Here is a 72,089-nt window from a genome sequence, read left to right on the forward strand (position 1 = left end):
CACACACACACACTAACACACACACACACACACACACAATGATACACACACACGATGATACACACACACTAACACACATAAACAATGAGACAATAAACACACACACACACACACACTAACACACACACACACACAATGATACACACACATGATACACACACACACACACACACACACACAATGATACCCACACACACACTAACACACACACAATGATACACACACACTAACACACACACACACACACACACAATGATACATACACACACAATGATACACACACACTAACAATGATACACACACACACACACACATAATGATACTAACACACACACACACGATGATACACACACAGACACACATAAACAATGAGACAATAAACACACACACACACACACTAATGCACACACAATGATACACTAACACACACACACACATACACACACACGATGAGACAATAAACACACACACACTAACACACACACACACACACACACACAATGATAAACACACACTAACACACACATTGACACACATAAACAATGAGACAATAAACACACACACACACACACACAATGATACACACGCAACACACACACTAACACACACACACACACACACAATGACACAATGATACACACACACACACACACACTAACACACACACAAACACACACACACACACACACACACACACACACACACACACACACACACAATGATACACACACACGATGATACACACACACTGACACACATGAACAATGAGACAATAAACACACACACACAAACACACACACACACAAACACACACACACACACAATGATACACACACAATGATACACACACACACACACACACTGACACACATAAACAATGAGACAATAAACACACACACACTAACACACACACACACACACACACACACGATGATACACACACACACACACACTAACACACACACACACACACACAATGATACACACACACACACTAACACACACACAATGATACACACACACACTAACACACACACTAACACACAATGATACACACACACACTAACACACACATAATGATACACACACACACTAACACACACACACACACACACACACAATGATACACACACACTAACACACACACACACACACATAAACAATGAGACAATAAACACACACACACTAACACACACTAACACACACACACACAAACACACATAATGATACTAACACACACACACACACGATGATACACACACACAGACACACATAAACAATGAGACAATAAACACACACACACACACTAACACACCCAATAACAATCTCTTCTTTGTAAATAAATGAAATGAATGTTCAGTCTTCTTCTCGTACAGGTACGTTTTTACATTCATCTACACGTTTGAAGCAACGATCAAAGTTGTGTCGAGAGGATTCTGTGTCGGTGGGTTCACCTTTCTCAAAGACCCCTGGAACTGGCTGGACTTCATGGTCATCAGCATGGCGTAAAACTCACAACACACCCAACATACACAAGAATGCACATACTTTAATTATTTTATTTGTCCTGTTACATACATACCTTATTTTCTTTAATATTCACTTTTTAATCTGGAAGTTGTCTGGTTTGGTATTTTAGTTTTGTGTCACATGACTGTGTTGATAATGATAATGATGATGATGATGTTTTTGATGTCCTTCTGTTTCAGATACCTGACAGAGTTTATAGATTTGGGAAATGTTTCTGTGCTGAGAACGTTCAGAGTTCTTCGAGCTCTGAAGACCATCACAGTCATCCCAGGTCAGTGTGTGTGAGTGTGTGTGTGTGTGTGTGTAACCTATACAAACTGACAGACATAAATCCTTTCCTTACCCCCCCCTTATATTTAAGCAATGTAGCTTTGGCTGCACAAATGAGCAAAAAATGTATAACATAAGCTCTCACACTTTCAATGAGAAGATTAATCATAATGCCACCTGGAGCGAGTTCAACCAAGGAAACTACCACCAGCTGCATCCTGTCACTGACAACTTATCTCTCGTACTTTATCTTTTCTTTTTCATTTCCTTTCCTCTGCTTGTCTTGCCTTCCTCCAGTGTGGAGAAAAGGTGGCGGTGAGCAGGGTACAGAGCACCATGGACAGGTGACGGTCCTTACAGAGGCCGTTACAGTTGAGTTTAGCTGACAAAAAGTGAGCAGCATGAAGCGAGGACAGTTAAGTTTAGACACCAAAGCAACTAGTTAAGGTGGTTTGGATTAAAACACTCCTGGGACATGAACACCTGTTTCCTGAGTGAAAGTCTTGTGTTTTTCCATTTCACAGCCATGTGTAAAAATGGTTCATGAGAACAGTCTGTAATGTGCCCCCCCCTCCCCAGGTCTGAAGACGATTGTCGGAGCTCTGATCCAATCGGTGAAGAAGCTGGCTGATGTCATGATTCTGACCGTGTTCTGCCTCTGCGTCTTCGCTCTGATTGGTCTGCAGCTCTTCATGGGAAACCTGCGGCAAAAATGTGTCCTGATACCACCACCGTTGCCTAGCAACCACACATCTGACATTGACCTTGACACCGGTTACCATGGCAATGACACCTACAGCAACAGGACAGGAAGCGGTGACTTCGATTACAATGAGTACATCAACAACCCAGGTATGAAGATGTTCGCTGTTTGTTAATTCAATAACATTTTATTTATAGTATCAAATCGTAACAGGAGTTATCTCAAAATACTTTACAGATCGAGTAAGTCGTAGCGTAGCGTTGCGGGGGCGTTGCGGGGCGTTGCAGGGAATAGCGGAGCATAACAGGGCCTAGCGGGGCGTAGCGGGGCCTTGCGGGGCCTTGCGGGGCATAGCAGGGCGTCGAGCAGGACCATGGCAGCAGCTGCAATCAGGATTTAGGTGCCACCCCAATCCAAGGAATACTGCGAGGCAAGAAAACATAAGGACTCTGGGAAATAAGCTCCCCAGAGCTAGGTTAGTAACCAGTATTACTGGGACATGGATGTGTGTCAAATCTGCGGGAAATCCTACTGAATTCTGCATTTGGACCTGCTTATCGCTGACCTGTGGAAGGTTCAAATACTACTACTAGACAAGTCAAGTAAAGTCAGTATTCATTTTATTAACACAGCCCAGTATCAGAAATTATGAATGTTCCTCAGGGGGTTTAAAATGTGTTCAGCATATGACAGCGCCTGACCTTTGACCCTTGCTGCAGATGGATCCCTCCTCAGGGCGGCTTCACATCAGATTTAACTAAATACTTTTTATTTATTTATTTATTATTATTTATGATTGGTTCCTGTATCTAGAATAGTGATTGGTTACTGAATGAAGCTTTTAACTGCCATTGTGTATGTTACCAAACTCAATCCGTGTACTTCAAGCTCTGATGAAGCCTCTGTGCCCAAACACGTTGTGATGTGACAAATAATCAAGTGAAATGTGACTAATACCTCTGTCTGTCTCTCTTTCTCTGTCTGTCTGTCTGTCTGTAGAGAACTTCTACTTCCTGCCTGGTCAACTGGATGCTCTGCTGTGTGGGAACAGTTCGGACGCCGGGTACGTTCACAACACTTCCTCTTGTAATAACACCAAAATTATAATGACCATGATTAAACTCTAAATAATACTGATGATATGATGTGTTCAGGGTCTGTCCAGAGGGTTACGTCTGTCTGAAGGCGGGGAGAAACCCAAACTACGGCTACACCAGCTACGACTCGTTTGGTTGGGCGTTTCTGGCTCTGTTCAGACTGATGACCCAGGACTTCTGGGAAAACCTTTTTCAGCTGGTCAGTAATGGACGTGGCCTCACTGCTCTCTGGCTTGGGTCATTTATCAGTGTTTCAGATTAACTTTTTTCAGTAGATGATAAGCACTCAACATTCTTCCTCCATCAGCTGTTTCTTAGAAAAGTTAATAGCTATGTTTTGTTGTTGGATTAAGTTTGTTCTCTAAGTGACAGGGTTAGTGGGAGGGACCAACTTCATACAGTTTAGACAGGGTAATAATTGACATGAGCAGGTAAATGAGAGCAGGTTTCCTCTCAGACAGTTTAGTTCTGTCTGATGTCTTATTCAATGCAGATAAGCCCTGGTTCACAGATAAACTCAGGCAGATTTGTCAGGCCAAGGAACAAGGCTGACAGAAAGTAGAAAGACTATTTCAAAAAGACGCTCCAAATATTGATAGTCTGTCTCTCACCTTTCTGTCTGCCTGTCTGCAGACGCTGCGAGCAGCAGGTAAAACCTATATGATCTTCTTTGTGATCATCATCTTCCTTGGCTCATTCTACCTCATTAACCTCATCCTGGCCGTGGTTGCCATGGCGTACGCCGAGCAGAACGAGGCCAACATAGCCGAGGCCAAACAGAAGGAGGAAGAGTACACTCAGATCCTGGAGCTGCTGAAGAAGAGACAGGAGGAGGTTTGATCCATTAGACGACACAACCAACAACATCAACATCTTTACATTTTACAGGTCCAATCAGAAGCTTTTATTCTCGCTGTTACAGCAGGCGGCCTGCAGAGCGGAGCTCTTAGAAAAACAGGATTCATCTGCAGACACAAACAAACACGAGCAAGAACATACTGCCATGGAAGGTAAACACACAAAGACAATAAAGACAATGAAGACATTATATCACATGACACCCACAGGTTCTCACAGCCAATCAAAAATGGAGTTTTACACACTGTACAAAGTGATAACTTCTGTTGGGATTCAGCGCTGTGTAAATAAAACTGACATGACTAACCTGCTGTGTGTTTCAGAGTTTGCTGACGACCAGAGGCTGTGTCCTCCGTGTTGGTACGCCTTCGCTGACATCTTCCTGAAGTGGAACTGCTGCGGCTGTTGGCGGTGGCTCAAACCGTGGCTCTACACCATTGTTATGGACCCATTCGTTGACCTCGGTATCACCATCTGCATCGTCCTCAACACCGTCTTCATGGCCATGGAGCATTATCCAATGACAGAGGAGTTCGAGGAGCTCCTGAGCATCGGAAATCTGGTAAGTGATGAGCAAAAGTTTCTATTGGCCCAGTGGAGTCTCCTGTTCTTTACACGTCGCCCAGGGTCACTAGATGAGTAGAAAGAAACAAGCACCACTTGCTTTGTCTTCTTTGTGGTGCAGGGAATTCATTCCCTCATCAATCTATTACAAAAAGAAAGAAAATTCCCTCACGCACAATCTGCATTTGGTTTATTTGTTAGGTCGACATTTGACTTTGCATGTTTAAAATAGCTCAGCGCTGCACGGAAAGTCAAAGACTTTAAAAGTGAGGCTCGGTTTTCAAAGTTATACGGATAAACTCGACGGCAAGTGAAAATAAAGTGTCGGAATATCATACTGAAATCAAAATCATGTGATAACGGGAACAAAGTGACTGAATGATTAAAAAGACAGATGATATTGGAATAACAAAGCGTTGGCTGTGTGTATTAAGAAGGAAAAGAGTGACGAATGAAATAAAAACAGATTCTTAAACAAACTACTGAATTAAACCTTTCGAATGCATATAAATCAAAACAACTGAATTAAACTGAGATGATGGCTGAAGTCATTGAGTTTAGGGAGAACGGCACAGTCACTGACATGAGAGCAGCATTAATATCACTCAAACTTGAACAATATGCGCAAAATTAACCAAATTAAAACAACGATGAAGGACCTTTCTCGAGAAACGTGTTAGTAAAGTGACACATTGCTTAAATACAAATCATGATTACATAATGATCCACTGCTGTGTTGGAGGTGTGTCCATCATCACACACAGAGAGAGACCTCTGTTAAAAACAAAATGTTTAAGTCAATGATAAACAAGACATAACTCAGGTATGTAATACATAACTGACCGTCTCTTGATTTTTAAATAACCTTTATCTCCTGTTTCTCTGTATTTTTCAACAAACATGCAAAATATACCAGTGGACTCCAACGCTAGTCTAGATTTAAACACTGCAGTATGTAACTAGTGGAACATTACTGCCATCTGGTGGTGAGAGAGGCAGACTTAGTGTCAGAACGGACCTTCAGGATGAGCCGATGAGAGAGCAGACAGAGTAAAAGTACTGTTACTTTGTAAAACATGTACTCAAGTAGAATTAAATTAGTTATTTTTGTCTGTTTATTTAGGATCCTATTCTTCCTTTATGTCCTTACAACTCTCTTAATGGGACTATGCAATAATTAATACGAACATTACAATGCATTGTAGACAATACAGAAATAGGAAATGATAAGACAGAAACTAAACACACACAATATCATTTCATAACACAACTCATATAATAATGACAAAATACACATGTAAGACAAAGACAGACACAGACGGGACAGCTCCATCAGTTCAGCCTACATTCATGTTTATCACTTTTTAAGAAAGTTTCACCATCATGCTATTGTCATGACAGCCGTTTCACCCTCGCAGGACACGTCTCACAATTGAACACACATTAATATTTTTGGTAAACCTCAACAATGTAGTTTCTGTGTCTACTAAACATCTCCAATCAATAGATATTCTTTCTTGTGTAATGTGTTCAGTTGAAACTACTAATTGTTTGAGTACAATTTATCCACTAAAAACAACACACACACGCACACACACACACACACACAATGATACACACACACACACACACACACACTGATACACACACAATGATACACACACACACACACTAACACACACACAATGATACACACCAATGATACACACACACTAACACACACACAATGATACACACACACTCACACACACACACACACACACACACACACACACACACACACACAATGATACACACACACTAACACACACACAAACACACACACACACACAATGATACACACACACTAACACACACACACACACACACACACACACACACAATGATACACACACACACTAACACACACACTAACACACACACAATGATACACACGCAATGATACACACACACACACACACACAATGATACACACACAATAACACACACACACACACACACACACACACACACACTAACACACACACAACACACACACACACACACACACACAATGATACACACACACTAACACACACACAATGATACACACACACTAACACACACACGATACACACACACTAACACACACACGATACACACACACTAACACACACACGATACACACACACTAACACACACAATGATACACACACACACACACACACACAGACACACACAATGATACACACACTAACACACACTTCTAAAGTAAAAAAGGTGAAGAAGTGAACAGGCACTGTCTTGATGGTTTGAGATGAAATAACTCAAAGATGTGACTAAAGTAATGTAATGGAGTAAATGTAACTCTGACCCCTGACCTCTGACCTCTGACCCTCTCAGGTCTTCACAGGGATCTTCACAGCTGAGATGGTCCTCAAACTTCTGGCCATGGACCCATACTACTACTTCCAGGTCAGACTTCCTGTTTGTTTGGAAGAAGGAAGGAACAGTCATGACTCATCACATACGTCATCGATGTCAAGCCTGCAGCTTTCTGTATCTGAGTGTAATAGAGCATCTTTGTTATCTATAACCAACATCAAAGTGTTGATGATATTTAATAATATTCAGGAGGGCTAATGTTAGCTAACTCTCTCCAGAATGTTTCCTTAGGGGGCACTGATCACCAAACCTTTCATGCCTAATGAATCTGGACCTCTGTCACTTACCGGTCCTGTACTTGTTACTTTGCTCTTTAATGAACCGAATTGAAGTGCATTTGCACTTTGTTTAGCTAACGTTAGCCAGTTTTATCTGTGTTGAGGCGTCCTGCATTAGTTTGGAGATTAAACCCCGTTAGTAAGACATAATCCTGGTATAAAAACACAGACTGGGAGCTGCAGTGTTGCTGAGTGAGAGAGCCCATTACGTTACAGACTTTCAGAGATTTATGTGTCTGCTCTGTTTGATCATGTATGACGATGTAGCAGCTGTCTGGAGATGAGTTTTAACGTGATGCAGCTGCTGGACGGAGCCATTAACAAGGAAATCAAGCACGTACATTTAGATTATATCAGTCAACAAGTTCTGTGAAGCCTTTTTACTCAGAGGTGAAACAACACAGACGGGACGGACGTTAACACTTAAGTCTGTCATCATGACGTTTCTTCTTTCTCTCTTTCCTGTTTAAAACCAGCTCAGTGATGACAATGACAGCATGGTAATGTGTGTCTGTGGTTTTTCTGTTGCCATGGTTGCAGGTGGGCTGGAACATCTTCGACAGCATCATCGTCACCATGAGTCTGGTGGAGCTCGGACTGGCAAACGTTGAGGGCCTGTCGGTGCTGCGCTCCTTCAGACTGGTCTGTTTGTCTGTCTGTCTGCCTGTCTCTCTGTCTGTCTGTGTGTCTGTCTGTCTGTCTGTTTGTCTGTCTGACTGTCTGTCTGTTAATTTTAATATTAATTTTATTAGCATGACAAGACATTGCTTGTCTGTCTGTCTCTCTCCCTACCTGTCTCCGTACCTGTCTCCCTACCTGTGTCTCTCTCTCTCTCTGCCTGTCTCTCTCTCAGATGCGAGTGTTTAAGCTGGCCAAGTCGTGGCCGACCCTCAACATGCTGATAAGGATCATTGGGAAGTCGGTGGGCGCTCTGGGGAACCTGACGCTGGTGCTGGCCATCATCGTCTTCATCTTTGCCGTGGTCGGCATGCAGCTGTTTGGGAAGAACTACAAAGACTGTGTCTGCCGTATCTCGCTCGACTGCAAGCACCCCCGCTGGCACATGATCGACTTCTTCCACGCCTTCCTCATCATCTTCAGAGTGCTGTGTGGGGAGTGGATCGAGACCATGTGGGACTGCATGGAGGTCGCCGGCCAGACCATGTGTCTGATCGTCTTTATGATGGTCATGGTCATCGGGAACATGGTTGTGAGTCTCTGCAGGCACACAGATACTAACCATAGCCCAGACCCTAACCCAGATTCTGAGCCAGGTTCATTCTGTCAGGAACATGCTGGTGAGTGTCTGCAGGCACACAGATACTAACCCAAACCCAGGCCCTAAACCAGGCTTTGAGCCAGGTTCAGTCAGTCCGCAATCCTCCAGAGTCCAGCTGTAGATACAGAGTCCACACAGATCCAGGTCTGGGGTCCATAATTTTTGTCACTTTAGGGTGAGGTTCCTGGTCTTGTTTCAGGTTATCAATCTGTTCCTGGCCTTGTTTCAGGTCCTGAATCTGTTCCTGACTTTGTTTCAGGTCCTGAATGTATTCCTGGTCTTGTTTCAGGTCTTGAATCTGTTCCTGGCCTTGTTGCTGAGCTCATTTAGTGGAGATAATCTTGCGGCTCCAGAAGAAGAAGGAGAAAACAACCTGCAGATCGCCATAAACAGGATCAACATGGCCGTGGCTTGGACCAAGACCTGGATCCTCCAACAAATCTGGACTTTAACGGGAAAGAAGAACCACTTGGACCCAGAACACACCGGTAGACCTGGAACTACAGACTCTATTCATTTACTTATTTATATAACTACGGACAATTTTATCTAACTAAAGATTCATTTACTTCCTCATGTATCTAACTAAATACTTTATTTATTTATTTATGTACTGTATGAAACTAATGTTTTCTTTGGTACTATTTCTTATTTTTCTAATGAAATATTCATTAGACTGGTTTGTGTTTGTTTACATCACAGATTGATTTTGTGATTTACTGATTTTTTGTTTGTGGATATCATCGTCAGTGGTCCATGGTGAGGAAGACGACAGGACAACAAAGGATTGTTTGGTTTTGACCGCTGTGACCTTAGATCAGCAGGGGTCAGAGGTTAAGTCCCTCGACTGTAACCATGGCAACAACCACGACGTTGGCCGCCTGAGGGTCCCCATCGCCGAGGCCGAGTCGGACTTCGAGACGCCGGACAACGATGAAGATGAAGAGGACGAAGTGGATGAAGAAAATGAAGAAAAACTCTCCAAAGTAAAAACCCTTTTCTATAAAACTGAAGTGTTTGTCTGAAGTTCAGACAGATTTTATTTAAGATGAAGACTGAGCTGAGGACAGCAGAGAGAAACATAACCAGACAAACAGACTCACAGACGATCACAGATGGAAGTTTAAAATCTGCCAGTGAGACATTCAGGTGTTACAATCAAATGTGAACCTGAGTGTAAACTGTAAAATGTTTCTGTGTTCAGTGTGATGGGTCGTCGGTCTGCAGCACCGTCCAGAAACTTCCTGACATTCAGGAGGGTGAAGATGATGAAGATGATCCAAACACACCTGTGGACTGCTACAGTGACAGTACGCACACACACACACACACACACACACACACACACACACACACACACACACACACACACACACACACACATTTACAGACCGTAATTGTAAAATAACTTCAGAGATGTGGACCTCTTTGTGTAAACCTATTTAAGAGAAGGAACCAATCAGTGATTAATAAAAACCGTGATGAGTCTCTCTGTGACGGCCAGTTACTGCAGATCTAAACGTGCTCACTAGCTAACTCTTATTTATTGTATGTTAAATCATCTAATAAAGTCATCTTTATTTTCTTTCCTAATGGCGCTGACATCCGGACATTTTCATCAGATTATATGCTATGGTTGTGGTTTGAAAACAAATGCACTGTCATGAACACTGTTCTGCTCATCTGACAGAGAACCTAAACTACAGCGGACATGGAACATGAAATATGAACTGTTGCATATTACGGCTGTAACTATCAATGTTGGAGCAGGATATGAGTGATTCAGATATTTGTCTGAAGTTCAGACAGATTTTATTTAAGATGAAGACTGAGCTGAGGACAGCAGAGAGAAACATAACCAGACAAACAGACTCACAGACGATCACAGATGGAAGTTGTAATGTAACTGTCGGATTGAAATCAAACCTTTGTTGTATTTTTATTTCAGACTGGTACCGCCACTGTCCGTTCCTAGACGTAGACACGTCCCAGGGCAGAGGGAAGGTCTGGTCTAACATCAGGAGAACCTGCTTCTGCATTGTAGAACACAACTACTTTGAGAGCTTCATCATTTTCATGATCCTGATGAGCAGTGGAGCACTGGTAAATATTATTGCACATTACTATAGATGATTGATCAATACCTGACCATTTTAACGCCAAGTTCAGTGTTGCTGCATTTTATTTGCTTTGCTGCACATTGTCTGATGGCTGCTCAGTCTTTCGGATGCTGTTAGTTTGTTTGATGTGATCACGTGACTGAGCAGCTCAGTTCTGACCTGGTTCTCAGGAATGTGTGCAGTGTGAATACTAACCTGTGGAGACAACATGGCCGACAGCAGGGCTATTAACATGGCTGTAAGTGGACTACAAACATGGCTGACATTCTGATAACTAACACCACAGCCAGATGTTAAGCAGGTGAGATGATCCTGAACCGACTCAAACATTTTAACACCATGACACAACATTTATTAATCCTAACGTTACGATGAAAGGTAATGACAAAGACCAGATGGTAACTTAGCATAAATACCCCGCATAAATACCACCCTCCCTGTGAACAGGCGTTTGAGGACATCTACCTGGAGCAGCGCCGCGTTATAAAGATGGTTCTGGAGTACGCAGACCAGGTGTTCACCTATGTGTTCGTGGTGGAGATGGCTCTGAAGTGGGTTGCCTACGGGTTCAAGACATACTTCACCAACGCCTGGTGCTGGCTTGACTTCCTCATCGTAGACGTAAGAACTTTACAACCTGTTTCTTTCAGTCAACCAGCCTTCAAACCCTTTGAGGATATGGGTATTTGCCCCCCCCACTCCAAACCCTCTGAGGATATTGGTGGTTTGCCCCCCCCCCCTCCAAACCCTCTGAGGATATTGGTGGTTTGTCCTTATTGTAGACAAACCCAATCTGTTCTCTCCAGAAGAGAGTTTATCATGGATCAGAACACCTAAAAAGCCAGGTAATGTGATGTCCTGTCCTTCCAGGTGTCTCTGGTGTCACTGACAGCAAACATCCTGGGATACTCTGAGCTAGGAGCCATCAAGTCTCTGAGGACACTGAGAGCTCTGAGGCCACTGAGGGCCCTGTCTCGCTTTGAGGGAATGAGGGTGAGACATGCACTTTAAACAATGACAGACAGACAGGTCTGGCAGAAGGTTACCTGTCTTCACCTTTGTAACATTTCAAAAATGAGAATTTTTTTCTGTCCGAAAGAATCCATTAAGTAAGGTTTAATGCCCGACGAGATGTCCATTGTCAGGTATTAATGGACGACGGTGAGACGTGAACCGGCCGACGTGCAGAAGTCCATTAATACCTGACAATGGACATCTCGAGGGGCATTAACCCGCTTATACCATGGTCACTTGCCAAATAACATATTTTTAAATCATTAGTTTATATTTTAATTAGTTTTAGAATAGAAATCTGAAGTTTTTACAAACAATAACTCTGTTTCCCTGGTTATGCCTGACGGTTTGACTAATACCTGGAATAATCATTTCCATCCTATAAGGTCCTATAATGTTACTGTCGGCCACAGCCTGAAGTAGCAACCTGAACTGTGAACGGATGTGAGAAAACGTTATTCGCTGTGAAACAAAGTCAGTTCAGAGGGGCACTAAAACTTACTTCTTACAGTGTGTGTGTTAGCACCATCCTGTGGTGTTCAGAGGATGAGTTGGAAATAACAGATTCACATTTCCTTTTTGTTTAATGTAGCGCATTCATTTAGAACAGTAAACAGACAGTTTCACCGAAACTCCTTTAATAGGTGTCCTACATCACTTTTTTATGGAAACCCTGCAGCCAATCAGAATCGAGTATTCACCCAGACCATAGTATAATTCCTGATAATGGACTGCTCGTCTTTCATTAACCCTTTAGGACTTTACACACTGAGTCCTATGGATATTAATGAATCCGTTGCGAAACATTTTGCAAAATAATACAAAATGTTACACTGCTGGCGCTCTGCCTTTCTCTCCTAATCCCTCATTTTATCCCTTGAAAATTGAAACCGTTAAGATTTTTTTTCATGACGGACGAATCTTTTGGAGTCAGTGTGTAAACTTGAATAACACAACGTGAGGTCGTAGTTATATTTTAACATGCACAACTTTCCAGAGTGTGTGAGGACCTTTACTTATCAACCTGTCTCCCTTCCCACATGTCTCTCTGTCTGTCTGACTTTCTGTCTCTCCCTCTGTACCGGTCTGTCGGTCTGCAGGTAGTAGTGAACGCGCTGGTCGGAGCGATCCCATCCATATTCAACGTGCTGCTGGTGTGTCTGATATTCTGGCTGATCTTCAGTATCATGGGAGTGAATCTGTTTGCAGGAAAGTTTTATTACTGTTTTAATGAGACATCTGAGGAGATGTTTCTCCCTGAAGACGTCAACAACAGGAGTGAGTGTTTTGCTCTGATCGAGGCAAACTTCAGCGGGGTTCGCTGGAAGAACGTAAAGGTCAACTACGACAACGTGGGGATGGGATACCTGTCGCTGCTGCAGGTGGTGAGTCTGAACACTCAACAAACGGGACTTCACTGAGGCTGTCCAACAGCTCAAACAGCAATGCTGACCTATATTTAGATTCCTAGTGGTGGCGCCCTCTCGTGGCCGTAGTAATGACGGGCGCAAAGCAGGAAGTAAGGTGAGGAAGTATAAGAGCACCAAGGAGGCAGGTTGGGGGGATGGATGGGTCAAACAAACACAGGACTTTCACCCAGGAGACCAGGGTTCATGTCCCGTTTTTTTACTTTAGGGAACAAACGGAGCTACGTCACGTTCTGTGGGTCAGATTAGAGGGGGGGAACATACCACCCATATCCTCTAAGGGTTTGGAGGGGGGTTGCTTTACTGAGATATGGTAAATCCATTCCGACAAGATTTCCTGTGAATCTAAATTCAGACCGTCCTAAGGGATGTTTAGCATGGAGATTATAAAAACAGGATTAAGGACTGTTTGTCCAGTTACTGAACACTGATCATTCATTGTTGGATGTCAGTTGCTGTTTAGTTTTTAGTCTTCTTTGTGTGAAACTCGCATTAAAAAAAAATTCTGAATCTCAACGGGAATATTCCTGCTAAAATAAAGCTTAAATCATCACGTTTGAGTTTAACTTTCCTGATTTTAGATTTAGCCTGTAGAGTTGATCTGAGCTGAGTCTGTACTCTCATTGTTTCACTGTATGCAGACGACTGGACTTTCTATTTAAACTTGTTTATCTGTTTCAGGCCACGTTTAAAGGCTGGATGGACATCATGTACGCAGCGGTGGACTCCACAGATGTCAGTGCACTGACTAAATGTTTTACTATGTACACTGGTACTACCAAGGTTATAATAGTTTAGCATTTTTAATTACTTTTGATTTTAGTTTAGTTTAAGTTAATTTTCAAAGTTTTTGTTTTAGTTTAGTTTCAGTTTTTGTATATTTAGGGTTAGGGCTTTTAAATATAAACTGAAATGGTTCATTTAATTTGTATTAGTTTTTTAACCTGCAGATACAGTTTCAGTTTACTAAAAACCCTTTTTATTGCTTATTTTAGTTTTAGTTTACTATAATAACCCACTGGTACAGTAACAGATACTCATACTGATAGTGAAGCAGATTGTCCCATCAGTCAGACCTTTACCTCACATTTCTGATTTTTTAGGTGGAGTCCCAGCCGATGTACGAGGCCAATCTCTACATGTACATTTACTTTGTCATCTTCATCATCTTTGGTTCCTTCTTCACTCTCAACCTCTTCATCGGAGTTATCATCGACAACTTCAACCAGCAGAAATCAAAGATAAGTTTCTGCTCGCTGACGTTAGTTTAAACGAAGAGATGAATCTGTTTCTCTGTGTCAGTAGCTATGTTTCCCTCCACTTGTCAATCAAATTATCTGAAGTTCTAAAATCATTCATGTGAATAACACCGGTGAATGTTTCCATCCAACGGCTTTAAAGCGAATAAAAACCTGCATAATGACGTCACATGCTGTTTTTCTGTTAAATTGGTATGTTGAATAGATTTGAGACATTTAAGGCCCTATTTTAACGATCTGAAGTGCAAGTATCAAACGCGAAACACAAGTAGCTTTGTGGGTTAATGAGTTTTGCGCCCAACGCAAATCTAAAATGGGTTGGTCTGAAGTAGCTAGGTGTGGTTTGGGCGTAACGTGCAATAAACCAATCAGAGCGTCATCTCACATTCCCTTTAAGAGCAGGCGCGCTTGTTCCCGTTGTTATTATGATGGCAGATTTGCCTGGCACACACCAGCGGGAGCTGTCCAGGATGCGGCAAAATAATAAAGGCCCGTCTTGACCGGGTGGCGATGTTTCTGCGACCTCTCGGGCGCATCTCCTCAAGTCTGGAGAGGATTGCTGTAGCCATGGAGCGTGGGCCTCCAAACACACCACCTGCTCCTGTTGTGCTCCTTCCTCCTCCCCCCACTCCATCTCCGTCCACCCGCTCCACCAGGAACACATCGCGAATTGCCACTCCCAGACCCTCAAGTGTCCAATCCCGCCGTAGTTCAACATCACGTCTCCTTAAGTCCTCTAATATTTCCTCATTTATGTCATCAACACATCCGTGATTCATGGAAATGTTGTGTAAAACACAACAAGCCACAAAGAATGCTGCAACTTTTTGAGGACTGTACTGTAAAGTGCCTCCTGACCTATCCAAACACCTGAAGCGCATTTTCAGTAATATTTTTCCTTGTAATTATGTATGGTTTGCAAAAATGGGAACTGCTGCGTCCGTGTTGTGCACACGCTACATTACGGCCAAGCATGTGCCCCTAAAATAGCATCTGAATAATGCGCCACTGACTTTAGACTAGGTTTTTCCTGGTCTGTGGCGGAATTGTTTTCTGAAACTGTAAAATAGCACCATGGAATGTTTGTGCCTGAACACGCCTCCTCTTTTCGCTGAACCGCCCACGGGAGCGCAAATTCATTCCCTAATTTACCAACGTGTGTCTGTGGAGGGAAAAGTCTGCTATGCGTCAGGTGCAAAATAGGAATGATACATGCGTCAGTGTAGAAAGTTAATTGCGCTGGGTGCAATATAGGGCCCTTAAGGTGTTTCCATACATTTTCCTGAATTGGGTCATTCCGTCTAATTAAAAAATGTAATTAATTATTTATTCGGCAAATAAAATATTTCCGTCAGCGTTTATCGCATATGCTGTTAAGAGAAAATTCAACGAGATTGAACGTATAAACTTTGTGTCGATGTTCATGAAATTCAATCAAATTGTATTGTTTTTTCATGAGGTGTTTTTTATTTAATATTACTTAATTTGCAGAAATACTTGTGTGGATGGAAACATGGCTAGTGAGGTAACTGTTGTTAAGATTAGTTTAGTTTAAAAGTAGAGATAAATCTATTTTTCTGTCACTGAGTTAACTGTTATGTATTGTATCTTTACTTGGGAGGAAAAGATATTTTCATGACGGAGGAGCAGAAGAAATATTACAACGCCATGAAGAAACTGGGCTCCAAGAAACCTCAGAAACCTGTTCCACGACCTGAGGTACAGTAGGTTTAGTCAGAGATCACCTCTAACTAAAGGTTCAGTCTAACTAAAGATCATCTCTAACTGTTGTTTCTTCTTCTTCTGTAGAATAAGTTCCAGGCTCTGAGGATTTGAACATCTTTTGTTTCTTCTGCTTCTGCAGAATAAGTTCCAGGCTCTGGTGTTCGACCTGGTGACCACGCAGGTGTTTGATATCTTCATCATGGTGTTGATCTGTCTCAACATGGTGACAATGATGGTGGAGACGGACGAGCAGAGCGAGGACAAAGTCTTGATCCTGTACTGGATCAACCTGGTCTTCATCGTCATCTTCACCGGAGAGTGCACGCTGAAGATTGCGGCGCTCCGCCAGCACTACTTCTCTGTCGGCTGGAACATCTTCGACTTTGTGGTCGTCATCCTGTCCATCGTAGGTCAGTTACCGGCTCGTCTAACCCAAACCCAACCCTAACTAACCCTTCCTGTCCATCTTAGGTCAGTCAGCATCTCGTCTAACCAAAACCCTAGTCTCACATGTCCAGTGTTACCTCCACAGCGCTGCAGAGCAAGGTCTGGTCCACACAGCATTCCTGGATGGGAGAATATTGGCATTTAGAATCGAATCTGGACAAAAGCATATCATCCCAGCACTAGATATATCTGGGTTTCTTTTTTGTGTAATTCCTTCCTTCCTTCCTTCCTTCCTTCCTTCCTTCCTTCCTTCCCTTCAGGCCTGCTTCTCGCTGACATCATAGAGAAGTATTTTGTCTCGCCCACGCTCTTCCGTGTGATCCGACTGGCTCGTATCGGCCGGGTCCTTCGTCTCATCCGTGGAGCCAAGGGGATCCGGACACTGCTGTTTGCCCTGATGATGTCACTTCCTGCGCTCTTCAACATCGGCCTGCTACTCTTCCTCATCATGTTCATCTTCTCCATTTTCGGCATGTCCAACTTCGCCTACGTGCGTAAGGAGGCGATGATCGACGACATGTTTAACTTTGAGACGTTTGGGAACAGCATGATCTGTCTTTTTACGATCACCACGTCGGCCGGTTGGGATGGGCTGCTGAGCCCCATCATGAACACGCCGCCAGACTGCGACCCCAACCTGGAGAACCCAGGCTCTGCGGTGCGGGGCGACTGCGGCAGCCCAGGGATTGGCATCGTCTTCTTTACCACCTACATCATCATGTCCTTCCTCGTGGTGGTCAACATGTATATCGCCATCATCCTAGAGAACTTCAACGTGGCGACGGAGGAGAGCAGCGATCCGCTGTGCGAGGATGACTTTGAGATGTTTTATGAAACCTGGGAGAAGTTCGACCCTGACGCTTCACAGTTCATCCAGTACAGGTGATTCCAGGGATTACTTTCTCAATGCAACTTTATTTATGAAGACCTTTCATGAAAACATGCAGCCCAGAGTCTTTACAGAACTAGATTAAAAGACTGATGAGAAAAACAAACGATAGAAAAGATTAAGCAACACTAAAAATTACAACAAAAATTAAATAAATGTTAAAAATTAACAAATAAAACAACCAAATAAAATAAACACCAGGTTTAAAAAGCAACCAGTCCTCCATACTAGGATAGCGATGATATAAAAAACAATGATTTACACTTGTAAACTAATACTATAACATCATTCCAGTTTTTTTAAAACTGGTCTTTATTTGTTTAAAACAAATCCTGAGAAAGCTTTATAACATCCAGAGGCAGTGAGTTCCACAGTTTAAAACAGAAGTCTCTCTCTCATCTGTACTTACTGGGACACAGACAGCAGAGGAGGACTTGAGTGATCTGGCTGGAACAACTTTCTGTCAGCTTTGCTTTTTAATTAAACAAGTGCTAGACAGGAAATGCAGGCAGTTTGGTTTTGAGATTTTCTGTTTTTATTTCTTGATTCCTGTCAACTGTGTTTTTGATAACAGCTGACAGTAGATTGATGCTTCATTGATGTTTCACAGTGCTGTGCCAGGTGGCTGTTCCCCCGTCCAGCTGTGTCCCTCTGGTTAAAATGCGTAGTTAGCGTTAGGGTTAAGGTTTGGTTCAGGTTTAGGCGAAACAGATCTCACAGGGGAAACAGAATTTGAAACAACACCAGCTCCAAACAAATTATGAAACAACAACAATCAAACAAATAAAAGCTCACCATCTTGCTGTGACTCACACAATTTGCTCTGCCAAATGGTCTGCATACGTTACACTGCGATGTAGCCAAAGCATTGATCTGGGTTGATATTATAATCTGACTCTGATGTGTTGATCCTAATCTGAATGTCCTGTATTCCACAGTAAACTGTCAGATTTCTGCGACACTCTGAAGGATCCTCTGAGGATTTCCAAACCGAACACAGTCAAACTGATCCACATGGATCTGCCGCTGGTTCCTGGAGACAAAATCCACTGTCTGGACATCCTGCTGGCTCTCACCGCCCAGGTAACTCCACCTGGACTCAGATTATTATTACTATATATATATATATATATAGGGTTTTTATGTCATTATAAAGTATAATATTGTATATCATGTTATGTTATTTTGTATTAGGTTTTACCTGAGGTTGTGTTGTATGAAATCCTTCTATATTATATCATTCTATGATCTGTGATCTATGATCTATGATATATGATATATGATTATATGATATATGTGTGCAGGTGTTGGGTTTGGGTTTATGTGACGCTGTAATAAATCATTCTGTGTGCAGCTGTTGGGTTAAGTTTTACACACTAAAAACTCCTGGGTTAAAAAGGGACCAACTAATTTCTGGGTTATTTCAACCCAGACAATTGGGTTATTCTTTTTACCCTAACCCTAACCCAATAGGGTCTAGCTGCTCCTGTGTGTGTTGAGGAGTAGGCTGATGCTGCTGAGACTGAGGGGTGTGCAGCTGAGGAGGCTGAGGGCTATTTTTCTTCCATAGCATGTCTTCTTTCAGACTATTACAAAAAAACAGATACACATTTACATGTTTATTTTACCCTGTCTATTTGCCCAAAAGTTAGCATTAGATAAAGCCGTGTTTGCATTTAAACAAAAAAATTTCAGAAAAAATTATAATACAGGAAAATAATTGTCTTAATGTCAGTAAAAAGGAAGAAGTCTCATGTTGTTAAAATGCATTATCCTATTCACCTGTAATGTATCGAACTTACATAACGTTACACCAGACTTTCCAGTTTCCTTCCTCTCTATATTCTGAAGGTTTTTACATTAGGGATTAGTTCATATATCATTCAAAAGCCTGATTTATGTTAAAGGTTATACCTAAAAACGGCACACAATAGATTTTAGATTTGGCTGTCCAAAATTCCCTCTTTTAAAAGCGTGTGTATTCTACTCTATAAATTTGTTCTGTATATTCATCATTAAAAATAAATTTACAGAGATAACTTCCAGGGAGTTGTGTATAAATCAGAGTGTACACTGCAGCCCCAGGCGGGACCTGGCGATTTGTCAGCATTACATTTTTTATTTAAAAGGAACTACATAAAGTACTTAATACATAACTTTTAATAACGTTACACAAACAATTAAAAACACATGCAATATAGAAACGTGAGCATTCAAAATAGGCTACATGATAGCAGAATACAAATTTTCCTCCCTTTTCTGCATGTTCATTTTCAGCAAGCAAGATGGCGGCGTTTGTCTTTTAATATAGACGTAACATAATGTAAAGTAACGTTAGGCTGAGGACGGTGACAGTTGCCAGTGAAAAAAGCTTTTGCCGCCCATTTTTACACTTCTAAATTAAAATATCCAATAATAATAATGTCCGTACATTTCTAATGGTCTGTGGATTAGCTATCGTTAGTAACGTTTTATTCATAAACTCCTTAAACCGAGCTAAATCAATGTTAGCTACGTTTTAGCGTGCTAACATTTGTCGTAGCATTAACCATGGATGTATTAAAGAGAATGCATTAATCTAGCTAGCAAGCTAGCCAGCCAATGTAGCATACAATGACAATGACTAATAAAAAAGAAAACCGATAACTTATTAGGTAACGTAAATTTGAATGTGCAAACAGACCTAGATAGATAACAACGATGCAGCCTTGAAATGTCTCCATTAACGACTCTGAAATAACGTTAATTCAGTTAAATGTCAGTTACTCTTCATAAGCTAGCTAGCTAGCTAGCTATGTTACGTTAGTTAATGGAACGTTAGAGAGTTTATTCTAGAAGCACTGTTTAAACAAGCACATTTTCTGCAACAAACTTCCGGTAAAATGAAAATGCTTACCTCGCCTCCCTGCCCCTGGAACCAAAGTGTCGTTTAGAGGCGAAAATAAGCTGGTCCGATGTCAAGACCACTCACCAACAGACGATGTGTGGCCGTCTGGGTTACGCCACAGGTGAACTCGTTTTTTTATTCCTGTGTGAAGATCCAGCTGGCGGGGTGCCAGATGGATCGCACTCCTCAATGTGTTTCTGTCTCCGCCTGCCATAGTCCTTTGCTGGTATCTATTTGCAACGCATATCATGTTGGATTTATATTTTATAACGTTACTTGAATAAAACAAACCAAAATCAACAGGCTATTATTATAAAATCGTTACTGTTCTTAAACTAAACTAAACTTATACACATATGATGTGATCTGATGTAATGATTTTATACGTCTTTTTTTACTCTTTCCATACCTTGTCATGACTCATGAGTGTGTGTGTGTGTGTGTGTGTGTGTGTGTGTGTGAGAGAGAGAGAGACTGAGTGTGTGCGTCTGTGTGTGGGTACCAGGATTTGGAAGTGAAGGATTTTGAGTGATAGTTTCATGCAGACAATACAATGACATATACATGTACATGACAACTGACATGACAGACTGTACAAGACATACACATGATAATATAATAACTCCAAAAAATACACCCCTCCAACAAAAAATACATTAGAGAGAGAGAGAGAGAGAGAGAGAGAGACATAAAACACAAATAACCCAGAAACTGGGTTGAAGAAATAACCCAGGAGTTTTTAGTGTGTATGTAGACTCGCTTTGCCAGACCATCCACACGCTGCGGAGCGGAGGTGGGTCTGGCTACTCCACATAGCATTCCTGGATGGGAGAAAAACGTGCTATGGTTTATTGGCATTTCTTTAAACTAATCACAATCCTCATGCGTGGCACTAATCTCTGCATGGAGCCGGTGTAAAATAGTCGTGCAAGAGAAGACTCAGATTGGACAGATAGTCTAGCTAGCTGTCTGGATTTACCCTGCAGAGATCTGAGGAGCAGTTAACCATAGTCCTCACAAATCCACCAGTTTAAAATTCCAAAGAGCGGAAGGAAACGGACATACATGCATCCGGCGGAATTTCATACAGCACCGGAGCAATTGGAGTCAAGGATATAGACTAAGTTTTATGTTATGTATTAAACCTTTATGTGTGCAGCTCTTGGGTTGGGTTTTATGTGAAGCTGTAATAAATCATTCTGTGTGCAGGTGTTAGGTGATGCCGGAGGGATGGATGCTCTTAAAGCAAGCATGGAGGAGAAGTTCATGGCCAACAACCCCTCCAAGGTTTCACTCCTACATACATCATATAACAAAATAAGGAATCAGCATGCATAAAACAAACACCCCAGTAACACGGAAACAGACTATAGAAGAAAGGAAGAGAAAGAAATTAATACACAGCAAAAATTTAGAAATGTAAATGTAGAAAAACTCAGCATCTATGGGCCTATATATCTTATATAAAAGGAAATTATGAAAGTATTTGAAAATATTTCAAACACTGTCAAGCTACTTTTGTAAAAATAACTTATCTTTTTCAGTGCCAGATAGAAAGTCGTTCAAAGAGACTCCACAGCTTTTTCCATGACCTAGCGATGCACCTTTTAGCCTCCAAAACAAAGTAGAGAATTTTTTTATCATTTGAGAACACAAAAAGACAGAGTGGATATTTAGGGTCCATTACTTAGGTTCAAGGGCCACTATGTAGTCAAATTCTAAAAGACACTGATATTGTTTATAATGTTTTTAAATAAACTGATGTCCAGATTATTGTTGTTCCCTGCAGGTGTCGTATGAACCAATCAGCAGCACACTGCGGAGGAAACAGGAAGATGTGGCAGCATCAGTGATCCAGAGAGCATACAGGAAACACCTGCTGCAGCGGACGCTCAAACTGGCGTCCTACAAATACCGAGCGAAGACGGACGGACGGGGAGAAGCGCCGCCCGAGACCGAAGGACTGCTCTGCCAGCGAATCAGCCGTCTGTACGGAGACGAGCCATTGCCCGGCCCAGTGAAGCTTCAGAGAGAGTTCATCCTCCACGCTGCTCCTCCGCTAAACGCCGCAAACTTCCTCCGTGATGAGAACCTGAGGGAGTCAGTCGTCTGATGACGTGTCGTCCTGTTTTCCTCCGGTGTGTGTCGGAGGACGATTCCGATTCAGACGGACGGAGAGACAGATCGCAGCAGAGCTGACTCCAGGTCCAGCTTGCCGAGCGAACGCCACAGATCCTCAAGCTTCGCTGACTCTGAAAGTCTGCTGCAAGTTCTGTGAAACTGTGTTGGCTGATTCTGTGCTCTTTGGACATGGAAATGTTCATTGCTGCGTTTTCATTTTCTGTCTGCGCTGAGGTTTTAATCTTCTAACAGAGTTCAGGCTCGCTGACACCCTGAACGTGGTCAGTGGGATTCTACTTGTCCATGTTATTAGTAACACTTATATAACACGTATTGATTTCATATATAATGACTCTTTATTCAAACAGTCTGTCACAACCTTCAGATATATTCTCTATTTCTGATTTGTTTTCCAGTCACCTGTTCCCACTTCTCCCATCAGCAGTTTAATACTGGACTGTTGTGATTTACTCTCTAATCTGCAGACTTCTGTTCTGCACGTCTATCTGACATTTTTCCTCAGTCTGGCCCCTTTTGGATACATTGTCATCTGCCTTCCTGGTTTGGACTTTTGTCTCTTTTTGGGCGACAGTTAAATGTGAACTTTTCCTTCTCCTGTCTGTTTTTGAGCGTGCATCAGGTTTCTCTACTGAGACCTTACGCAGAAACGTGTGTTTCTCTCTATGTACAGATTGTGTTTGCTGCTCTGGTTTGTTGAACGATGTTTGTTTCCTGCAGACATACGACACTGAGAAGATCTTTAGTGGTGATTGACAGAGCAGCCAGCCAATGACAGCGCAGAGTCTAAAAACATTAATGAGACCTGTATAAAGATAACTTTGATTTTAGACTCAAGAAGACTCAAACAGACTTTAGGACGACTGTTTTAGTAATGGAGCTGAACATCATAAAAACTGAGGAACTGAATCTGTTTCTTCTTTAAATTGACGCATCAACTACTGACAAGAGCGTTTTCCAACCTCAAATCAACAACCCCCCCCTCCAAACCCTTAGAGGATATTGGTGGTATGTTCCCCCCCTCTAATCCGACCCACAGGAGTGTTTCATAAACTAGCGCCCCCTAGTGGAGGCAGGAAATGCATCTTCATATCTAAACCAGAGAAGGTAACACTTGCCAGTTTGGTTAGGTTTAGACACCAAAACTATTGAGCTAAGTTGATAAAAAGATGGAGGTTTGGGTTCAAATCAGACGTGACTTCACTTCCTGAAGGTTACCACGTGACGCAGAAAGTGACATATCTCCCTTTGTTCCGTAAACTTAAAAAAACTCCTTTTCTGCAAATGGTCTTGATGATATTTACTCAGTACTGACCACATGGGTTAGGGTTAGGGGGTTATGATAATTTAAACTCACTTTGACATTATCTCTGCAGACTTCCTGCAGGTGAGCATGTTTACTGGGAGAGATTTGGACTCATTTTACAGCTGTAATATAACAAGATGTTCTCATTAATGACTTCCTGAGGCTCGGTACGAAGTGACAGAAGTCCAGACTTCTTCAGTGGGAACTCCAGCTGTGGTTGGGATGTGATGTTAGTTACCAAGTTAAAGCCAAAGCTGAAAGAAATAAAATCAACTCTAATTAAAGAGAAATAAAGAGTGGATGAAAAGTGTCCAAATATGTGATTTAAAACGAAGACTTTTCTCTGTTTTTTGGATTCTTCGTTCAACACATTTTTCTTCAAGACCTTAAAGTAACAAGTTATGAGTATTTCATATACAAAAGATCATTTTGAGGATGTAGAAGTTTCTTTCTTTCTTTATTTGTGGATCTTTTTAATTTCTTTATTATTCATTGTATTTTTGGATGAAGTATATCGTGTTAGTTTTAATCTGTGCAGGAATTTGAGCTAAAACATCAGCTGTTTTGTCATCTTTTGTTGCTTTAAAGAATCAACTTGGAGACAAAGTTTCCACCTGCTGATTGATGGATATTAAATATTTTGAGGATGATGAATGAAGACAAAGTGAATAAAGCTTCAAACTCTCCTGAACTGTCTGCTGTTGTTCTTCAGACACACCTTCAAACATGTACACCTTTAACTGTACATCTTTACCTGTACACATGTACACCTTTAACCCTTTAACCCTTTAACCATTTAACACTTTTATACCTGTACACATGTAAACCTTTACCTGTACATCTTTACACAGACTGTAATACCTCTGCATGTTTACACCTTTAAATCCTTAAACCTGTACACGTGAAGCAGCATGGTGGCCCAACGGATAGCACTGTGGCCTCTAGCTAGAATTTATCGGTTTCAGACCCAGGTCATCCCAGGCCTTTCCTCGTGTAGTTTGCATGTTCTCCCCGTGTCTGCGTGTAGTTTGCATGTTCTCCCTGTGTCTGTGTGGGGTTTTCTCTGGGTGCTCCGGTTTCCCCTACCCTTAAAAACATGTTCTCCTCCCTCTCACTTAATTGAGAGTCACTTTAGATAAAAGCGTCAGCTACAGTCATGTAACGGAATCTAGTTCAGATGTTTAACCCTAACCTGCACATTTGTAAACCTGTACTGCCCTTTCAGGCATCTTTAAGGTTCTGTTATTTAAGATGAAACCTTTAGTGGAAGTTGAATCTTAAAAGTCTCCAAACACTGGCTGTAATAAGATGTTAGACTCTAGCTCTGTGAATGTAGCTCTGCAGTTTGTTTTTAGAAACCCCTCATAGTGCATCTGACTCTGGTGTTTGGACAGTTTCAGTGTCATCGCCCAGTTTATACATTGTAGGCAGTAAAACTTTCCCTTAAAGCATATTCTTTATATCTTCTGCAGAGACGGCTGTCCACTTCAGTTTGATCTGAAACTTAAAAGGATCTGAAACCAGAAAAACTAACATTTGAATCTAAATACAATAAGACCTCAAACCTCCAAGTATATATTTAAGTAAAAAATGAAAATAAATAATTTAGTAAAAAGAATTTCAGAACTGAATCAATGTCATATTTAACCTGAAATTTGTTTTCTTAAAATTCTTTAGTTTGAATACATTGTCGTACTTTTAAAGTTCAAGTTAAAAACTAAATCTTTCAGTTTAAATCTTTTTTTTTTTTAAATGATCAAAACTTGATTTAGTTCCTTTTCCTGGAAAGTATTTAAGATTTTCATCTCTTACCCAAAATGGTTATTAAACAGTCATGTAGAGCTGCAGCAATTACTGGATTATTTTTTTAACTATTAAATTAATCTCCAAATATTCTGATAATTGATTAATCAGTTTGAGTCATTTGATAAAACAGGTCTACTTGTGTGATGTCAGCTTGTTAAATGTGAATATGTTCTAGTTTCTTCTCTCCTCTGGGACAGGGAACTGAAGATCTTTGAGTTATGGACAAAACAAGACATTTGAGAACGTCATGTTGGGCTTTTTAGGAAACACCGATCCACATTGTTCACCATTTTCTGACATTTAAGATCTGATCTGATATCTGTTTGTATCTTTACTACAAACGAGTATACATGTACTGAAGACATTTAGTTTCCCAAACTTTATTCTAGAGACCAACCGACTAATCCATTCATTGAGGAAATAATCCACAGATTAATAGTCAATAGTTGCAGCTATAGAGAGATCATTGGAGATGTGTTGGCAAAGAGTGAGGAATCATTTGAATATTTAAAGTATATGTTCTGTGTTTCAGTGGAAATATGCTGCTGATGTTAACATGTAAAACAGCTTCCACTTTTAGAAAACAGAGTCAGATGTTTGATGAATTTATTCAGAGTCTGATGTGAGGAGTTACATCACACAGGAAACTGAATGTATTCAACGCTCCGTGAAACCGATCTGAGCACAGAGATCAGATGCATGTTAACCAGCAGAGTGACACAACAAAAAGCTTCATCTCTTTAACCTCGGTGTTAACACTGAGACAGTCTGTTAACTAACTGTGTTAGTAATGTTAGGAGTTTCAGGGGATGTAGGACCCAAATACAATATGGCAGAAACAAGAGTAATCAAGGATTTATTTAAATATAATCCAACAAACAAAAAGGTGTCCTGGAACAGCAGGTAAAAATCCAACAAAAACAGGAACAGGCAAAACATCAGGAACAATACCAACAGGGTAGATGCCACACAGACACTCCAAACAACATACAATGATCTGACACAGGACAAGGGGAACACAAAGACTAAATACAGAGGGTAACGAGGTAACAAGAGGCAGGTGACACAAGGGCTGGGAAACAGGTGGAAAACATCAGGCAATCACAAGAGCGGTAAAACACAGGGAATAAAACTAGACAAGACAAAGAACAGACTATCAAAATAAAACAGGAAACAGAACAAAACATGACAGAAAACCAGGCTACAAAAATGACAGGAAAACAGACTACGATAAGACAAAACAAATCAGAAATAGAGGACAGCGGGACCCAGGGAACTGGGGACAGAGGGCTCTGGAGCACAGGGAACCGAGAGCCCTGAGGTACAGGGAACCGAGAGCCCTGAGGCACAGGGAACAGAGAGCCCTGAGGCACAGGGAACAGAGAGCCCTGAGGCACACGGGACAGGGAACAGAGAGGGGCCACTCGGGACAGAGAAAGGCCACTTGGGACAGGGAACATGAAGGCCTTGGCAACAGGGGACAGAGTTGCCCAGAGGTGGTAGAGGTGCCCAGAGCTGGCCTGGGCACCAAGGTGCTGCGGCCAGGTAATCCAGGGTTGCGGACAACAGCAAAGACGGAACCCTTTGGGCAGCTAAACAGGCCATCGCGGACCTTCAGGCAACCAAACAGGACGTTGAGGACTCCGAGGCTGCTGGCGGTGAAGGTGAAGCCTCTCAGGCGGCCGAACAGGCCATCGAGGACCTTCAGGCGGCCAAGCAGGACGTTGAGGACTCAGAGGCGGCCGTCGGCGAAGGTAGAGCACCTCAGGGCGGGGACCCTCTAGAGGCTGTCTGCGAAGGCAAAACCCCTCTGGAGGCCAACCGTGAAGGCGAAACCCCTCTGGAGGCCAGTGGCGAAGGCAAATCCCTTCTGAAGGCCGGTGGCGAAGGCAAAACCCTTCTGGAGACCGGCGGGGAAGGCGAATCACTTCTGGAGGCCGGCGGGGAAGGCAAATCACTTCTGGAGGCGAAACCCCTCTGGAGGCCGTCCGCGAAGGCGAATCCCCTCTGGAGGCCAGAGGCGAAAACCCTCTGGGGGCCGTCCGCGAAGGCGAAAAGCCCCTGAAAGCCGGAGGCGAAGGCAAATCCCTTCTGAAGGTCAGCTGCGAAGGTGAATCTCTTCTGAAGGCCGAGCAGGTCTGCGGCAAAGGCGAAACCCCTCAGGAGGACAGGCAGACCGAGCAGGAGAAGGGGCAGCCGAGCTGAAGACAGGCGGTGGATCAGCTGGGCTGAAGACAGGCGGTGGATCAGCTGGGCTAGAGTCCGCCAAACAGGCAACGGGAACAGAGGTCGACAGGGCACGAGGGGCAGGAGTGGGTCTGACCAAAAACAAGGGCAAAGTCACTGGGGTGGTCTCAAGGGCAGTCTCAAGGGCGCCGGGGACCGGCAAAGTCACTGGTGAGGTCTCTGGGGCGCCAGAGACCGGCAAAGTCACTGGGGAGGTCTCTGGGGTGCCGGAGACTGGCTTGCCCGTAAGCGAACACTCTGGGAGAGCAGTCGACGTGGACTCTGGGAGGTCAGTCATCGTAGACTCTGGACGACTGGAAGACTCTTGAAGAGCTGTCATCGGAGACTCTGGGCGGATGCACGTCAGCGGCGGTTCTGGGCAGGTGCACGTCAGCGGCGGTTCTGGGCAGGTGCACGTCAGCGGCGGTTCTGGGCAGGTGCACGTCAGTGTCGCTAGCCAGCCGAGGATCAGGGAGGCCGCTAGCCAGCCGAGGTTCTGGAGGGCTGCTAGCCAGCCAAGGTTCTGGAGGTGCTGCTAGCCAGCCAGGGATCTGTGAGGCTGCTAGCCACCTGGGAACCAGGGATGCTGCTAGCCAGCCGGGAATCTGTGAGGCTGCTAGCCAGCCAGGAATCTGTGAGGCTGCTAGCCAGCCGGGGTTCAGAAAGGCTGCTTGAAAGCTCGGGGACGCCAGAGAGCTCGGGGACGCCAGAGAGGCTGCTAGCTAGCCTGGATTCAGGGGGGCTGCTAGCTAGCCGAGACTCAGAGAGGTTGCTAGCTAGCCGGGGCTCGGAGAGGCTGCTAGCCAGCCTGGATATAGGGGGGATGCTAGCTAGCCGGGATTCTGGGATGGGGCCGCTAGCCAACCCAGGGTCAGGAGAGCTGCACGTCAGCCCAGGCTCAGGAGAGCTGCACGTCGGCCCAGGGTCAGGAGAGCTGCACGTCGGCCCAGGAACGAAAGGGTTGCATGTCAGCTCAGGAACAGAAGGGTTGCACGTCAACTCGGGAACACTGGCCAGCTCTGGAACCCTGGTCACACAGGTCAGCTCTGGAACACTAGTCAACTCTGGAACAGGCTCGCTGGACAGCACGGGCTCGGGGCCGCTGGACAGCATGGGCTCGGGGCCGCTGGACGGCATAAACTCTGGGCTGAAGAGAGGGTGAAGCAGGGAATAGCGTTGGGAGCCAGGTTGTCTTCTTCCCCGTTTATGGCCCCCACGGTTCCCAGGGAATATGGCTAGGCGAGTCCCTTCAAAAGTCTGCTTGTTCTTGAGGGTGCCCGCAGAGAAGGTAACCGCCAATTGAAAGGTGTTCAGGGGTGCTGCAAGAAGGCGAACTGGACCCTTGTCTTCAAGCTTGAAGGATGGCGGCTTTCGCCTCCGTCTGTCTAGCACACTTAGCCATATACTGGAAGATAGTCAAAAAAAAGTCTCTGGCTCACCTCCAGGTGGAGCACCGACAGGATTAAGAGTAATAGGCAGAGGAGCAGGCTGGGAGACAGACAAAAACCCAGTAGTCAAAATCCTAGCAGGCTGAGCAACAGGGAGGCTGGTGGTAGCTAGCTGACACTGAGGTAGGCCGGGAATTTGAGGAGCATACAGACTTGGAAAAACACAAATGCAGATGAATGAGCTGGAGAGGAAATTAAGCGTTTAACCCAATCTGGAATTGAGTCATTAAGCCAGGGCTTTTCTGACACACGAGCAAACGACAAAATCGCCTCTTTCTGGCAATCACTGTCTCCTTCCACATAGTCTTCAGCTCAATCAGGTCACATGTTAGCTCACATAGTTCATCTGACAAAGAGTGTGCAGGATCCATAGTCCAGGTAGGTTAGAGCTGTAACCAGTAGAAAAAACAAAAAGAAAAAAAACTGAGAACCCACCGGGAAAAAAGGAAGCCTCTCTGCTGGGTCCAAGTGGTCAGATCATTCGGTCAGGAGTTTCAGGGGATGTAGGACCCAAATGCAAGATGGTAGAAACAACAGTAATCTCAAGGATTTATTTAAATGAAATCCAACGAACAAAAGGTGCCCTGGAAGAGCAGGCAAAAATCCAACAAAAACAGGAACAGGCAAAACATCAGGAACACTGAGACCAACAGGGTAGATGAGACACAGACACTCCAAACAACATACAACGATCTGACACAGGACAAGGGGAACACAAAGACTAAATACAGAGGGTAACGAGGCAACAAGAGGAAGGTGACACAAGGGCTGGGAAACAGGTGGAAAATATCAGGCAATCACAAGATCACTGATACAGTATGTTAAAAAACACTGATACAGTCTGATAACTAACTCTGAGACAGTCTGTTAACTAACACTAATACAGTCTGATAACTAACACTGAGACAGTCTGATAACTAACACTGATACAGTCTGTTAACTAACACTGATACAGTCTCTTAAATAACACTTAGACAGTCTGTTAACTAACACTGAGACAGTCTGATAACTAACACTGATACAGTCTGTTAACTAACAATGAGACAGTCTGATAACTAACACTGGTACAGTCTGTTAACTAACAATGAGACAGTCTGTTAACTAACACTGGTACAGTCTGTTAACTAACACTGATACAGTATGTTAACTAACACTGAGACAGTCTGTTAACTAACACTGAGACAGTCAGCCAGGGCTGTAGTACTCTAGTAGAGACGGTTTTTCTATGGTATTGGACTTGTCTCGGACTCACTGGTATTTGGACTTGGACTTGTCTCGGTCTCTGCCACTTGTCTTGCCAATTATGGCTTTTGGTCTCGACCGAGTCCAGATGTCTTTATTATGTTTATAATAACATTGGAGGGAAAGTGAAACACTGGCCACCTGATAACCAATCACACACTAGATTATCTTTGCACACCCTCCATCTGCGTGACCTGCTAACGTTATTGCCATTCATTTTCATTGATTTTGTACACACTGTAACAAATGAAGATGTCCTCCAATTCTGCCATAATCCAATTTGGTTATAGAAATCACCAGGAATTTCTCAGCACTGCACTTAAAAAGACACAGGGCAGACTGCAAATTCTGCAAAGCAACAATTTCGGAAATGTCAAACTTCGTAGCCTGCAGAGGAATCAAACATTGCGGTATGTTAACTGCAGAGCTAGGAGCTGCTTAGCCTTATCTATGTGTTAACGTTAACATTAGCTAACATAGCAGAAGATAAAGGTAATGTTCTTGGACATAAAGTTATCATAACTTACGTCTGTTATTACTGGTTTCATGAGGTAAAAAAATGTAAACGATTATGGTATACGCAATTGTTTATCGTGTATTGTATTACGTTTGTGGTTGTGCGCAGTCTTTTTACAAATGAACGCTCACGTTAACGTTAACATTATGGTTAAGTAAACTTTAAAATACTTTTTTTCTGTCCTGGACTCGGTTTTGATTCGGATTCAAACCTTTTTGGACTCGGTCTTGTCTTGGACTCGAACCTCTTTGGACTCAGTCTTGACTTGGTCTCGACAAGTCCTGGTCTTGGACTTGTCTTGGACTTGACAAAGGTGGTCTTGACTACAACCCTGCAGTCAGCTGCATTCTGCCAAATGAATCTATCTAACCCAGATTTTCCTGTGCCGCGGTTTTGTTCCGTCCTCCGCCAAGAGCCATACCACACCGGGAGCATCTCAGAAGTAGAGCGTCTTGACCAGAAGTGAATTTAGTAATGAAATGGGAGACGGAAATTGTAAAAGTGGTTGTTGTTATGGTTCCAGCGCTTTTCATTGTGGGATGCAATAGGCGATGTACAGTAGACTGGACCCATGCAGACTGGAGATTTTCTCTGAATCAGTATGACATTTTGGCATACTGCAGATAACCTTTTGTTTGCATACTGCATACTACATTTTGGCCAAATCAGTACATACTGCTATTATAGTAACAGGTTTTATCTCATTTGATAAGAAATTTTTCTGATTATAGTCAAGAAATCTGGTACGAACTAATTCATGCATCGGTTTGAGTCGCTGTGATTTATTGTGGGAGGTGCTGCGGAAGAATGGGGTGAGGGGGAACCTTTTCAGGGATATCCAATCCCTGTACGACCAAAGTGAGAAAGTCAGACGAAAAGAGAGCTGAGACAGAAGGCAAAGCTCTTGATCTACTGGTCAGTTTTCGTTCCTACCCTCACCTATGGTCATGAATGTTGGGTCATGACCAAAACAACAAGATCCAGGGTACAAGCGGCCGAAATGGGTTTCCTCAGGAGGGTGGCTGGCGTCTCCCTTAGAGATAGGGTGAGAAGATCAGTCATCCGTGAGGAGCTCAGAGTAGAGCTGCTGCTCCTTTGCGTCGAAAGTAGCCAGTTGAGGTGGTTTGGGCATCTGGTAAGGATGCCCCCTGGGCGCCTCCCTAGGGAGGTGTTCCAGGCACGTCCAGCTGGGAGGAGGCCTCGGGAAGGACCCAGGACTAGGTGGAGGGATTATATCTCCAACCTGGCCTGGGAACGCCTCGGGATCCCCCAGTCGGAGCTGGTTAATGTGGCTCGGGAAAGAGAAGTTTGGGGTCCCCTACTGGAGCTGCTGCCCCCGCGACCCCAGCCCGGATAAGAGGATGACGATGGATAGATGGATGGACGCAGAACAGTAATCGACCATATCAAATGAAACCTGTGAGTTGGCCTTCATTAAAGGATGAAAGCAAATCATTTGAGTTTTAGAAAAGCAGTGTTTGCTCCCGTCATAACTACTACGGCCACTAGAAACCTAAATATTAAACAAAACAACTTCTGGGGGCGTTTTTTAGAGGACAGTCTTGTTTGTTCTTATATGAACAGAATATTAAATATACAGTTTTTAATGGGGGTATTTTTGTAAATTTGTTAAGGAATCACTAATACTGATTTCACCTTGTTTATTTTCCTTATTCGGGTAAAGATTGTTTTTTTATTTGTAAGTTTGTATGTTTTAATTCTAAATCACTCTCAACATGTTGTTACATTAATAAATTAGTAAGTTTCCTTCTCAAATCACTTTGACTCATTGGAATATTTTGACCTGGAAATCCATTCAACCGTCAGTTTTTATTTTCTGTGAATATTATTATTAAGGTGTTAAATAGAGGTCAACACACACACACACACACACACGCACACAGACACTCACAGACAGACAGACACACACACACACACACACACACACACACTCTCTCTCTCTCTCTCTCTCTCTCTCTCTCTCTCTCTCGGTGGTTGTTTGTTCGTTTCATGTTTCTGTTGATGAATTTAATCATCAAGTTTTCTTTTATAAAACCACAAAACTCTGAGCTGGAAACATCAGAAAGCTGAACCACTGAACTCAGATCAGATCAACCAGAACTCAGCCAGAACTCAGCCAGAACTCAACCAGAACTCAACCAGAACTCAACCAGAACCAGCCATGGAAAGAGGCAAGATATGAAGATCACTGGTTTCATTAACACTGACATTACTCATTTAATTTTCATTTTTATTTTACTTTATTCTGTTCTCCTCCCCTGTCTGTCTGTCTGTCTGTCTGTTTGTCTGTCTGTCTCTCTGCCTGTCTCACCTGTCTGTCTCTCAGCCGTCCTCCTGCTGTCGCTGCTGTATTTGGGTGTGTCCTCTCAGCCAATCACAGACGGCCAGCGTCTGTTCTCCATCGCCGTCAGCAGAGTTCAGCACCTCCACCTGCTCGCTCAGAGACTCTTCTCCGACTTTGTGAGTCTAGGGCAGCTCACAGGGAAAAAAAACTCATTAACTGTCTAACTGTATCTGTTACTGTGTCTGTAGTCTCTCATGTCCAGTTATGCCTCCACAGCGCTGTGCAGTAAGGTCTGGCTACACGACAGATGCATTCTGGGATAGGAGACTAAACTCTCCTGGTTTATTTGCATATCTTTAAACCAATCCCAATGGTCCTGGGCGGCGCTGAGCTAGAGAGGAAATGATCTATCATATTCTTTATAAACCTCCCAGTTAGAGAGGAAATGATCTAACATATTCTTTATAAACCTCCCAGTTAGAGAGGAAATGATCTATCATATTCTTTATAAACCTCCCAGTTAGAGAGGAAATGATCTAACATATTCTTTATAAACCTCCCAGTTAGAGAGGAAATGATCTAACATATTCTTATTAAAACCTCCCAGTTAGAGAGGAAATGATCTATCATATTCTTTATAAACCTCCCAGTTAGAGAGGAAATGATCTAACATATTCTTTATAAAACCTCCCAGTTAGAGAGGAAATGATCTAACATATTCTTATTAAAACCTCCCAGTTAGAGAGGAAATGATCTAACATATTCTTTATAAAACCTCCCAGTTAGAGAGGAAATTATCTCACATATTCTTATTAAATCTTTACAATCATTCCCTGAAAGAACCAGCAGACCTGTCTTGTTGCTCCTTCCACATCTTCATAACTTGATATTTTCAGCATGAAGCTCGCTAGCTACAAGGTTGTTGTTGTTTAACGGAGTTTGAGAACAGAAACACGGATGAGAGAGGAAGGTGGAAATTGTTCTTGTGTTGATCCAGACTTTTTGTATTTGTGTGTATAACTGTGTGTATACTGTGTGTATTTGTGTGTATACTGTGTTTAACTGTTTCTATAACTGTGTATTTGTGTTTATTAGGAGAGCTCTCTGCAGACAGAGGAGCAGCGTCAACTCAACAAAATCTTCCTGCAGGATTTCTGCAACTCTGATTACATCATCAGCCCCATCGACAAACACGAGACACAACGCAGCTCTGTGAGAGGACCACACAACACTATTATTATTATTATTATTATTATTATTATTATTATTATTATTATTATTATTTATAGTGTCAGATCCTAACAGGAGTTATCTGAGGACACATTACAGATTGAGTAGGTCTATACCACACTCTATATCACTTACAGACAGCAAACATTTGGTGCGACAGCAGCGAGGAACAACTTCCTTTAAACAGACTGAAACCTTAGATAGAACCAGACTCTTGTGGTGCGTGTGGTCAATTTACCTGGGAACTCAGACACCGGAGCTGAGAATGACGTCACACCCGGGTTGATTGCGTCCCAAATAAGTCAGATTTTCACTGTGGGGTTAGGTCTAGTTAGGTTAGCTATTGTTAGCTATACCTGTTGATAACAAAACAATACGCTATTTTCTGTGCATACATAGAGCGTAGCAACATGTCCACAGATAGAAGTTGGACAGGACTGTGTGTACGACTGATTTAATTTAATAAACTATGTTACTACAGCTTTCACTGCTTTGATACACAGCGGCCATGTTGTCCGAGTTCAGTACAAAGTGAACACACCATTTGTGTTGAAGCTGTTGTCTGATTGGTTCTAGGTGTTGAAGCTGTTGTCTATCTCCTATCGTTTGGTCGAGTCCTGGGAGTTTCCGAGTCGTTCTCTATCTGGAGGTTCAGCTCCCAGAAACCAGATTTCCCCCAAACTGTCGGAACTCAAGACGGGAATCCTGCTGCTCATCAAGGTAACACACACACACACACACACACACACAGACACACACAACAGTAATGTTAGTCTGGCTGTGACCAACCATGTGACCCTGTAGATAACTGATGATGTGAATAACCATGTGACCCTGCAGGCCAGTGAGGACGGCGCCGAGCTTTTCCCCGACAGCTCGGCTCTGCAGCTGCCGCCGTATGGAAACTATTACCAAAGTCTGAGCGCCGACGAGTCACTGCGCAGAACCTATGAACTGCTGGCCTGCTTCAAGAAAGACATGCACAAGGTGGGGGTGGGGGGATACTTTAACAATACTGTAACTAAATACTGTATTGACACACAGATGCCAAGTATCCATCTGTTATTACAGGAATGAAACATTAGAATTTAACTGTTTGGTACGAGAATAACACAATAATTGGCCATTTCTCTCAGAGCGATGCCTGGTGGTCAGCCAGTAGATTTGGTAAAATGTGTTATTTTAAATAAAAAATCCAAACAGTATTTCTCAAACCGTCTGCAGTGAACAGCAAACAGTGAAGAGAACAGATGTGTTGTTTTCAACCTAAAATAAACTCAGATGTAAATTCAAACATTATTATCAAAATAGTTGGCGATTAATTTAACAGTTGACATCTAACAGATGAATCTCTGCGGCTCTGATGTTTGTATTTTGCAGGTGGAGACGTACCTGACGGTGGCGAAATGTCGACTCTCTCCAGAAGCTAACTGCACCCTGTAGCCCAGCCCCTCCATCGTGTAACCCCGCCCCTCTGGCACATAGCCCCACCCCCATAGATGATGTCACATCCTGTGTGCTCTGTAGCCCAGCCTCCATGTTATCTGCCTCCGCTAACTAGGGTTAGCATTAGCTTTAGTGTTTCTTTGCTGATGATGAAATGTTTTAAGATGAGAACAGGAAGTGATGTCATACTGCCAGCGTGTTAAAATAAAGCTGTGTTGCATTCAGGCGCGTCTCTGTGTCTCTGATTCATGAATATGGTCTCCTATCAATTTGCAAATTGTGAAACACATTTCACAAATGAACAGTCCCTCCAGCAATGTTGCGATCGCAACGCAAATTCAGTGCTCCTCACAATTTTGACCAATCATCGCAACTTTCCCGCAAATTTGACCAATAACCGGAGTTTCCCGCGACTTCAACCAATCCCAGCAGTCCCTCGGGCCAGACTTTGTATCAGCATGTGACTCTGAGAGCCAATGAACAAGCTGGAGTGAGAACGGGTTGACGTAACACAGGCACGTCACCAAATTAATATCCTTGTTACTGATATGAAGACAAAACATGTGTGACTCGAACATCTCACATTTACCAACAAAACGTACAGCGAAAGACCGTGTAAAACATTTCAGACCGTCCTGCCAACCTGTATATATTTTAACATCAATGTACGCTGTAACGATTTCAATCTGCAGACAGTGAAAGCTGCTGCTGTTTCCTGTCGGCTCTCTGCAGCGGGCGGGGCAGCTGCTGATTTCCCCCCCGCGACTGACGCACACACACAGACACACACACACACACAAACACACACACAGACATACACACACACACACACAAACACACTGTGGATGCAGGAAAATCCGGAGATGAGATGTACACGATGACCTAAATTGAGGACAGCTATACTCATTATTATAAGTGCAATGATAAGTTAAAGTCCAATAAGTACTTTATCAAACCGTATGAATGTGTGTCCCAGGCCAGGTTAGTGTATGTGTGTGTGTGTGTGTGTGTGTGTGTGTGTGTGTGTGTGTGTGTGTGTGTGTGTGTGTGTGTGTGTGTGTGTGTGTGTGTGTGTGTCTCAGGCCAGGATAGAAAATTAACTAACAACGTAATGATCACTGAAACATATGTTCAAATTTGATTTATTCAATGAATTATAATTTTTTGTTTTAAATCCACCAGATATTTTCATATCATACCAACATTTGCGGCATTCTGAGCCTTGTTGGTAAGGTTAATATAGCAACACTCAGCCCAGAGTAGTTTTATTCTCCCTGAAATAACCAAAAAAGAAATAGCAACTTTTTACAAAAGCTCCTGCAAAATCAGACATTTTGGGCCGCAACGATCTCAAAAAAAGGCAGAGAAATCCTGGAGGGACTGGAAGAACTGAGGGCCAGAGGTGGCATGGCATGGCGAGGTATGTACAAACAGGCCGCACTGAGGTAAAAGCATGGTGAGGTATGTACTAACATTCTGCACTGAGCTAAAAGCATGGCGGGGTATGTACTAACAGGCTGCACTGAGGAATAAGCATGGCGAGGTATGTACTAACATTCTGCACTGAGCTAAAAGTATGGCAAAGTATGTACTAACAGGCCTCACTGAGGATAAAGCATGGTGAGGTATGTACTAACATTCTGCACTGAGCTAAAAGTATGGCAAAGTATGTACTAACAGGCCTCACTGAGGATAAAGCATGGTGAGGTATGTACTAACAGGCCACAATGAGGTAACAGCATGGTGAGGTATGTACTAACAGGCCGCACTGAGGTATAAGCATGGTGAGGTATGTACTAACAGGCAGCACTGAGGTAAAAGCATGGCGAGATATGTACTAACAGGCCGCAATGAGATAAAAGCATGGTGAGGTATATACTAACAGGCCACACTGACGTAACAGCATGGTGAGGTATGTACAAACATTCTGCAATGAGCTAAAAGCATGGCAAGGTATGTACTAACAGGCCGCACTGACATAAAAAGCATAGCGAGGTATGTACTAACAGTCTGCACTGAGCTAAAAGCATGGCGAGATATGTACTAACAGGCCACACTGAGGTATAAGCATGGCGAGGTATGTACAAACAGGCCGCACTGTGGTAACAGCATAGCAATGTATGTACTAACAGGCCGCACTGAGGTAAAAAGCGTAGTGAGGTATGTACTAACATTCTGCACTGAGGTAACAGCAATGTGAGGTATGTACTACAAGGCCTCACTGAGGTAAAAGTATGGCGAGGTATGTACTAACAGGCCACACTGACGTAACAGCATGGTGAGGTATGTACAAACATTCTGCAATGAGCTAAAAGCATGGCAAGGTATGTACTAACAGGCCACACTGAGGAATAAGCATGGCGAGGTATGTACAAACAGGCTACACTTAGGTGACGGCATGGTGAGGTATGTACTAAAAGAGAGCACTGAGGTAACAGCATGGCAAGGTATGTACAAACAGGCCGCACTGAGGTATAAGCATGGTGAGGTATGTACTAACAGGCCGCAACGAGATAAAAGCATGGTGAGGTATATTCTAACAGGCCACACTGACGTAACAGCATGGTGAGGTATGTACAAACAGGCTACACTTAGGTAACAGCATGGCGAAGTATGTACTAACAGGCCACACTGACATAAAAGCATAGCGAGGTATGTACTAACAGTCTGCACTGAGCTAAAAGCATGGCGAGATATGTACTAACAGGCCACACTGAGGTATAAGCATGGCGAGGTATGTACTAACAGGCAGCACTGAGGTAAAAGCATGGCGAGATATGTACTAACAGGCTGCACTGTGATAACAGCATGGTGAGGTATGTACAAACAGGCCGCACTGTGGTAACAGCATAGCAATGTATGTACTAACAGGCCGCACTGAGGTAAAAGCGTAGTGAGGTATGTACTAACATTCTGCACTGAGGTAACAGCAATGTGAGGTATGTACTACAAGGCCTCACTGAGGTAAAAGTATGGCGAGGTATGTACTAACAGGCCATACTGAGGTAAAAGCATGGTGAGATATGTACTAACATTCTGCACTGAGCTAAAAGCATGGAAAGGTATGTACTAACAGGCCACACTGAGGAATAAGCATGGCGAGGTATGTACAAACAGGCTACACTTAGGTGACGGCATGGTGAGGTATGTACTAAAAGAGAGCACTGAGGTAACAGCATGGCAAGGTGTGTACAAACAGGCTGCATTTAACTAAAAGCATGGCGAGATATGTACTAACAGGCCTCACTGAGTTAAAAGCATGGCAAGGTATGTACAAACAGGGCGAGCATATGTACAAAAAGGCCACACTGACATAAAAGCATGGCGAGGTATGTACTAAAAGGCCACACTGAGGTAAAAGCATGGAGAGGTATGTACTAACAGGCTGCACTGAGGTAAAAGCATGGCGGTGTATGTGCTAACAGGCCGCACTGAGGTAACAGCAATGTGAGGTATGTACTAACAGGCCGCAATGAGGTAACAGCATGGCGAGGTATGTACTAACAGGCCGGACTGACATAAAAGCATGGCAAAGTATGTACTAACAGGACTCACTGAGGATAAAGCATAGTGAGGTATGTACTAAGGTTCTGCAGTGAGCTAAATGCATGGCGGTGTATGTGCTAACAGGCCGCAATGAGGTAACAGCATGGCGGTATATGTGCTAACAGGCCGCACTGACGTAACAGCATGATGAGATATGTACAAACAGGCCGCAATGACGTAACAGCATGGCGAGGTATGTACTAACAGGCCGCACTGACATAAAAGCATGGGAAAGTATGTACTAACAGGCCTCACTGAGGATAAAGCATGGTGAGGTATGAACTAACAGGCTGCAATGATGTAAAAACATGGTGCGGTATGTACTAACAGACTGCACTTAGCTAAAAGCATGGCGAGTTATGTACTGACAGGCCACACTGAGTAAAACATGGTGAGGTATGTACTAACATGCCGCACTGAGGTAATAGCAATGTGAGGTATGTACTAAAAGGCCGCAATGAGGTAACAGCATGGCGAGGTATGTACTAACAGGTAGCACTGAGGTAAAAGCATAGCGAGGTATGTACAAACTGGCAGCACTGAGGTGACAGCATGGCGAGGTATGTACTAACAGGCCGCACTGAGGTAAAAGCATGACGAGGTATGTACTTACAGGCCTCACTGAGCTAAAAGCATGGCGAGGTATGTACTAAAAGGCTACACTGAGGTAAAAGCATGGCGAGATATGTACTAACAGGCCACACTGATGTAACAGCTTGGTGAGGTATGTACAGCAGGCCACACTGAAATAACAGCATGTTGAGGTATGAACTAACAGGCCACAATGACATAAAAGCATGGTGAGGTATGTACTAACAGGGTATGTACTAACAGGCTGCACTGAGGTAAAAGCATGGTGAGGTATGTACTAACAGGCTACACTTAGGTAACAGCATGGCGAGGTATGTACTAACAGGCTGCACTGAGGTAAACGCATGACTAAGTATGTACTAACAGGCCGCACTGAGTTAAACGCATGGCGAAGTATGTACTAATGAGCCACACTGAGGATAAAGCATGGTGATGTATGAACTAACAGGCCACACTTAGGTAACAGCATGGTGAGGTATGTACAAACAGGCCGCAATGAGGTAACAGCATGGCGAGGTATGTACTAAAAGTCCACACTGAGGTAAAAGCATGGTGAGGTATATACTAACAGGCAGCACTGAGGTAAAAGCTTGGTGAGGTATGTACTAACAGGCCACACTGAGGTAAAAGCATGGTGAGGTATGTACTAACAGGCCACACTGAGGTAAAAGCTTGGTGAGGTATGTACTAACAGGCCACACTGAGGTAAAAGCATGGTGAGGTATGTACTAACAGGCCACATAGAAGTAAAAGCATAGCGAATTATGTACAAACAAGCCTCACTGACATAAAAGCATGGCAAGGTATGTACTAACAGGCCTCACTGAGGTAAAAGCATGGTGAGTTATGAATAAAGAGGCCACACTGATGTAAAAACATGTTGAGGTATGTACTAACAGGCTGCACTGACATAAAAGCATGGCGAGGTATGTACTTACAGGCCACATAGAGGTAAAAGCATAACGAGGTATGTACAAACAAGCCTCACTGACATAAAAGCATGGCAAGGTATGTACTAACAGGCCTCACTGAGGTAAAAGCATGGTGAGTTATGAACTAAGAGGCCACACTGAGGTAAGAACATGTTGAGGTAAGTACTAACAGGCTGCACTGAGCTAAAAGCATGGCGAGGTATGTTCTAACAGGCCGCACTGAGGTAAAACATGGCGAGGTATGTACAAACAGGCCGCACTGACATGAAATCATGGCGAGGTATGTACTAACAGTCCACACAGAGGTAACAGCATGGCGAGGTATGTACGAACAGGACTCACTTACATAAAAGCATGGCAAGGTATGTACTAGCAGGCCTCACTGAGGTAAATGCATGGCGAGGTATGTACTAATAGGCCGCACTAAGGTAAATGTATGGCAAGTTATGTACTAGCAGGCCTCACTGAGCTAAAAGCATGGCAAGGTATGTACTAACAGGCCACACTGAGGTAAAAGCATGGTGAGGTATGTACTAACAGGCCACATAGAGGTAAAAGCATAGCGAGGTATGTACAAACAAGCCTCACTGACATAAAAGCATGGCAAGGTATGTACTAACAGGCCTCACTGAGGTAAAAGCATGGTGAGTTATGAACTAAGAGGCCACACTGAGGTAAGAACATGTTGAGGTATGTACTAACAGGCTGCACTGAGGTAACAGCATGGCGAGGTATGTAGTAAAAGGCCACACTGAGGTAAAAGCTTGGTGAGGTATCTACTAACAGGCCTCAGTGAGGTAAAAGTATGGCGAGGTATGTACTAACAGGCATCACTGAGGTAAAAGCATGGCGAGGTATGTACTAACAGGCCATACTGAGGTAAAAGCATGGTGAGATATGTACTAACAGGCCACATAGAGGTAAAAGCATAGCGAGGTATGTACAAACAAGCCTCACTGACATAAAAGCATGGCAAGGTATGTACTAACAGGCCTCACTGAGGTAAAAGCATGGTGAGTTATGAACTAAGAGGCCACACTGAGGTAAGAACATGTTGAGGTATGTACTAACAGGCTGCACTGAGGTAACAGCATGGCGAGGTATGTAGTAAAAGGCCACACTGAGGTAAAAGCTTGGTGAGGTATCTACTAACAGGCCTCAGTGAGGTAAAAGTATGGCGAGGTATGTACTAACAGGCATCACTGAGGTAAAAGCATGGCGAGGTATGTACTAACAGGCCATACTGAGGTAAAAGCATGGTGAGATATGTACTAACATTCTGCAATGAGCTAAAAGCATGGCAAGGTATGTACTAACAGGCCACACTGAGGAATAAGCATGGCGAGGTATGTACAAACAGGCTACACTTAGGTGACGGCATGGTGAGGTATGTACTAAAAGAGAGCACTGAGGTAACAGCATGGCGAGGTATGTACTAAAAGTCCACACTGAGGTAAAAGCTTGGCGAGGTATCTACTAACAGGCTGCACTGTGCTAAAAGCATGGCAAGGTATGTACTAACAGGCCACACTGAGGTAAAAGCATGGTGAGGTATGTACTAACAGGCCACACTGAGGTAAAAGCATGGTGAGGTATGTACTAACAGGCCACACTGAGGTAAAAGCATGGTGAGGTATGTACTAACAGGCCACATAGAGGTAAAAGCATAGCGAGGTATGTACAAACAAGCCTCACTGACATAAAAGCATGGCAAGGTATGTACTAACAGGCCTCACTGAGGTAAAAGCATGGTGAGTTATGAACTAAGAGGCCACACTGAGGTAAGAACATGTTGAGGTATGTACTAACAGGCCTCACTGAGGTAAAAGCATGGTGAGTTATGAACTAAGAGGCCACACTGAGGTAAGAACATGTTGAGGTATGTACTAACAGGCTGCACTGAGGTAACAGCATGGCGAGGTATGTACTAAAAGGCCACACTGAGGTAAAAGCTTGGCGAGGTATCTACTAACAGGCTGCACTGTGCTAAAAGCATGGCAAGGTATGTACTAACAGGCCACACTGAGGTATAAGCATGGCGAGGTATGTACTAAAAGTCCACACTGAGGTAAAAGCATGGTGAGTTATGAACTAAGAGGCCACACTGAGGTAAGAACATGTTGAGGTATGTACTAACAGGCTGCACTGAGGTAACAGCATGGCGAGGTATGTAGTAAAAGGCCACACTGAGGTAAAAGCTTGGTGAGGTATCTACTAACAGGCCTCAGTGAGGTAAAAGTATGGCGAGGTATGTACTAACAGGCATCACTGAGGTAAAAGCATGGCGAGGTATTTACTAACAGGCTGCACTGAGCTAAAAGCATGGCTAGGTATGTTCTAACAGGCCGCACTGAGGTAAAACATGGCGAGGTATGTACAAACAGGCTGCACTGACATAAAAGCATGGTGAGGTATATACTAACAGGCAGCACTGAGGTAAAACATGGCGAGGTATGTACTAACAGGCTGCACTGACATTAAAGCATGGCGAGGTATGTTCTAACAGGCCGCACTGAGGTAAAAGCATGGCGAGGTATGTACAAACAGGCCGCACTGACATGAAATCATGGCGAGGTATGTACTAACAGTCCACACAGAGGTAAAAGCATGGCGAGGTATGTACGAACAGGACTCACTTACATAAAAGCATGGCAAGGTATGTACTAGCAGGCCTCACTGAGGTAAATGCATGGCGAGGTATGTACTAATAGGCCGCACTAAGGTAAATGTATGGCAAGTTATGTACTAGCAGGCCTCACTGAGCTAAAAGCATGGCAAGGTATGTACTAACAGGCCACACTGAGGTAAAAGCATGGTGAGGTATGTACTAACAGGCCACATAGAGGTAAAAGCATAGCGAGGTATGTACAAACAAGCCTCACTGACATAAAAGCATGGCAAGGTATGTACTAACAGGCCTCACTGAGGTAAAAGCATGGTGAGTTATGAACTAAGAGGCCACACTGAGGTAAGAACATGTTGAGGTATGTACTAACAGGCTGCACTGAGGTAACAGCATGGCGAGGTATGTAGTAAAAGGTCACACTGAGGTAAAAGCTTGGTGAGGTATCTACTAACAGGCCTCAGTGAGGTAAAAGTATGGCGAGGTATGTACAAACAGGCCGCACTGACATAAAAGCATGGCGAGGTATGTACTAACAGGCTGCACTGAGCTAAAACATGGCTAGGTATGTTCTAACAGGCCGCACTGAGGTAAAAGTATGGCGAGGTATGTACAAACAGGCCGCACTGACATAAAAGCATGGCGAGGTATGTACTAACAGGCCGTACTGAGGTAAAACATGGCGAGGTATGTACAAACAGGCTGCACTGAGCTAAAAGCATGGCGAGGTATGTACTAACAGGTCTCACTGAGGTAAAAGCACGGTGAGTTATGAACTAAGAGGCCACACTGATGTAAAAACATGGTAAGGTATGTACTAACAGGCCTCACTGAGGTATAAGCATGGCGAAGTATGTACAAACAGGCCAAACTGAGGTAAAAGCATGGTGAGTTATGAATAAAGAGGCCACACTGATGTAAAAACATGTTGATGTATGTACTAACAGGCTGCACTGACATAAAAGCATGGTGAGGTATGTACTTACAGGCCACATAGAGGTAAAAGCATAGCGAGGTATGTACAAACAAGCCTCATTGACATAAAAGCATGGCAAGGTATGTACTAACAGGCCTCACTGAGGTAAAAGCATGGCGAGGTATGTTCTAACAGGCCGCACTGAGGTAAAACATGGCGAGGTATGTACAAACAGGCCGCACTGACATGAAAGCATGGCGAGGTATGTACTAACAGTCCACACAGAGGTAAAAGCATGGCGAGGTATGTACGAACAGGACTCACTTACATAAAAGCATGGCAAGGTATGTACTAGCAGGCCTAACTGAGGTAAATGCATGGCGAGGTGTGTACTAATAGGCCGCACTAAGATAAATGTATGGCAAGTTATGTACTAGCAGGCCTCACTGAGGTATAAGCATGGCGAAGTACGTACAAACAGGCCAAACTGAGGTAACAGCGTGGTGAGGTATGAACTAACAGGCCGCACTGACATAAAAGCATGGCGAGGTATGTACAAACAGGCTACAATGAGGTAAAAGCATGGCGAGGTATGTACTTACAGGCCTCACTGAGCTAAAAGCATGGCGAGGTATGTACTAACAGGCCGCAATGAGGTAAAAGCATGGCGAGGTATGTACAATCATGCTACACTTAGTTAACAGCATGGCGAGTTATGTAGTAACAGGCCGCACTGAGGTAAAAGCATGGCGAAGTATGTACAAACAGGCTACACTGAGGTAAAAGCATGGCGAGGTATGTACAATCATGCTACACTTAGTTAACAGCATGGCGAGTTATGTAGTAACAGGCCGCACTGAGGTAAAAGCTTGGCGAGGTATGTACTAACAGGCCGCAATGAGGTAAAAGCATGGCAAGGTATGTACTAACAGGCCGCAATGAGGTAAAAGCATGGCAAGGTATGTACTAACAGGCCTCACTGAGGTGTAAGCATGGCTAGGTATGTACTAAAAGTCCACACTGAGTTAAAAGCATGGTGAGGTATGTACTAACAGGCCTCACTGAGGTAAAAGCATGGTGAGTTATGAACTAAGAGGCCACACTGAGGTAAGAACATGTTGAGGTATGTACTAACAGGCTGCACTGAGGTAACATCATGGCGAGGTATGTAGTAAAAGGCCACACTGAGGTAAAAGCTTGGTGAGGTATGTACAAACAGGCCTCACTGGGGTAAAAGTATGGCGAGGTATGTACTAACAGGCCTCACTGAGGTAAAAGCATGGTGAGTTATGAACTTAGAGGCCACACTGAGGTAAAAACATGTTGAGGTATGTACTAACAGGCTGCACTGAGCTAAAAGCCTGGCGAGGTATGTACTAACAGTCCACACAGAGTTAAAAGCATGGCGAGGTATGTACTAACAGTCCACACAGAGGTAAAAGCATGGCGAGGTATGTACTAACAGTCCACACAGAGGTAAAAGCATGGCGAGGTATATACAAACAGGCCTCACTTACATAAAAGCATGGCGAGGTATGTACTAACAGGCCTCACTTACATAAAAGCATGGCGAGGTATGTACTAACAGGCCTCACTTACATAAAAGCATGGCGAGGTATGTACTAACAGGCCTCACTTACATAAAAGCATGGCGAGGTATGTACTAACAGGCCTCACTTACATAAAAGCATGGCGAGGTATGTACAAACAGGCCTCACTTACATAAAAGCATGGCAAGGTATGTACAAACAGGCCTCACTGACCTAAAAGCATGGTGAGGTATGTACTAACAGGCCTGCACTGAGGTAAAAGCATGGTGAGGTATGTACTAACAGGCTGCACTGAGGTAAAAGAGCAGGGACTGAACATGGCATATTGCGCTTTTCCGTGTCATGCATATCCATTCACAGGAGGGTGAAGGAGAAAGTGGGAGTTTCCCATAAAGCGATGGGAGGAGAACTATAAAGTGCGCCTAATTATGTATTCCGTGGTATGTACAAAAACCGCCCATGAAAGCGCGCCTCTATTTTGCGGTGAAAATTTGGGTTAAACCAGGAAGTGGGTTTCCTGACATATGCCTCCTGGTGAAATGGCAGCAGTAATCTGAGCAAGACGAAGACATAGGTCAAGGAGACAAGCTGAACAAGGATCACATTTTTTCAGTTGAGTGAACAGGAAATCATTAAGCGTTACAGATTAAGCAGCCATGCAATATAACAGTTACTGGAAGAAATCAAAGATGACATCGAATCTCCAACTCAGCGTTCACATTCTATTCCAGCAGCTGTTAAACTCCTCGCTACATTACATATTGGCATCTGGATCATTTTAAACAGTCATAGCATCAGCTGTAGGAATATGGCAGTCTGCACTCAGCCGTATCATAGCAACAGTACTTAACGCTTTGCTACAGCGCGATTTACGGAACAGTGGGCGGAGAAAGGTGCTGATTACCTGATGAGCTGCAGGTTTGGTAAAAATGACGTAAGCTGAAGTATCACAGCGTGCGCTTTCTGTGGGTTGGCCATGGCGCTGATAACGCTACATTCACAAATGTACGTACATGAGGGCCTCAGTGTTTCGTATCTGTAAATGAAATCCTGGAGGGACTGGAATAACTCAGTGTTTCCTATCTGTAAATGTGTATCTGTGTCTATGCCACTATTTTATCACTCGTATTTCATCATTTGTAATTCAATTGAAATGTATTTGTAAACCTCCTTTCAGATTCAGAATCAGAAAACTTTATTAATCCAGAGGGGCAATTCATTTTTACAGTCTATCCCATAATATAATAAATAAAGTACAAGAGTCACAACAGCAACACATCAACATGCCAACAAGAGTTAGATAATCGGTGTGGGTTCAGATGAATGAAGGAACATAATAGCACCGGCCTGGCGGAATAACTACACATTTACAGAAACAGTGCACGGTTGAGTTGAGTTTAGATTTTTCTGTTTCTTCCACAGAGAGCAGAGGTCTTTCTGCTAACCTTAATGATGTCACACTCAAGTTTGATAAGAGTTACATAACTATTACATGTACTAGGCTACTTGTGTGTGTCAAGTAGAAGCTCCATCTCTCTCCAGTAGATCAGCTTTCTCCAGTAGAAGATCCAGCTCTCTCCAGTAGATGGCGCTAATGCAACACTTATAGATGTGCCACAATCATTCCTCGATATTCTTCGGCTGTGTTCGGCTGCTAACTGTCGGTCATCTTCGCCCCCGGCCTTCCACCCTGCTCGGTATTCTTCGGCTGTGCTCGGCTGCTAACTGTCTGTCATCTCCGCCCCCGGCCTTCCACCCTGCTCGGTATTCTTCGGCTGTGCTCGGCTGCTAACTGTCGGTCATCTCCGCCCCCGGCCCTCCACCCTGCTCGGTATTCTTCGGCTGTGCTCGGCTGCTAACGGTCGGTGTGTTCAAATCTTCGGCCGCAGCTCCTCCTGGAGATTGAAGTAAAGAAAGAGCCGACAGAAAAGAGGGAAAACAGACGACAAGAACAGATATACGGAGTCTGGAAGCGGAATGACGGTGCTGCAGGAACCTGTCCAGGTACAAACACATCTTCACTTCGTTGTCATGTGTTTATGAAGCGTGTTCCGGCGGCCTCAGTGGCCGGTCCAGTCCGCGGTGTGAGAGCCTTCTCTCCGCCACAGGCCCCCGCAGCCCGCCGCTAGCTGCACGGGACGTTTTTATTAAAAACCCCGATAATTACAGGGAGGTTTGGTCTGCCAGGGGCGCTTTGGTTCAACACAATATTAGAGCCGTTTGGTTCAAGACTTTCACACTATGCTAGTTCAGATACTTGAGGTCGTATCAGTTTTTAGATTTCCGGTGGTTTCGTTACGAAATAAACTAAATGGAATAATTGATGTGATATTTGGTGATTTGCTTTATGTTTCTCGTCGCTTCGGCTTAGACTGAATACCCAACCTGTGTTTAGGTTAGGTAATACGACGTTAAAAACATTAACTTGGCCTGTGGGTCGAAGTGTTAGCTCCACAGCAAACTGTTATTAAAGTTTATATTCTACCCGAACAAACAGTGTGTAAAGAATACATCAGCGGGCCGTGTTGGTTGGTTAAAGGTCTTTAAAAGAGTTGTGTTTTTCTGCTGATAATAATAATAATCAGCCAGATCTCAAATGGAGTTTTGTATTATTAGCATCGCTAATGCTGAGATGCTAACAGTGGAGCTAACGTTTAGCTGAGAGGCTTCAGTCAGCAGAAGTTACCTCTAAAGGTTAGAAGTCAACATAAACGGGTTAGAAGAGAATTAAATCAAAGTGTCTGACTGCAGAGCAGCCGCAGCACTCTCTCTGGTTTTAGCCTCTCGTTGCTAGCATGCTAGCTAACAGCAGCTAGCTGCCGGTAACATGAAGAGTGTTAGCCATCAGCTGTTAGCTGCCATGTCAGATTAAACACAGTTAAAACAGACTGCAGTGACGTCAGTAAAATATCTGCTGGACCAAAGTGACATCATCGCTACATTTGTGACATCATCAACAGAAATGAACTGTCTGTTGGTTCATGCAGCAGTTTGTGTTTTTATTACAGAGAAGATCAACAGAATCTCTGTTCTATCCAATCACAGATCAGGATACACTGCTGTTACCTGTCTCACTGTTGTTACCTGTCTCACAGAGCAGGATACACTGCTGTTACCTGTCTCACAGAGCAGGATACACTGCTGTTACCTGTCTCACTGTTGTTACTTGTCTCACAGAGCAGGATACACTGCTGTTACCTGTCTCACTGTTGTTACCTGTCTTATAGAGCAGGATACACTGCGGTTACCTGTCTCACTGTTGTTACCTGTCTCACAGAGCAGGATACACTGCGGTTACCTGTCTCACTGCTGTTACCTGTCTCACAGAGCAGGATACACTGCTGTTACCTGTCTCACTGTTGTTACCTGTCTCACAGAGCAGGATACACTGCTGTTACCTGTCTCACTGTTGTTACTTGTCTCACAGAGCAGGATACACTGCTGTTACCTGTCTCACTGTTGTTACTTGTCTCACAGAGCAGGATACACTGCGGTTACCTGTCTCACTGTTGTTACCTGTCTCACAGAGCAGGATACACTGCTGTTACCTGTCTCACTGCTGTTACCTGTCTCACTGTTGTTACCTGTCTCACAGAGCAGGATACACTGCTGTTACCTGTCTCACTGTTGTTACCTGTCTCACAGAGCAGGATACACTGCTGTTACCTGTCTCACTGTTGTTACTTGTCTCACAGAGCAGGATACACTGCGGTTACCTGTCTCACTGTTGTTACCTGTCTTATAGAGCAGGATACACTGCGGTTACCTGTCTCACTGTTGTTACCTGTCTCACAGAGCAGGATACACTGCGGTTACCTGTCTCACTGCTGTTACCTGTCTCACTGTTGTTACCTGTCTCACAGAGCAGGATACACTGCTGTTACCTGTCTCACTGTTGTTACCTGTCTCACAGAGCAGGATACACTGTTACCTGTCTCACTGCTGATACCTGTCTAACTGAGCAGCTGACTCACTGTCTGGGGAATGGAAATGGAGAGATGGTTAGCTGGACCAGGCAATTGTGTGTGTGTGTGTGTGTGTGTGTGTGTGTGTGTCTGTCTCTCTCTCTCTTTGTGTCTGTCTGTCTGATAGTGCAGGGCGTCCTCTCAGGGAGTTGGTTGTGAGATGTGATTCTGTAGAAACAGCCCAGGCTAGGGTTAGGCCTCTCTTTATGAACAACAGCTATCTGACATTAATCTCCAGTTTGGTAAAGCTGATCAGACAGTTTGTCGTCATGGTAACCCTAACCCTCGTTAGCAGACAGAGGGGGGGCAGTTTGGTTTCCAGGTGGGCCTTCCCAGAGAGCTCTAAGGTCATGTGAAAACTATGATGAACTCATTCAGGCTGCTGTTATTTCTGTGTTCCAGAGTTTAGCCTGTTACATCAGTGTTAGCAGTATTTCATAACGTCCTTAAATGTCTTGTTCTGTCCACAACTCAGTGTCCTGTCTCAGAGGAGAGAATACACTAGAACATATTCATATTTAACAAGCTGACATCACACTAGTTAACCTGATTTATCATAAGAAATGACTCAAACTGATTCATGGATTATCAGAATAGAGGAATTGAATTGATTAATCTTTGCAGCTGTAGTACACAGTGTGTTACTGTAAATAAACATCCTGACTGACTGTAGAAACTCATCTGATTGGCCCGTTTACCTCTGACACTAATATGTGTTAATCTGAGTTCATACGACTCCTAGAAACAGTATGTTCTGTTTGGATATTCAGAATAAGGTCTGTCTCTGTCTGATAATAAAGCTGTCTCCCTCTCTGTGTTCAGGCTGCAGTGTGGCAGGCTCTGAACCACTACGCCTTCCTGGACGCCGTTTTCCTCGCTGAGAGACTCTATGCTGAAGGTAACACCTGTCTGTCTGAACAACTGTCTGTCTGTCTAACCTGTCTGTCTGAACACCTGTCTGTCTGAACACCTGTCTGTCTGTCTGTCTGTCAGTGAGGTCGGAGGACGCCCTCTACCTGTTGGCGACATGTTACTACCGCTCTGGGAAGCCGTATAAAGCGTACCGGCTGCTGAAGGCTCACAGCTGCTCCACACCGCAGGTTAGATTCCTGCTGGCAAAATGCTGCGTCGAACTCAGCAAGTAAGAACACACACACGCACACAGACTCTCACACACACACACACACACACACACACACAGCAGTGTTTCCCATACATACTGTAGGTTGTACCTGGGCGCACCGCCCAGGTAGATAAAATCTGAATTTCATTTGTTCCCAATCAACAATGTATTTTTTACAGCGCACACAGACCAGCGGCCTCCAGCCCTTCCTCCGCGTACATGACAGCGTCAGTGCGTCACTTTAGACTAGTAGCATGCTGCTGGTGGTCTTGCCGTGGGATTAACTGTATTAACAAACCGTAGAAATGCCACTAGTTACCCCTCCTCTCAGAGTCTGGTCGTTACCCCTGTCTGCGGCAGGCTCCTCCGCTCCATATCTTGATAATGGAGCTAACCAGAGCTTAGCTAATGGTTGCTAACTGAGCCTTTAGTTCCCGTTCTCCGTGCCTGAATAAAACCAGACATTTTATTAAGTTGGCTGTAACAGTTTTAAACTACAACTCAGAGTTGTTTGAATGACAGAAATCTTAAGATATACAGGGCTTAAAGTATTCCGGCACTGTGCCGGTTGTCCGGCGTGCGGTTGTGAGGAAAAAATAAAAAATTGGGAACTTTCATGCTGTTTTTTATTTTCGAGTCTATTGATTTCACCTACCAATCATATGAGAGGAACGCAGCTCTAACTAACGCAGGGCTGAAGTACTCGGGCCTCATCAAACTTCCACCTACCAAAAACGAGTTCTAGCCAATCAGATGCAAAGTAGGGCGGTTCTTTGCCGAAAAGCGAGAGTGCGGTGTGGTCTCCATGGTAACACGGCTAAAAGAAATGAAGGCCAAGTTTGTTAAACTTGGAGCATGTAGATCCAGCTTTAGTTGAGAAAGGAGTTCAAACAAATGGCGCTGGGCATGAATAGAGGACAAGAGGAGACGGGAAGCTGTTCAGCACGGTGCCTCAGACTGAGGGAGCCGGGGGCTTCTGCAGCGCATGTTGAAGGAAGACGCTGTACGGCGGCAGCGGTGAGACAGGGCTCCTAGTCATAAGATGCTAGTCACAAAGCTTTGGTCCGTGCCCTCTGTCATATGAGTACGTTACCCCGGCAACGACGGCTACCGCTGTGACTGCTCCTTCACTGACCCACCGTGTTTGTGATATAAACAATACGACGTGTGCAGGTTCATAGAGGAACATGATTTGTATTAACAATGGCCACTGTGTAAAAGCTATCTGAAGCCCAAACTGCCTTGACAAAGCTGTCTGTTTGGAATCAGCATGGCAGTTATTTAAACATCACAGCCTTGTCCCAGAGTCTAGACGTCTAGCTATATGAAAAGCTATACAATGCAACGTTTTTAATAAATGTACGTGAAGCAACTAATATCAACATGGACACAATCATGAATGTACTAATTCTCTTTTTTGATGATGACCTGGCCAAAGTAACAACACATCTAGAAAGTTTTTTTTTCCACAATGATTCATTGTAGGAATGTTCAAAAAAAGGTTTCAGGCTCAGGATTTTTTTTCACTTTAAGCCCTGTTAATATGTAAATAGTTATTTATTTTGAAATGATCTGTTAATGTTATGATGCCTAGTCACTGTTTTCAATAAATAGTTCATAAACCTTTTGACTAGTTTTTAGTTTTTACTTTTTACATCCTACACCTCCCCCACACACACACACACACACACACACACACACAGAGAGACACACACAGACACACACACACACACAGAGAGACACACACAGGCACAGAGACACAGACACAAACACACACACAGAGACGCAGACACACACAGAGGCACACACACACAGAGAGACACAGACAGACACACATTTTATTTTCTGTTTAATATGATATGAAACAACAGAAGTGACTTCATCTGTCTGTCTCTCTCTCCACCTCTCTGTCTCTCCACCTGTCTGTCTCTCCACCTGTCTGTCAGGCTGGCTGAAGGAGAGCAGGTTCTGATTGGTGGAGTGCTGAACAAACAGAAGAGTCAGGATGACATCATCACAGAGTTTGGAGACTCTGCCTCCTTCACCCTCTCATTACTGGGACACATTTACTGGTAAACGTCTGACCGTGTTTTCACCTGAGTGATCAGATCACAAGTGGACAGCTCAAAGTACTGTTGAAAACACTATCCAGACGCATTGACATCAGTCATCGTTTGAGCCCCATGTGACCATATTCTAATAGCAGTGAGAAGGGGAACGTGTCCTGTGTCCACATTAAAGCCTACTCAACTGTCAGTGCATATACGTAGGCCACCCTACTCATTCAAAGTCTTTCTCATGTCACAGAAGTGAATCGTGTGTTTTGGATGTTCTTATTGTGTGTGTGTGTGTGTGTGTGTGTGTGTTCTCCTATGTGCTGCCTGCTCCTATATCCCTGGCTGTGTCCATCTCTTGGCAGCGCTGTTGCCTTGAAAATAACGTTATTTTTAGTTTCATAAAACATCCCCAAATTCACCAATGTAGGACATTAGTGTAGGACTCACAGAGACACATTGTACAGACCGTTGAAAACACATGTACTGTACCTAGAGCTGTCCACTTGGGATTGGATCACTCAGATCAGACTGTAATACCAGGTGGGAACAGGCCTGGTGTTAGAATTAAATTTAGCTTGGATATGAAAGAGATGGTTCCCTCTAGCCTCAGTTTTCCCATAGATCAGTGTTTTACTGGCCCCAGCAAAAACACCTGTGGTATACATGTATATGTTTTAGTTCTTAAATCATGCGACATAGCTAACTTTTCCTGCGTTGTTATGAAGAGGATAAGACATACTGATCAAGAAAATATCAGATATTTAAAGTAAAAGCGTTTTATTTTAATAATTGGTAACAAGTGTGTTTCCTCCTTGTGTTTATATTGTAGTAATCTGAATATGCCATGTTTACTTGGCTATTTGAAAGAGAGATCCATTTTTACCATAGACAGTATATAAACTGGACCACCAGATCCCGTGTCTCTGGACGGAGACCAGTGAAGGACATTAGAAGCTCTTTCCCGGTGATGGCTGAGCGTTACTGAGCAGCCTCCAACTGAGCTTGAAGACGTAGATGTGACGTGAGCAACCTGTCTGAAAGTTGGAAGTCTTCTGGTAGCTGTGCCAAGAGAAATCTCAATCATTCCCAATCTAGCAGAGACGGAGAGTGTAGGTATATGTAAGGAGATAACATAGACACAGGCTAATTATTGATCACTAAAATGATAGTTAACATTAGTAATTACACTTAAACAGCTAATGGAAGTCCAAACTGCCTGAGAGCTTCTCCTGTACTATACGGTAACTCCTCTACTATGAGACAGGAAGTCTCGTGGTTATGACCCAATCGTTAGCCTATTGTTATAAAAACGTCTGCTACGGAGCCATAACGTGAGCTACAAGGTAATGGAGCCTTTTATACATTGTCGTGTTTCTTTAGAAATAAACAACGGACAAATAGAGTCTTTAAACGCTTCAGATGTAAAGGTATTCTCGGTCAAAGTGACGTCAAAATGAATGGCAGTCAATGGGATGCTAACAGGGGGGTGATGGAACAAAATGGCTCCATAGGAGCTACGCGTTGTGGAGAGAGTCTCACCCCCTTGATTTTTACTGGATAATCCATTTTATCCCAAACCTGCTGTTACTGGTGTTATTAATGTTAGACCCACTGATTAATGACCTGTCTCTCCTTCCCTGTCTGTTTGTCTGAAAACCTGTCCGTCTGTCTGTCTCTCTCTCTGAGCAGCAAGACAGATCGTGTTGCTAAAGGTGCCGAGTGTTTTCAGAGAAGTTTAACTCTCAACCCGTTCCTCTGGTCGCCTTTCCAGAACCTGTGTCACCTAGGTAGTAACACACACAGACACACAGACACACAGACACACACACACAGACAGACACACACACACACACACACACACACACATACGCTCTAACTAACCACACTGTGTGTTTCAGGAGAGAAACCAGATCCAGATCAGGTCTTTAGGTTGTCGTCTCTACAGAACTCTTTAGCCCCGCCCCCTCCACCTATTAGCCCCGCCCAGAACCCCTCCCACCGTCTAGACACCGCCCTCATGGAGACGCCCCAGGACACATTGGTATGTAACACAGACGCACTTCTAATACTCTCTGAACAAAGGGAACGGTAATCAGATTACTAGATGGTGGTACTCATGTTAATGTATATAAACATATTCTTATGGGGAGATGTCTCATATTTGTGTGAACAGACATTTTCCTTCATAGACAGACATAAAGTTAGTCTTCAACTCTGTGTGTAAAAAGCAGATCCCTTTTCCATTCACAGATACAAACTGGTTTAAGAAATCGTCCGTTTGACTTGTACAACTTGTTTGTGTATTTGCAGATAAGGATTAAAAAACAAAGAATTTTAAGTTCCATATACTGTCTTTACCTTTCTTGATGTTTTGCCGTGTGGTTTCAGTGTCGGTGGAGATATCATATTGAATCTTAACTTACAACACAGTTAACAGTACTGAAATATATTTTTGTCTGCAGGAGTTGAATCGTTTAAATCTAGAATCGTCTAATGGAAAGCTGACATCTGATTTGTCGGTGTCCTACATCGACTCCTCCCTCATCTCCCCGGAGACCGGCTCCCTGTTGGGTAACACGGTTTCCATGGCGTCAGCTGGCTCCTTATTGGCTAAACAGAACAAGCCCAAGAGTGGGCGGAGTTTACTGGGAGGCCCTACAGCCCTCAGCCCGCTGACGCCCAGGTGAGTTATTTAACAACAGCTGGACGGATGCGCTCACATGAAGTTCACTTTTACAGAACGTGTGTGTGTGTGTGTGTGTGTGTGTGTGTGTGTAGTTTTGGGATCCTGCCCCTGCCCCTGGAGCCCAGCCCTGGAGACCCCACATATCTACAGAACTATTCAGCTACCATGGAAACACAATCTACAGCTCCCAGCAAGAAGGTACACACACATTGACACTTCTTTATATAGATGAATAAAATCCAGAAATGGATCTTTTAATATCTGTCTTTTCACCATGGGTGCAGAAGTAAAAAGTCCTTTAAACAACCTTTTTCAGTTTTATCAGTTCTTAATGTAAACATTAACCTGGTGCATTATAAAAATATATCTCGTTTTCTGCCATATCATTTGCTCTCGCCACAGTGTGACCAGTCTCGCTTTGCCAGACCCTCCTCCAAAGCATGCGGAAGGAGGGTCTGGCTACTCCACATAGCATTCGGGGATGGGAGGAAAGCGTAATCTGGTTTAATGGCATTTCTTTGAACCAGTCAGAATCTACTTGTGCGATGCTAAACTCCACACAGAGCAGCTGCAAAATAGTAGCCTGGCTCCGCCCTCCTATGTACTTCTGCTCAATTTTCATTTTCCTTCAGTACTCCGTTTGCTGTATGTTCTTGGGTTTTCTCCAGCCAAATCTTTGGCGGTCCAATCAGCGAACAGAGGGAGTGGCTGAGAACGATGACGTTGAGGTTGTGTGCTAGTTTGAGTTGTAGTTCCGTAATGGCGGCGGAGAAAGATGCAAGCTAAGCCATTCGGTCCGTTGTGGCAACGCTGCAGAATATCCAGAAGTTAAAGCCCGAGCAAGAATCTTTGCTAAGTTGTGTTGGTGGCCATGATGTTTTGGCCCTCCTCCACATGGGGTTCGGTAACAGTTTGATTTTCCAGCTCGCTCCGTTAGTGCTGAAGGAGTTGGCTAACGCTAGCGATTAGCGCTAAGCCGACGTCACGACCAAACGTTAGTAATTGGTTATGGCAGATCCAGATAGGCTCTGGGCAGATCCAATAGTTTTAAACTTCAACAGAGAACCCGCCTTCAAGGAAGTTAACACTTGTCAATGGAGAGTGTCCAGACTCTCTGTACAAATGAAATGGACCAGAGTCCAGGCTGGCAAAATAGTCGTGTGAGAGAAAACTCAGGTTGGACAGATAGTCTAGCTAGCTGTCTGGATTTACCCTGCAGAGATCTGAGGAGCAGTTAACCATAGTCCTCAGAAATTTTTATTTTTTTATTTAACCTTTATTTTACCAGGTTAGTCTCATTGAGATATAAAATCTCTTTTTCTAGAGATACCTGGCCAAGATAGCAGAACAAGTTTGTTACATATAAAAACAATTTACAATCACAAAAGAGGCAAAGACATCTCAAGTGCATTTCAATTAAATAAAAGTACCATTAGTTAAAACATTTGCACGAGTGGATGTTCTATGGTTTTAACATAACCGTTAAAATAATTTAAGGAAATTAGACACTGTAGTCTGAGTGTTTTCTGTAGGTCATTCCAAGTAGAAGGAATGAAAGCCTTTTTAAACAACTCTGTCCGGGCTTGAGGTACATTCAATGAAATAGTGTTCTGGGACCGTAAACCATAAGTACTCTGTGTAAAAGAAAGAAATTCAGATATGTAACATGGGAGCCTGCCTAAAATGCCTTTTGTATATGAACATATAAAGGTGAGTAAACCGGTGATTTGACAGAGAGGGCAAATTTACTGTGGAGTAAAGTATACAGTGTACATGAGTGAGGGGTCTGCAATTTGAAATGAACCTTAAAGCTTCATGATACACAGCATCCAACATCTGAAGACACTGATGGGGCATTCATGTACAACAGATCACCATAATCAATAATAGAGAGAAATGTGGCATCAACTAGCCTTTATCTGGCAGAAAAAGTAAAACAAGATTTGTTCCTAAAGAAAAAACCTAGCTTCAATTTCAACTTTTTTACTAGGTTCTGTATATGAAGCTTAAAAGAAAGGTGATCATCAAATAAAAATCCTAAATATTTATAAGATGAAACAACCTCAATTGTTTTACCCTGATCAATAACAATATTCAGGTCTAACATTTTTTTTCCTTGAGTTTGAAAAGACCATTACTTTGGTCTTCTCAGCATTAAGCACAAGCTTTAATTGATAAAGCTGTTTGCAAGCATTCATACGCCTTCTTAATGGTAGCTGCACAACAGTGTCATCTGCATAAAAATGGAAAAATGCATGTTTGACATTTCCCCCCAGACAGTTGATATAAATAGTGAATAAAAGTGGCCCCAGAATGGAGCCCTGGGGAACCCCTTTACAGATTGATACATATTTTGACGTTAGGCCTTCAACTTGCATAGCTTGAGTCCTATCAGCATGGTAGTTGATAAACCAGCCCACAGAGTGCTTAGACATACCTATACTGATCAATCTCTGAACTAGTATGCTATGGTCAATAGTGTAAAATGCTTTGGACAAATCAATGAACAGAGACACACATTGTTTCTTATCATCAAGTGCTTTGACTATATCATTAATTACTTTTATGGCAGTAGTGGTAGTGCTGTGTTTTTTCCTGAAACCAGATTGATGCTTGGATAAAATGGACTGAGCATTTAAGTACTCTTTCACTTGATTACTAACCAAGGATTCCAACACTTTGGCCAATGCTAACAGTTTGGAAATGGGTCTGTAATTATTAGGCAAGGTTGGGTCACCTCCTTTCAAAAGTGGTAAAACATAAGCAGACTTCCATACCTTGGGAATTTTGTTTGTGACCAGTGAAAGATTAAAAAGATGAGTCAAAGGTTCAGCTAGGATATCTGCAGCTAATTTCAAGAAGAAAGGTTCTAAGTATTCGGGGCCCGCAGGTTTTCGAGGATTCAATTGTTTCAGGGCTTTATGAACATCAGCAACAGAGAAGGTAAATTGGCGAGTACTCCTTGCCTTCGTTGGTTGGATTGGTTAGAGTTAGGGTAAGAATACCAGGGTAAGCCAATCAGAGGCAGAGGGACGCTATGACACACCACGCTCCCTGCTGGTCACGCCAGACGTGCTCACAAAGCTATCCTGCTCCTCTCCACTCTACAGAGCACATTTCTTTTCATCATGGGTGTCTCTCTCCGTGTGCCTGATCGCCTGTTTCGATTTACACACAGCTGAGAAGTCAAGACAGCCCAAATCACCATAAACCTGGGTGATTTATTTTGAAATGTGTTTTATTTTGTAAAGCATCCAGTTTTCACTGTGGCTTTCCTGTGTTTGGTTACATACCCAGCTTAACACATTCGTTCGCAGATCGCAGAAGAAATAGTGGAACTTTAGTTAGGCTTTACTTTAGTTCCACATTATGTGCATTAATCTACAAACAAAATACATACAAAAGCATTATTGTAGATCTCCCAATCGCATATTTTTAATGTTAATAATCGGTGGGTGATCAATCGATGCATCGCTAGTTCTAGAACTACAATGGTTCCTAGTTCTAGTACATCATTTGTTGTTGTTGTATGTGGCACTGAGGTCTAGTGACGATGCTATAAAGACCGTTGCCGTGCTTGCGTCCCTCCCTTACCCCTCCTACCAGTCCCTATGGCCACTTGGCCAGTGGGAATGCAAACGGAAAAAAAGATTTTGGGGGAGAGTAGTTCTTAGAACTGCTTAGAAGTGTACTTTTCCTCTAAAAAGTACAAGTACTATCCGGTCGGAAAGCACCTAATGGTTCCTAGTTCTAGAACTACAATGGTTCCTAGTTCTTGAGGTGCGGACACAATAAAAAGGGGCAGTGTCCTTTTTATACTTCCTGTTAGTAATCTGTCACTTTGTCTCCTCTGTCTGTCTGTCCCACCTGACTGTCTGTCCATATATCTGTCTGTCTGGCAGTCTGTGTCCAGAATCAGTCAGTCAAAGTCTGTCTTCAGTCAGAGTGGAAACAGCAGAGATGTTCTCCCCATCCCCTTCAACCAATCACAGACCTCCGCCGCTCACACCAGGTAACTATAGCAACCAATCCCAGACCTCCCACCCTCCAGGTGAATGTGTCATTACTTCTAAGTTGTAGTTGGGCTTACCAAATATAGCAAAAACGTTATGTTGCAAGCTATCATAAGCTAATGATAATTGTAACTTTAACCCTTTTAAAGTTAGTTAACTCACAGCTAACTTCACTGTCCATTTCAAGACAGTTTTCACAGTAAGGGTTACACAAATAAAAATAACGTTATCCACAGTCAGTAGCTAGTGTTTCTCACACTTTTGGCTTGACGTGCTCTTCTTCCATTCTTGTTGGAAATGCGTTCCTGTCGCGTTATTATGAATCCCACTCGCTTTCTAGTTAGGGTCCTAGAATGGCGATCCTGAAAATATGGTCCTGAAAGTGCCGCCTGTGTGGAGAGTAAAGCAAAAGGTTTGTGTTGACTGCTCGCCTCACAGCTTTCTCCAGAACCATTGTACCCCGAAATACAGGTGCTGGTCATATAATTAGAATATCATGAAAAAGTTGATTTATTTCAGTAATTCCATTCAAAACGTGAAACTTGTATATTATATTCATTCATCACACTCAGACTGATATATTTCAAGTGTTTATTTCTTTTAATTTTGATGATTAGACCTGACAACTAATGAAAATCCCAAATCCAGTATCTCTGAAAATTATATTACTTAAGACCAATACAAAAAAGGATTTTTTTTTTTAGAAATGTTGGCCAACTGAAAAGTATGAACATGAAAAGTATGAGCATGTACAGCACTCTTAGTACTTAGTTGGGGCTCCTTTTGCCTGAATTACTGCAGCATGGCCCAGGTTGCTCTGATAGTGGCCTTCAGCTCTTCTGCATTGTTGGGTCTGGAGCATCGCATCATCCTCTTCACAATACCCCATAGATTTTCTATGGGGTTAAGGTCAGGAGAGTTTGCTGGCCAATTAAGAACAGGGATACCATGGTCCTTAAACCAGGTACTGGTAGTTTTGGCACTGTGTGCAGGTGCCAAGTCCTGTTGGAAAATGAAATCTGCATCTCCATAAAGTTGGTCAGCAGCAGGAAGCATGAAGTACTCTAAAACTTCCTGGTAGACGGCTGCGTTGACCCTTGACCTCAGAAAACACAGTGGACCAACACCAGCAGATGACATGGCACCCAAACCATCACTGACTGTGGAAACTTTACACTGGACTTCAAGCAACGTGGATTCTGTGCTTCTCCGCTCTTCCTCCAGACTCTGGGACCTTGATTTCCAAAGGAAATGTAAAATGTACTTTCATCAGAGAACATAACTTTGGACCACTCAGCAGCAGTCCAGTCCTTTTTGTCTTTAGCCCTGGCGAGACACTTCTGACGCTGTGTCTTGTTCAGGAGTGGCTTGACACAAGGAATGCGACAGCTGAAACCCATGTCTTGCATACGTCTGTGCGTGGTGGTTCTTGAAGCACTGACTCCAGCTGCAGTCCACTCTTTGTGAATCCCCCCCACATTTCTGAATGGGTTTAGTTTCACCATCCTCTCCAGGGGGCGGTTATCCCTATTGCTTGTACACTTTTTTCTACCACATCTTTTCCTTCCCTTCGCCTCTCTATTAATGTGCTTGGACACAGAGCTCTGTGAACAGCCAGCCTCTTTAGCAATGACCTTTTGTGTCTTGCCCTCCTTGTGCAAGGTGCCAATGGTTGTCTTTTGGACAGCTGTCCAGTCAGCAGTCTTCCCCATGATTGTGTAGCCTACAGAACTAGACTGAGAGACCATTTAAAGGCCTTTGCAGGTGTTTTGAGTTAATTAGCTGAGTAGAGTGGTACCAGGTGTCTTCTTTTCTGAGATACTGAATTTGGGGTTTTCATTAGTTGTCAGTTCTAATCATCAAAAGTAAAAGAAATAAACACTTGAAATATATCAGTCTGTGTGGAATGAATGTATACATTATACAAGTTTCACTTTTTGAATGGAATTACGTAAATAAATCAACTTTTTCATGATATTCTAATTATATGACCAGCACCTGTATCTTACAGAAGGACCCCACTGTGTACTACTGACTGAGGAAAACATACTTCTACATTTACGTTACAGAGAAATGTTACTGGTTACGTTGCAGATTCAGATTCTACTTACAAAATATCACATTAAAATAAGGGCGTACTCACACTTGGACCAGTCGCCTCTAAATGCGCCGAGCACCCAGCTAGCATGCACTCACACTGCAATTAAACATTCAGGCCACAGCACGCTTAGGTCATTATGATGCTGGACTCGCCGTTAATCTGCATGGTAAGAACCAGACCCGGGCACGTTTAGCGATACACTGATGCGTACCATACAGTCCTACCGGACAGTCTGAGAGATCACACCAGTCAAATGAACGGACTCTGGGGTGAACGTGCTCGGGCTGTTTAACTGGGCCAAGTGTGATGCCTCATTAGCACAACCTGTGGACGCACAATACTGCAGAATTTCTGTTTGGGTCTGTTTATTCATTAATCCTACACACAGCAGTCGCCTAGTTTTATTTACAGTTTATTATTAAATGTGATGCTTTCTGTCTGATGACCTGTCTGTCTGTCTCTCAGTGGCTCCCCTCAGGTCCTCAGTCCTAGTATGTCTGGTCCTCCAAATGTTCAGCCCAGAAGAAGCTCCAGACTGTTCACTAGTGCCAGCTCTACTGCCAAGGTAACCCTATTACTACATTACTACAGTAATACTGTATATTACTATAGTATTACTACTGTAGGGGCCAGCTCTACAGCAGTAAGACTTTCAGGATAATGTTTAAATATAAACAATGTAATGTTTTCAGTTACTTAAAGGTGTCAAACTAAAGTAATTTCTTACTTTCTAACAAATATTTTACACGTTTTAGCTTTGTCTTTACAAGATCGGGCTAAAGGAAGCTTACAGTGGGGCGTTAGCCCCTGTGCCCGCCGACTGTCTTTTATCTCCAAGTAAAAAATTCTGATTGTCTCTCAACACTCTTTTCATTTTTAGCTGTGACAAAGAGATGTCTCATGTTTTTTCCAGTGTGTGATTTTAAGGCCATTTAAATGTGTCTGTGGACTGTACATGAAGAAACGAACGGATGTTTGTAGAGGCAAAGCTGCTTTGCTTATAAAAATTCAGAGGTGCACGACCACATGCCGCGACAACTTGCAGAGCCTTCGAGCTGGAAACGAAAGCCGGGTTGACGCATTTTCTGGCTCTCGTGCCAGGAACACCATGACGACCATGAACCTGCTCCTGGGTTTTCGTGGTATTTACCGTATTAACAAGTCGTCCAAATAAACATCATTGCTGTCAACACATCCGGCGCCGTACTTCTGTTCTAATGCTTCAACAACTCCCGATGATGCAGGAAAAGCTCTGAATGTAAAGCTATACCCAAGCCTTCTTACTGCTTTCTCTCAGCAAACTCCCTTTCAGACACTAATTACACACAGAAATGTTCAGGTACATGTATGAAAACTCACAAGTAGATTCTTAGATGTGTGTAACAGTAATTCTGTTTGCACTACGGGGGCGGTCACCCCAGGAAAAGAACCGCAAACAGCCCGGTACTGGGTCATACTGAATGTGTCCCAACAGGGACACAGTTACGTTAGTACTACCATACTGTACTGCCTTAACTAATACTAGTAAACTAAAGAACTGCTGCCTACTAACGTCGGTCTCTGTCTGTGCAGGAGAACAGCAAGAAGTTAAAGATGAAGTTCCCTACGAAGATCCCCAACAGAAAAACTAAATGTAAATCAGCAAAGACGTCAAATAGCAGCAACCTCAACGAGAGTCTGGACATCCTGAGACTGGATCCCAGTCTGAGTCTACCAGACACCAAGATCCCCCAGTACCAGAGGGCTGCTGCAGGTAATCTATTACTAACACTACTAACTACTGAGTGTCAGCCCAAACGTTTTCAGCTTCTGTAGTCAGAACCAGAGCTGCAACTACCGATCTGTGGATTATTATCTGGATGAATGGATGAGTTGTTTGCTCTCTAAAATGTCAGAAAATGGTTAAAAAAAAGAAAAGAAAGGTGGATCAGTGTTTCTCAAACTCAAAGATATTCAGTTTACTGTCACAGAGGAGAAAAGAAACTAGAAGATATTCACATTTAACAAGCTGACATCACACAAGTTTCACTTTTTTATTATAAAACATGACTCAAACTGATTAATGGATTATCTAAATAAATTTAGCACAAAAAGTAAGGAAATTTGTGTTTGGTAGATTATTTCTCTGTGGTAACAGTTATTTTTGGCAATAAATCTTGAAAAGCCTGTTTAGTTCCCTTTCAAATAGTGCCCCATTTGTAAGGAACATGCATTTGTGGGACGAGCAGCAGCGCTGAGTATGTGGGTTGCGCCCATGAAATATTTGCCAAATCTTCTCTGCCAATGCCAAACAGCTTAAACAGCTCTGCCATTGACTCGTTTGGTGTTTAGTGGATTGGATGATTGAAGTTTGAAGAAACAAGACATATTGGCTATTGAACAATTTATAAATTTTCACAAACAGGAGCCTCAGTAGCGTGTGGAAGAACCATACACAGCCACACCAGCCTGGCACCTCCTCCTCATGCTGGTCACCAGCCTGGTCACACACTGCTGGGGGATGGCATCCCATTCTTCAACCAGCATTTGTTGCAAGTCAGCTAACGTGGTTGTGTTGGTCACTCTGGCACCAACAGCATGCCCAAGCTGATCCCACAAGTGTTCAATGGGGTTGAGGTCAGGACTGCTGGCAGGCCATTCCATCCTCTCCATTCCCACATTCTGGAGGTAGTCTCTGCAGTGTTTCCTCTATGTTGATTGGCAAGTGCCGGTCCGCCACGGTATCAGAAATTTACAAAAAGCCGTCTATCAGCAGGTGATTGTTAGAGAGCGCGGACACGCGGTTCACAACGCAAGTGGGCACGCGTGCCACTAGGAGAAAAGGGAGAAAGGAAAAAAGAGACGGGCTGTCCGGAGATGGCATGTGTGCATCCTTGAGAACTGTAAGTTGTATAACTTATATTGTCAGTTCATTTAAGCCTGTATAAGTCTATAGTTCTTGCACACTTTTAGTTTCACCTTCACCTGCTAGCTAAATTGCACGTGGCTGTTGATTCAATACAACGCCCTTGATATCATATCATGGCATAGTAGGCTAAACCGTGATTATTTCATACATTCATGCCCCAAAACATATTGGGGGTTAATTCATTCAACATAATTCACAGCCAAATAACAATTAAAAGCTCTCCTGTCGGTTTATATTTATACAAGTACAGCCACACTGAACTAATCAATATAGGACTAGGATACAACACAGCCGTTACGAGAGCCTTCCAGGCGGCTCCTTACATCCCGGAGGACATAGCCAGACCACCAGGAGCTCCGTGGATTGTTGTCGGCAGCTAGCAGGCCGAGCTAGCTACCGGCAGGAACGAGACAAGAACTCCGACAGGACCAGGGGAGGAGGACTGGGCATTTTTGTGCATAATGAATGGAGTACCAACAGCAGGATCGTTGCCCAGCACTGCTCACCTGACCTGGAAGCCCTGTCGGTAATATACAGGCCATTTTATTTACCACGAAAACAGCACACTGCCGTCTACATAGCGCCTAATGCTAACGTTAGCACAAGTTTGGCTCACTGCTAACCATAGTGAACAAACTGCAGCGCGATCACACCGTCAGATCACATCCAACTACTCCAGATCCCAGCATAAATCCCGGTCAGAAGGACTATACAGCCAAGTAGAAGGTAGGGCTGGGCGATAAATCGATTTTATCAATTAACTCGAATGTGTAGTTAACGTTGATTTGTTTAAATGAAAATCGATTTTCTCCTTTAAATCTGCCAACACGCCGCTCTGGGCTCCCGTAGCTCCGAACGGGCTCAGCCCTCCCCCTGCGAGTTTGCCATGGAGATACACAAACAACATGGCAGCGACAGGGACTAACTCTAATTCTTTTCTTAACTAGTCGTTTCATTACATACTTATCCGTAATCTCCGCCGAAATGACCAGCAGCTCGCGGTGCTCTGTCCCCGGCTGAGAGTCACCTGTTCTCGGATAACTGAACCACCAGCTACCGCTGACCTGAAGGAGCATTGTTGAGGATGTGTTGTTGCGGCTCAACACATCTACTAAATGCCGCTGATACGACCGAGCTGTGACGGAGGTCTGTAGCGGCTTAAACAACTAGCAATCGCCGCTCTGTAGCACGGAGCTCCTCTTCGACGTTTGTTTTTACCGCTAGTTACTACGAAGGAGCTGACCACAAGTATGCTACATTCAAGAGACCATGGGATGTTAATGTACGTTACTCAGCAACAGTTGAAAACAGGGACAAGGTTGCGCATTAATGCGCAATAACGTTAAAATGATTTGAACTTTTAGCGAGGAACGAGAAGTGAATTACCTGTATGTGTGAAAACAGCTTTATCTCACCCATCCGTTTTGTTGTTGCGGTTGAATATATAGCCCCCTCCACCCCAAAAATAACAATGGTAGGGAAAACACTCAAACCAATTTATATTTCCACAAAATTGGCATGAATAATCATAATGGTATACATGCCCCATGTGTGTGCGTGTTTGAGTCAAAACAAAATAAAGTTAAAACTTGTTTTGAACAATTTCTTCGTCATCTGCAGACTGATTTTAAGTAGGGGGTTTTTGGAAAAAATCAGGGATTTTATTTTTAGGCCATATCGCCGAGCCCTAGTAGGAGGACTACCTGGACTGACACTACCCTATTCAAGCTCCAGGACTGCTTCCAATAAGGACATGGTTGCGTGCAATATGTTACAGAACATAGCCCTTTATTTATTGTTATGATTTCATCTTGCGTGTGTGCTACACAATTTACTTTGTAGCAGAGGTGAACAACTGAATTTTTTTTTACTCCGAGTTCAATGTTCCTAGTAGAACTAGTTCAATTACTATTTTGTATGTCTTTGAATTGTTTTTACTTGAATACTTACATTTTAAAGAAAATAAATAAGAACTGTTTTCATTCAACATTGTGGCTATTATTATCATCAGTGATTAAGTAAAAAACATAATAATGTCATTGTTGATAAGTTAATCCTTTAATCTTTGCAGCTCTAAACATAGCAGGAAGTTGTTATCTATGTGAAGTTTGACAGGAAATCACACTGATGTTGTCTTTTATAAATATCTGTGTGTACAGACAGCGTGATGGCGTTGCTACGGGAACTGGGCCGTGGTTACCAGGCGCTGTGCTCGTACAACTGCAGAGAAGCCATCAACATCCTGACCTCGCTCCCTCCTCAGCACTACAACACCGGCTGGGTCCTCACACACATCGGCAGGGCCTACTTCGAACTGGCCGAGTACACACAGGTAACACACACTACGGCCAGTACACACAGGTAACCCACGCTACGGCCCAGTACACACAGGTAACACACACTACAGCCAGTACACACAGGTAACCCACGCTACGGCCCAGTACACAGGTAACACACACTACGGGCCAGTACACACAGGTGACACACACTACGGCCCAGTACACACAGGTAACACACACTACGGCCCAGTACACACAGGTAACTCAAGATGGTTTCTGTTCAGTGAATAATTATGTCATGATGTTTGTTGGCAGGCGGAGCGTCTGTTCAGCGAGGTTCGCAGGATCGAGTCGTACAGAGTTGAAGGGATGGAGATTTATTCGACCACACTGTGGCACCTGCAGAAAGACGTCGCCCTGTCTGCCCTGTCCAAAGACCTGACCGACATGGACAAGAACTGTCCCGAGGTAAGCACTACACCTGACCGACGTGGACAAGAACTGTCCAAAGGTAAGCACTACACCTGTCCAAAGACCTGACCGACGTAGACAAGAACTGTCCAGAGGTAAGAACTACACCTGTCCAAAGACCTGACTGACGTAGACAAGAACTGTCCCGAGGTAAGAACCACACCTGTCCAGGTTCTGCACGGGCCGAAAACGGGCTCTTACCCCGACTGACTGAGACCTCAACCTGAGCCCAAGGAGGTTTTGTTTCTTCTTCAAAGACAACATCCTGAAAACTCCTGACAACAGCAGACTGACACACAGAAAAGCCACTGCAGCCAGCCAGTTACAAAACATCCCGCGGTCGGGAGCTTTAGTTTGTCAAAGAGACTGTGAAGACCAGCAGCAGCTTTAACATTTGTGTCCCAGTGTACAGTATATTCTGTCAGTATTCACAATAGGGCTGCACAGTATATCGTTTTTTTTATCGTCATCACGATAAAAAAAAAGGCAAAATAAACACATCGCAAAAGTCAGATTTTTTGACTTAGTTGAAAGAAAATATCAGCAGAAACTGCACTTTAAAATGTAAGTTATTTTTTTAGTGCTGCTTTTTATATTTAATTCAATGTTCAATTTGTTCAATAAAAGAAAGTTTGAAAAAAAAGTTTTAAACTCAACAAGCAAGTTTGTTGTATTTTACCAAAATACTGAACGCAGAAGAACTGAGAACACTATCTTGAAATGATATCATTATTGCTATATTCAACATCGCTATTACATATTGTCCTCGTATCGTGTAGCTCTAATACATATGTCTGTCTACAGGCCTGGTGTGTAGCAGGAAACTGCTTCAGTCTGCAGAGGGAGCACGACATCGCCATCAAGTTCTTCCAGAGAGCCATCCAGGTGAGCTGCAGTTTCCATGGTTACTAAGGTTAGATGGGCATATTCGTTCTAGTCTGTGGGTTAGTTTTAGATTTCTTTCACCCATGAGCAGTTTGTTCATTTTTAACCAAACCCTGGATCATTGGTCTTATAGTGATTGATGAACGACTAAACTCTGGTGAAGACCCAACCACTAAACTCTGGTGTAGACCCAACCACTAAACTCTGGTGTAGACCCAACCACTAAACTCTGGTGTAGACCCAACCACTAAACTCTGGTGTAGACCCAACCACTAAACTCTGGTGTAGACCCAACCACTAAACTCTGGTGTAGACCCAACCACTAAACTCTGGTGTAGGCCCAACCACTAAACTCTGGTGTAGACCCAACCACTAAACTCTGGTGTAGACCCAACCACTAAACTCTGGTGTAGACCCAACCACTAAACTCTGGTGTAGACCCAATAGGCCCAACCACTAAACTCTGGTGTAGACCCAACCACTAAACTCTGGTGTAGACCCAACCACTAAACTCTGGTGTAGACCCAACCACTAAACTCTGGTGTAGGCCCAACCACTAAACTCTGGTGTAGACCCAACCACTAAACTCTGGTGTAGACCCAACCACTAAACTCTGGTGTAGACTCAACCACTAAACTCTGGTGTAGACCCAATAGGCCCAACCACTAAACTCTGGTGTAGACCCAACCACTAAACTCTGGTGTAGATCCAACCACTAAACTCTGGTGTAGAGCCCAACCACTAAACTCTGGTGTAGACCCAGCCACTAAACTCTGGTGTAGACCCAACCACTAAACTCTGGTGTAGACCCAACCACTAAACTCTGGTGTAGACCCAACCACTAAACTCTGGTGTAGAGCCCAACCACTAAACTCTGGTGTAGACCCAACCACTAAACTCTGGTGTAGACCCAATAGGCCCAACCACTAAACTCTGGTGTAGACCCAACCACTAAACTCTGGTGTAGACCCAACCACTAAACTCTGGTGTAGACCCAACCACTAAACTCTGGTGTAGACCCAACCACTAAACTCTGGTGTAGACCCAACCACTAAACTCTGGTGTAGACCCAATAGGCCCAACCACTAAACTCTGGTGTAGACCCAACCACTAAACTCTGGTGTAGACCCAACCACTAAACTCTGGTGTAGACCCAATAGGCCCAACCACTAAACTCTGGTGTAGACCCAACCACTAAACTCTGGTGTAGACCCAACCACTAAACTCTGGTGTAGACCCAATAGGCCCAACCACTAAACTCTGGTGTAGACCCAACCACTAAACTCTGGTGTAGACCCAACCACTAAACTCTGGTGTAGACCCAATAGGCCCAACCACTAAACTCTGATGTAGACCCAACCACTAAACTCTGATGTAGACCCAACCACTAAACCTTGGTGTAGACCCAACCACTAAACTCTGGTGTAGACCCAACCACTAAACTCTGGTGTAGACCCAACCACTAAACTCTGGTGTAGACCCAACCACTAAACTTTGGTGTAGACCCAATAGGCCCAACCACTAAACTCTGGTGTAGACCCAACCACTAAACTTTGGTGTAGACCCAATAGGCCCAACCACTAAACTCTGGTGTAGACCCAACCACTAAACTCTGATGTAGACCCAACCACTAAACTTTGGTGTAGACCCAATAGGCCCAACCACTAAACTCTGGTGTAGACCCAACCACTAAACTTTGGTGTAGACCCAATAGGCCCAACCACTAAACTTTGGTGTAGACCCAATAGGCCCAACCACTAAACTCTGATGTAGACCCAACCACTAAACTCTGGTGTAGACCCAACCACTAAACTCTGGTGTAGACCCAACCACTAAACTTTGGTGTAGCCCCAACCACTAAACTTTGGTGTAGCCCCAACCACTAAACTTTGGTGTAGCCCCAACCACTAAACTTTGGTGTAGCCCCAACCACTAAACTTTGGTGTAGCCCCAACCACTAAACTTTGGTGTAGACCCAACCACTAAACTTTGGTGTAGACCCAACCACTAAACTCTGGTCTGCTTGGGCATTTCCGTACCTGTTGTTGTTGTTGTTTTGCTCTGATCTGAATCATTCAATGAGATTTAACTTGTAGAGTTTTCCCCTTTGTTTGGTTTTGTTTCACAAGGAGAAAAATCCAAGTGAACTGAAATGCATCACTTCTTTTCTTAACATTTTTGTCGCCATTTGTCGATTTTCAACTTATTTTATGCTTCTTTTTTTTTTTACATTTGTTGTTACTTTTTCAAAGTTTTTGCTGCTTATTGGTCAGGGGCCTGTTGCACAAAACCAGGATAAGGGATTAAGCTGGGATATTCAAGTTATCCTGGATGAATTTAGCTTTGATTTGGTTGCACAAAAGCAGGTTGAATTAAACCCAGCCAAGTAACCATGGAGATTTATTCTTTGCAGCTAGCCTGCTCCAGAGCAGGCTAACAGCCAGGCTAAGATTAATCCTGGAGTCTCATGTGTTAAATTAGCTGCCGCTCCGATCCGAAATAAACGTGTTTAACAGTTATTCTGTTGTCTTCTGAATGTGTTCTGCTTTTTTTTTATTAACATGCATTACTTGTCACTATTGCTGTCACAAGTTTGATGTAAATCCTACTATTGCAGTTGTTTGGATGGTAAGAAATGGTTGCACTGGCACCGGAGACATCATGAAATTTGCAACGTGGAGAGGCTGGGGGAGGCAGGGGGATCCTCCCACACCGTGCAGCGGACTCTAAAGGAGACTTTTAGCGTCAATAACGACGACAATGGCACCTGACCAAACATCCGTATTGTACGAGATGGGAGTGGGAATGTGTTGGAATGCCACAAAGCTTCTTAATCTTTTTATTTTGGTGCCGTCACGCATCTTGGAGCTTGGGAGTGAGAAAAAAACATGAATAATAGGCTATATTGTTTTATAGATATGCTTACAGTGTGTTTTGAACTTCTTCTTCTAGTTTTTGTCCAGTCATGTTTGTTCTGTATGAACATTAATTGTAGAAAGATATTTAG

At 43.5% G+C, this 72,089-nt stretch overlaps 3 protein-coding genes across 3 annotated transcripts in view; all 3 read left to right on the plus strand.

Moving 5' to 3' along the window:
- Positions 1-1,376: 1,376 nt before the first annotated feature.
- Positions 1,377-22,965, plus strand: scn4ab (sodium channel, voltage-gated, type IV, alpha, b; the record flags this gene model as incomplete). Its single annotated transcript, XM_078245055.1, has 26 exons — positions 1,377-1,505; positions 1,710-1,801; positions 2,380-2,652; positions 3,503-3,566; positions 3,658-3,799; positions 4,234-4,434; positions 4,523-4,610; positions 4,782-5,020; positions 7,405-7,476; positions 8,265-8,366; positions 8,578-8,934; positions 9,293-9,491; positions 9,754-9,989; positions 10,208-10,313; positions 10,952-11,106; positions 11,571-11,744; positions 11,994-12,116; positions 13,238-13,522; positions 14,246-14,299; positions 14,668-14,805; positions 16,438-16,542; positions 16,688-16,958; positions 17,256-17,877; positions 18,823-18,967; positions 21,981-22,058; positions 22,561-22,965. Coding segments are annotated over 26 exons (4,774 nt in total), but the record flags the coding sequence as incomplete, so codon positions are not given.
- Positions 22,966-33,654: 10,689 nt separating this feature from the next.
- On the plus strand, positions 33,655-36,433 carry gh1 (growth hormone 1). Its single transcript, XM_078245057.1, has 5 exons — positions 33,655-33,936; positions 34,856-34,972; positions 35,567-35,710; positions 35,831-35,977; positions 36,371-36,433. The coding sequence occupies exons 1-5, from the start codon at positions 33,655-33,657 to the stop codon at positions 36,431-36,433; spliced, it is 753 nt and encodes a 250-aa protein (XP_078101183.1).
- Positions 36,434-48,430: 11,997 nt separating this feature from the next.
- The window catches only part of cdc27 (cell division cycle 27), a 30,359-nt gene continuing 6,700 nt past the window's right edge, over positions 48,431-72,089 (plus strand). The window contains exons 1-14 of the mRNA XM_078245056.1: positions 48,431-48,598; positions 51,382-51,457; positions 51,553-51,700; positions 53,629-53,754; positions 55,429-55,526; positions 55,638-55,780; positions 56,202-56,422; positions 56,518-56,623; positions 60,328-60,437; positions 63,005-63,104; positions 64,112-64,292; positions 67,607-67,779; positions 68,042-68,194; positions 69,002-69,082. Coding sequence (XP_078101182.1) covers positions 48,572-48,598; positions 51,382-51,457; positions 51,553-51,700; positions 53,629-53,754; positions 55,429-55,526; positions 55,638-55,780; positions 56,202-56,422; positions 56,518-56,623; positions 60,328-60,437; positions 63,005-63,104; positions 64,112-64,292; positions 67,607-67,779; positions 68,042-68,194; positions 69,002-69,082 — 1,743 coding nt within the window. The 5' untranslated portion in view covers positions 48,431-48,571. The remainder of the gene's footprint in view (positions 48,599-51,381; positions 51,458-51,552; positions 51,701-53,628; positions 53,755-55,428; positions 55,527-55,637; positions 55,781-56,201; positions 56,423-56,517; positions 56,624-60,327; positions 60,438-63,004; positions 63,105-64,111; positions 64,293-67,606; positions 67,780-68,041; positions 68,195-69,001; positions 69,083-72,089) is intronic.

This window comes from Sander vitreus, unplaced genomic scaffold (genome assembly GCF_031162955.1).
Source record: "Sander vitreus isolate 19-12246 unplaced genomic scaffold, sanVit1 ctg358_0, whole genome shotgun sequence".
NCBI lineage: Eukaryota > Metazoa > Chordata > Actinopteri > Perciformes > Percidae > Sander > Sander vitreus.

Excerpts from the sequence above, each read along its gene's own strand:
- gh1 (XM_078245057.1), top strand. The coding sequence starts at position 33,655 with ATGAAGATCACTGGTTTCATTAACACTGACATTACTCATTTAATTTTC. Across the intron at positions 33,937-34,855 it reads AGAGACTCTTCTCCGACTTT|GAGAGCTCTCTGCAGACAGA; the intron begins GTGAGTCTAGGG and ends TGTGTTTATTAG. Across the intron at positions 35,978-36,370 it reads TCAAGAAAGACATGCACAAG|GTGGAGACGTACCTGACGGT; the intron begins GTGGGGGTGGGG and ends TGTATTTTGCAG.